A 68,676-nucleotide genomic window follows, 5' to 3' on the forward strand; every position below is an offset into this window, starting at 1 on the left:
TTTATCCTCACAACAACCTATGAGTAAGGATTTGAACCGAATCCATCTAGTCCAAATCGGAAACTTGGCATATAGTGGTAAACTCAATGTATTTGGACAGAACAGTCACCAAAACACACAAAAATAACCATTATATTACAATCACCCTACAGTATTCTTAATAAAGCCAAAGGTGAATGATAATGTTATTTGTTCATTCCCTTACATTGGTAGATTGCTTATAATTGGGATTTTAAAAAATCTGTCCTCTCTTTGCTCCCTCTCCCCAGTACACACTCTTTTTTTGTTGTCAGCAACTTTGTGTATAAATACATCTACCTAATGGTTGAACCAGGACTTTTTTTGTAGCAAGAACTCCTTTGCATATTAGGCTACACACCCCTGATGCAGCCAATCCTCCAAGAGCTTTCAGGGCTCTTAGTACAGGGCTTACTGTAAGCTCTTGGAGGATTGGCTACATCAGGGGTGTGTGGCCTAATATGCGAATAAGTTCCTGCTACAAAAAAAGCCCTGCGTTGAACATTTCAATGTAGCCGATGAAGTGATTGATGGAGCCTGGGGAAGCGACCCTCACCTTGACAATATTCATGATCCCACACAGTATTCATTCATCCACCACTTCGCTGCAGTGATTAAGTGAATTGACGCTAATCTGAGAGAACGGGGTTTGATTTCCCACTGCTCCGCATGCAGCTACTGGTTGACCTTGGGTCAGTCACAGTTCTCAGCAGAGCTGTTCCTCTCAAGAGGACTTCTCTCAGAGCTCTCTCAGTCCCACCTACCTCACAGGGTGTCTGCTGTGAGAAGAGGAGGGAAAGGAGATTGTAAGCGGCTCTGAGACTCTGAAGGGCCAGGTATAAATCTAACCTCCTCCTCTTGGGGCCAGGTATAAATCTAACCTCCTCCTCTTCTTCTTCATTCATTCATTCATTCATTCATTCATTCATTCATTCATTCATGCATTCAACTTATATCCCACCCTACCCCATGAGTGGGCTCAGAGCAGCTCACAACATATAAAATAACAATAAAAATGATAATATAAAAACAATTATATATGTTGCAATCTGGATCACATGCTCTAGTTAGCATTCACTTGTATCAAATTTTGCACAGCCAGAAAATGTACAGGTCCCTGTATACTTTATTACTACTGGGATATTCCTGTTTAAATCATACAGCTGTTGGAGATGTGTGTAAATTTATTTCTCTTATAAATATCAATAGGGAGAATGTGTGTAATTTTCTGGATTATGGTGTATTTTAGAACAGCAAATAAAATGCTGTATAGTAAAGATCAATTTGTTTTCTTAAACTTTCAGATACCGTGAGATAAAACACTTGATCCCAAACTCATCCTGGAATAAAACAATGAAGCTGGAAGGTGCCACTGGGCTGCTGTTTTGTTTTGGTTATGGAGGGCACTGCATGGACTGGGAATCCAACAGCTTTGTGCCTATTGAAGATCCTCTAATTGCATCTGAAGAAGTGGGCTTTGTTCCAGAAAGCTGATGCTAGAATAAAATTATGTTCATTTTAAGGTGCTGCTAGACTCCTGGAAACCTCCTGTTCCCTTTGTTCTGGCTCCTAGACTTTTCCTCTATCTATCTATCTATCTATTGGGGGGGACGGTGGCTCAGTGGTAGAGCATCTGCTTGGGAAGCAGAAGGTCCCAGGTTCAGTCCCCGGCATCTCCAAAAAAGGGTCCAGGCAAATAGGTGTGAAAAGCCTCAGCTTGAGACCCTGGAGAGCCGCTGCCAGTCTGAGAAGACAATACTGACTTTGATGGACCAAGTGTCTGATTCAGTATAAGGCAGCTTCATATGTTCATATGTTCATATCTATCTATCTATCTATCTATCTATCTATCTATCTATCTATCTATCTATCTATCTATCTATCATCTATCCATCCATCCATCTATCTATCTATCTCTCTATCTATCTATCTCTCTATCTATCTATCTCTCTATCTATCTATCTATCTATCTATCTATCTATCTATCTATCTATCTATCTATCTATCTAATCATATTTCAGTCGAGTACTGCTTATACAGCTTTTGCCTTAAGCAGAAGTTAGAATCAAAAATTATTTTAAAAGAACTTAGTATTATTTATCTTGTACTTCGTTACTGCACCTATGAATTTTACCACTGAGAGGGTAAAGCGATCATTTGTATCCAACAGCAGCCATGACAACTGGGCTAGCACTCTCAGCAATTCCGTATTTTTGAGTAAAGGGGTGACCAAATTAGCCCTCAAATCTTTAAATATAGGGCACTGTGTTATCATATGTCTGGTAGTTTCAATTTTATCATATGAGCATTTGCATGTTCTATTAGAGTATGACACTCGTCAATATCCTCAACTGCACACCCTGGAAGTAGGAGACGTGTTATGACCAGGAGGGCTTCCCCCCCAAGCAATGAACATGCGCATATGCTGATTTCTCCAGGCATATCATGTGCATGGTGTTATCCTTTCAACAACCTATGAGGAAGGATTTGAACCAGATCCATCCAGTCCAAACTAGAAGCTTGGCCGGAAGTTAGGAGAGAAAGCAGCATCTCTGTCTCAACTCTCCCAGCTGGCAAAAGCTCAATCTCGGTACACCCGAGTCTTCTTGGGACTTAATTAGAAAATATCAGATATTTTTATGTCCAGTCTTTTCTCAAATTATTTCCTGGATAGAACACTCAAATACCAGGCTCTCCAGTTCAAAACTGGATACCTGGCAACCAATGTTCCCTCTAAGCTACAGAGTCTCGTGAGCAAAAATTCTACTTTGTGAGCTACTGGCATTAAAGTTGTGAGCTCCTGCACAAATTATTGTGCTCTGAGGTCATCCTTCCTGAGCTAAGACAAAAATGTGTGAGCTGGAGACTAAAAACCCGTGAGCTAGCTCACACCAACTCAGCTTAGAGGGAACGCTGCTGGCAACCCTAACAGGTGGGAGGGTTGGTCTCTGTACCCACCATGCTTACTTTGATGGTTTCCGCTGTGTATTTGGAGACAGTCAGGCAAGTCAGGACATGGGCAACCTAGCAAGTTGGTGGGAAGGAATGGTACCATTTTGGATTATTCCAAGCCATCCCATCTTGGTGCACCTGGCAATGAAGCGCTCAGTGTATGCGGCGTTAAGATGTCAAGCACTCAAAGAACTACATTCTCCTGGAGACAGGAAGATGTCAAGAAGTGGGCGAGAGGAAGAAGACAATCTCTTCCTGCTTATCCAGCCATCGGCTTGCATGTTTCTGAACTCTCCTAATTCAACCAGCATAATGTTTCCAGGCCTGATTTGCAACGCTGTCATAGAAACAATTTCATCCTGTCCCCGGGCTGTGCTTTGGTATGCAAAACAATTTCATAGAGCAGGAGTGTCACCAAGCGTCTGCTCCCAAGCTTGAATGAAGGCCCTGCTAATTCAATAGGCAGGAAACAGGTCAGAAAAGCAGAACATTCTTCCAGTAGCATGCAGTAGTTGCTCGTGGGACACTGTTTCAGTGAAGGAGGAGAAGGAGGAAGAAGAAGAAGAAGAATGCAGATTTATACCCCGCCCTTCTCTCTGAATCAGAGAGATTCAGAGTGGCTTACAATCTACTATATCTTCTCCCCTCACAACAGACACCCTGTGAGGTGGGTGGGGCTGAGAGGGCTCTCCCAGAAGCCGCCCTTTCAAGGACAACTCCTGCAAGAGGCCATTCCAGCAGCTGTAAGTGAATGAGCGGAGGATGAAGCCCAGTTCTCCCAGATAAGAGTTCACACACTTAACCACTACACCAAACTGTGCCAAAAAATCTGCAAGACCACCAAGTGTAAAAATTGGTTGCCACACTATTTCCAGAAAGTAGACTGCTGAATAGGTTCGTATGATGGACCTTCGCTGTAGTTAGTTAATAATGAAACATTTTTAAAAAGTAGAAATATTTAAAATGGTAAAAACAGCAAGAACCAGTGAGGGTTGGGGGGTAGGGCTGAATATATATGAACATATGAAGCCGGCTTATACTGCATCAGACCCGGGGTCCATCAAAGTCAGTATTGTCTACTCAGACTGGCAGCGGCTCTCCAGCTGAGGTTTTTCACACCTATTTGGCTGGACCCTTTTCAGTTGGAGATGCCAGGGATTGAACCTGGGACCTTCTGCTTACCAAGCAGATGCTCTACCACTGAGCAACCGTCAGGGTTGGGATCTTGCCAGATCTAGGTTGGCACAGTACATAGGCGGTTCTGCTTTGCGTTTTGGATCGCCAAGCTACAAAGGAAGTCAGGCGGCAGCTATTATTACTGAGAAAAGACGCGGAAAACAGGTGAGTGGTTCTGTGTCACGGCCACACTTAAAGAGAGTTGATTGAGGACATGTCTTTCTAGTATACATGAAGATGTATATTATTAATGGCATTGTAAATGAATTTATAAATGTGCCAATATATTGCGATTGCATGTTAGCTGGAATCAATCAGCTGGTTTGCTTGCATCTATGTCCTACTCCCTTGTTATTTAGTCAATGATGTCAGTTTAAATTAGCTTTTTAGGCACAGCGCAGCAATTAGGTTTGTTATCAGTATAATTACCATGATTAGGCTGGGCTACTGCTGCCTGAGATATTGCTGTCAGCGGTTTGCCACTCACTTCAGAGAGGTTCAAAATCCTACTTTGACTTGATGAACTGAGTAGAAAAGAGAGCTAGCAAGGCTCAGGTTTCCTGAAAATCTAGGAAAGTTCTGAGGTAGGCACAATGATTGCTGGTGAAGGATTCTGGTTTGTATTTGGAGGTCTAGTTTGCTTTAGTTAGGTATCGGGCCTTCATTTGGGGAAGATCTTATGGCTAGAATAGGGGGTCGTTTTGAAGAAAAATAGGTGGTGGAGCTCATTAGCATAACTTCTTAGCATATGCCACCACCACCCCACCAGCCAAAAGCAACTCGACACAAGAAAGGAGAGCCCCGGGCAAGCCTGAGACCATGGTAATTCCCATATCCTAACGTATTTTTTCCGTCACACATGTAATATGGATTTTTCTGTGCTGGAATGCTGGTCTCATTTTGAGGTAAATCCATATCAGTTCTGAGACTTCCCAGCATTCAAAGTGTTTGGGAATATGGTTCAAATTTCAGGGTTTTGGCATTATACGTTAAACCTGTTCCTTCCCACAAATATAGTTCTTTCAGACTTCTCAAGTAATCAGATATCGTAAACCGCAGAGGTGCCTTCTGGATGACTTGGAACTAGCAGCCCGTAAAGGATTTATGAGTACACTTTTGAGCCAATTTGGTGTAGTGGTTAAGTGTGTGGACTCTTATCTGGGAGAACCGGGTTTGATTCCCCACTCCTCCACTTGCACCTGCTGGAATGGCCTTGGGTCAGCCGTAGCTCTGGTAGAGGTTGTCCTTGAAAGGGCAGCTGCTGTGAGAGCCCTCTCCAGCCCCACCCACCTCACAGGGTGTCTGTTGTGGGGGAGGAAGGTAAAGGAGATTGTGAGCCGCTCTGAGACTCTTCGGAGTGGAGGGCGGGATATAAATCCAATATCTTCTTCTTCTTCTTCTTCTTTCATGTCACGGGAGCAGTGCGACGAAGCTCACATTATAGGTCTACCAATGGCCAGGTGGGTGTACCCGATAAACAAATACCGTGAATAATTAATGAACAATAATAACAATTACCATTTATACTAAGTAGATATTTATATGATCAACAACTCCTCTCCCCCTTCCTTCCTGTGTCTACATTGGTGCCCAAGACCAGCGACCCAATGATCCTTAGTTCTGAGAATGCTGTTACTGAATATGTGAATAAAGCTGAAATGTGTTTCAAAACCTCTTGGCATAATCTCTCATATTCATGGCAGTTAAAGCCTTGGCATCTGATACAAACATTGTGATTAAGCCTGCCAATAAGGGCGGGGTTATTGTAATACAGGACAGGGCGGATTATTGCAAAGAGACCAGAAGGCAATTGGCTGATGTTGAAAATTACAAGCCTATTCCTGGAAAGCCTGCTGAACATATCTCGAATATTATCAAGGTGGTCCTTATTGAGGCAGAAAATAAGGGTATTATTGGTCACTTTAAATGAGGATGCTATTATACAGAAGGCTGCTGCTTTCATTACTGAAATGCAGTTTGGAATTCTTTCTATTACTTGGAAATTACTTTATAAATACATTGAGGTTGGCATATAAATAAGTATTTGTATAAATAGTAGTCGTTATTACTGCTAGTTAATTATTCACTGTATTCGTTTATCGGGTACACTTTTCTTCTGTGAATCTCCCATTGTTGTGTCGAACCTCCAGGTGGGGCCTGGAGATCTCTCCGAATTATAGCTGATCCGCCGGCTACACAGATTAGTTCTCCGGTTAGGGATGCCAGCCTCTAGGTGGGAAGTGGAGGCCATTGTCAGACTTTTCTTGTAACATTCCACTAGCATAGACATGTGTTCCTAGTTGGGCTTCTTCCATAAACTCATTGTCTGACTGAAGTGTTTGACGAAGCAATAGAATTTTAGCATTCTCTGTCACAACACACAAGTGGGTTTGTCCTGTGCCAGTCTCCAAAGTCTCCAAAGCAGCCAGTTTCTCCAGGGCATCTAGGGTCATCAGGTCCCACTGGCCACCAGCAGGGATGGGGGTAGGGTTACCAGATCCAGATTGGAGCCTGGGGAGGGCAGAGAGCTCAGTGAGGTATAATACCATAGAGTCTACTCTCCAAAACATCCATTTTCTCCAGAGGAACTGATCTCTGTATTCTGGAGATGAGCTGTAATTCTGGAGGACCTACAATTTCTACCTGGAGGCTGGCATCCCTAGGGGGAACTAATCTGTGTGATCTGGAGATCAGTTATAATCCTGAGCAGAGTTTTTTTGAGCAGGAACGCACAGGAACGCTTGGTGCCAGGGGGTGTGGTCTAATATGTAAATAAATCCCTATGTGAAACAATGGTGACATCATGGGGTGCGGCCTAATATGCAAATGAGTTCCTGCTGGTCTTTTTCTACCAAAAAAGCCCTCATCCTGAGTAATCTCCAGGCCCCACATGGAAGTTGGCAGCCCATATTGTGAGCTCTCCAACTGATCTGCCTCGTGAGATTCCATCAGATTCAGGGGTGGCCAACGGTAGCTCTCCAGATGTTTTTGCCTACAACTCCCATCAGCCCCAGCCAGCATGGCCAATGGCTGGGGCTGATGGGAGTTGTAGGCAAAAAAACATCTGGAGAGCTACCGTTGGCCACCCCTGAGATACATGATTATGGACTCCGGCAGGCTCTGCCAAAAGATCAAAGTAACATAAACCCATAGACTTATAGCCCATCTCACAGTGGCATCCTATGTAAAATTACACCCTTCAGACACAGTTAACTTCAATTAACTTAGAAGAGTGTAACTTAGGATGGCACTATCATGCAACATAGATAGAGTAACAACACCAGACTTCTGTGTTTTTAAAATTTTAATACAAGGCCTACTGAAATTGGCCAGAGACTTTTACAATAATAATAAAAAAAATCCTGCATGGAAGTACTCAGACTATATCACTGTGTCTTTTATATAAATGGTTACATTGAATGCTGATTAGGATGCAAGTACTAGACTATCTAGACTAGAATCATACAGAAAAGCCATACAACAAATGAAAGCAGAGGGTCCAAAACTATTCTGAATAATAATACTAATCCAGGGAGAGAGAAGTATTTTCAGTATCATGGAAATAGAAGTCCCTCAATCAAATGCATCTCTGACAGTGTTTTTCCAAGGTAGTCTTCTGCAATCTGTTCTTCCAGCTGCACCGTTCTTCTTACTGACTCATAAATCGCACATTTCTTCCTTCTTTCTAGTACTCCCAAACACAGTCAATCCATGTTTGAAGGTTCTTCAGATGTCAACTCTGTGCTGTCCTGTCACCATACACACGATATATTGATATTTCCTCCTCTATGCACCAGATCCTGAAGTTCCTGAACACTTCCTCACCCAGTCCTGATCACATGACCTTTGAGACATCCTCAGAGGACAGACATTTCTCTATTTATATAGCAGTGCCCTCCTGCCACCTCATGCTGGAAGCTTCCCCTTATGCTTCCTTCTCTGTTCCTCTAAATGAAAGCCAGAGTAATGCAACAACTGAAGCTATGGTGCTTAATGAAAGCTCTTATGTTAGTCACTATTTGTCAGTCTCTGACTGATTCCGCACTAGGCTTGTTCCAGGTGGAGAGCCCTTTTGCTCCTGGTGCTTCCCTCAATTTTTGCACAAGCTGCCATGGAGCTGTGAGTTGGTACGCCCTTTCCCCGCAGCAAGCAAGATCCTCTTACAAGTGGTTTCTGCTTGCCACGGGAAAGGGCACGTCAACTCACAGCTCCGGGGCAGCTTGTATGGAAACAGAGAGAAGCGTGGAGGCAAAAGGGCTCTCCACCCGGAACAAGCCCTAGTGCAAAATCGGTCTCTTTTAGAGAGAACTGTAGTTTGATGCAGGCAGGGAAACAACACAAGGCAGGATTCTTAACACAAGATTTTATTCTTTTGTCCTTCTTACAGATTCTGCTCTACTTTCTCCTCTACGGTTCCCAGCCTGGAGATTTCCCACTATTATAATTAATTTCCAGATGATCAAGATCGTGGAGGAAAATGGTGGCTTTGGAGGCTGGACCATATGGCATTATATGAGCTCCCTCCCTTCCCCAAACTCTACCCTAACATCCCCGTTTCCCAACATACAGCTAGGTAGCAACTCTGTGCTCCTTCAGCTTTCTTTCCTCCTCTCTCTCTGCTTTCTTCCCTTGCAGTCTAAAGGTGTCTTGCCTGCCCAGCAATAGACTTTGGGACAAATTTCTAAACATCAGTTATAAAATAAACTACAGCTACTAAAACACAATAGATGGTTGTTGTTGTAAAGATAAAAGAGAGGGAGCTACAGGCATGCATGGGCTCTTGTCCTAAAAGAACTGTTCCCTCAAAGCTGTACACGTGAGCACCCACTCATTATAGGAAGCCCCACTCAGCAGCAATCTGGAACTGCACAGGTTCTTGCACCATCCATTGCCCACTTTAAGATTACAGCAGTTATATTCTGCTCAGGATGTGAACAATGGATGGGCGCAAACAGAAACATGAAGCAAAAGTCACCATGAATTTTGCACTGTTGGTTTGTGAACAGAAGGTATGAACTTCCATGAACTTTTAAGCAGTTTGTGGAAGTTTGCGATGGTTCATGGATGAAACAGAAAGCAGGTGTTTATATCCCTGCTTTCTGTTCCCCACAAAAGCTGCAAAAACTGTTTAAAGGGACTGCACAAGACAGCTCAAAACAGCTGAGTGGTGGAGAGCTCCACACTGCTCAGCTATTTTTCAGCCTGTCTTCTGCAGTCTTTTTAAAGAGACTGAACAAGACTGCCCCAAACAGCATCTTGCTCCCCGTCACTCAGCAATTTCCCCAGCTTTCTGCAAACCCTGTTTAAAGGGACTGCAGTCCTTTTCAATGGGGTTTGAGATGCCATGAACCATGATTCGGTTTAGTGCACGAACCAGCCACAAATCACAAATTGAATCACATTTCCCCAGCTTGTATCCATCCCTAATGTGAACTGCTCTGCTCAGTAGGGGAGAAAAACTGGAGAGAACATTGCCTAGAAGGCCACTAGTGAGGCTAGAAGCCAAGCCCCAGCAGCTCTGCCAAAATCTTTTCTGCACTGCTGCCAGGGAGGAAGCCCTGGCTGAATTAATGCCCTTTACTGGTGCCACTGAGCCAAGTGTGTTGCTTGTCATGCTACAGGCTGCTCAGCTTGGCTTGTTCCAAGGCTCATTTCCCAAATAATTGTTGGGAAACTACATACATCACTTTGGTCTTCTGGGAGGGAGGAAGTGAGGGATAAAACTGTAAATAAAATAATAAGTAATGAATGGAACTTGGCACCAAATTCTGCTGACATTTTGTTTTCACACTAAGGTGTAACTCACAGTTGCATGCAGGGCTTTTTTTATAGGGGAAAAAACAGCAGGAGCTTCCCCGTGCCTTCCCAGTGCTGAAGCCATTGAGGAGGCATTTATAGATGCATTCCTGCACCTTCTCCAGCATGCCAGCTGGAGCCCTGGCAAGCCCAGGTGGAGCTCCACTCCTGTGTGCTCCAGCCCAAAAAAAGTCCTGGTTGCATGCATCTTCTCCCTAACTTTTTTTTTAAGCCAAAAGAATCTTCAAAAGGCTATAGGTATGATGTAGGAATGAGCAGAGCAATAAGGTAAGCCACCCGTTCTCCTTGGGCAACTTTCTGCTCAAAATTGCCCCCAAGTAGATGATATATGGGAAATATGTGATCCTGTATGTCCCAGTGAGGGATACAACAGCTTTGATTTAGATTGGAGCAAGCATTTTGTATAGGGGAGGATAACCTCCAATGCCACTTCCTCAGTCTGTTTCCCCTCCCCTCCATCCTTACTATGTTGAACATAAACACACACACATACGTACATCACAGAGCCAATCGCACATTTCCTGGTGTCCCATTTCATTTGACCCTATCCTGAAGCAGGTGGACATTTTTTCACCCTGGCAATGTAGTTATACATCCTGCTTTCAAGTGGTTCGGTTAGGTTTTCCAACAACTGATAGCATGCTTGTCTTAAAGACTCTCTCTGTTTCCTGCCTATAAGGTATTTATACCAGGGAAGATCATATGAAGAACTTATTGAAAATTTAGCAGAAGGTAGACTATATCCTGTTTCTTGGCCTGAAGTTCTGTGCTGCTGCATGTGAGTTGTCTTGGTAACTGGTAAGAGGTTCTCCTCCTCTCCCTCAGACTCTTCATTGCTCACGTTTAACTTATTTTCGTGGCCATTATCAAGCTTAGTAGTTTCGTCAGCTCTAGAGATGGAGCAAGATGAGTTTGTTGCCTCTGAACTATTTAGTAATGACACCTGCTTGTTTTTTGATGAGCCAATCTGATTGTCAAACTCATCGTCTTCTGGAGTTGACCATCCTTGGCTTATTATCTCATCCTCATCCTCTGGATAATCTGCACTCCATGGGAGAAAATCTGAAGAAGCATCTTCATCCGAGTCAGACCTGGAACTATCATTTTCCACAGTCGGGACCAAATCATCCATTGCTTCATCTATCTCAGAAGAGGGAAGGACACACGGAGGAGAAATTCTTTTTTCTGTCTCAGTGTTCTTACTTTCTCTATCTTTATGAAATGGATTCTTATGCAATGTATCTCTTGCTTCTTCGAAATGAGCATCCAATGAAGGTGAACTTCCATCTGGAAAAGTCATACCTTCTATGTGGCTTTCAGGTGATTTTGCCTGATTTTGATTATCTTCGTGAGAAGATTGTTCTTGGCTTTGAAACCTATTGTCTTCTCTTCTTGGATCAACATTTTCTGTATCAGACTGAGGATTGGTATCTTCCCTGATCTGGGCAGGATCACTTTCTGTTACTGGCTTTTTGGTATTTGCTTTAGAAACTAGATGGATAACTACAGAAGATATTCCCTGCTTTGTTCCAGTGTCCTCACCGTTGTGTACATTTTCTGTCTCCGCATCAAAATCATCAGAAGCTATCTCTGTTTCTTCATATGAAGAGTTTATATCTGTGACTGAGCCGTCCTGATTTCTTGATGTGTTAACTAAGTTGTGAGATGCTACCCCTTCAGAAGGTTGTTCATGGCTTAGAATATCCACTCCTTCTTCTGAAGGAATATTTTCACTCCTAGAAAGAAAGTCAGCTGAAGCACCTTCATCACTAGTAGACTGAGAATCAGTAGGTATAGAAGTATGGATCAAATTTCTGTCTATCTGTCCAGCATCTGTTTCAGGAGACTGAAGTGAATCCAGAACAGAAGGTCTTTCCTTTGCCTCGCAGTCTTCTGCCAAAGAGTTAAACTGAGCCTGGGCTACAAACAGGAAACACAAAAAAAAAAGATCCAGTTTTTGAAATCAAATATGACATCTGAATATTCACTTTAAATATTAATACTCTTTTTTGCCTCAGATGTGAATCTAAAAAGAAACTGAGTGATAGAACAAGTTGTGCACTGAATTCAAACCAAATTTGCACTGTACCTGTTCCATCTTCGTCGCCTTCTGAATCTTCAGAAGCTTCAGCGATCATCAAATTATCTACAGAGATGGCGAAAGAAAGACTGAATTATGTTCACAAACGGAGGGGAAATCCTTTATTGTTTTCATTTGCTTTCTGTCAGTCATTGTGCATAATAAACAATGCAAAATTATTTGTATCGAATTTGGGTATGTGTTCAATTAAAATGCTAATCCAGCCCAAGCTCTTAAGGTTAGGGCAGAATGAAAATGTAAATGGATCGTAAATAAATTCAGTTTGTTTTGGTTCTAAATATTATGTTTCTAAAGGCAACAGTTAGGTATGTACTAAAGATTTACAAGCCTCCAGCTCATATCGCCTGAGGTTATAAGCATAAATTTCTCCCTATGAGAACCTGCTGAACAATTCTTCCAGAAACAGGGCTTCAATGCAGTTTCCACTTCCTTCCAAATGACAATTGACAGTGCTGAACAACTATTCAATACTGAGAGTTGTGAACCAACCAGTTGGTAAGCAATCAAGTGAAAAAACATGGATAAGATAGAGGGAGAAAAAGCAAAAGGCTACTGTCAAAACCTCAACCACAAGTTAAGTAAACTTAATATATTATCCAAAGTATCAAAAATCATTCACAAATCCATCAACGATATTCATCACATATACAAAAATTGTACAATAAGGAAAACAAAACACAATTTATATAAAGCAGAACAGAAGCGTAACACATCTGAAAAGTAAGAACAATTTTGCACTAGGGCTTGTTCCGGGCGGAGAGCCCTTTTGCCCCGGCGCTTCTCTCCATTTTGGCACAAGCTGCCACAGCGGAGCTGCAAGTTGGCACACACTTTTCCCATGGCAAGCAGAAACCGCTTGTAAGAGGATCTTGCTTGCTGTGGGAAAGGGGCCGCATCATCTTGCAGCTCCGCAGTAACTTGTGCGAAAACAGAGAGAAGCACCAGGAGCAAAAGGGCTGTCCATCCAGAACAGGTAAAGGTAGTCCCCTGTGCAAGCACCAGTTGTTTTCGACTCTGGAGTGACGTTGCTTTCATAACGTTTTCACGGCAGACTTTTTATGGGGTGGTTTGCCATTGCCTTCCCCAGCCATCTACACTTTCCCCCCAGCTAGCTGGGTACTCATTTTATCGACCGCGGAAGGATGGAAGGCTGAATCAACCTGGAGCTGGCTACCTGAACCAGCTTTCACTAGGATCGAACTCAGGTCATGAGCAGAGGGCTCTGACTGCAGCGCTGCAGCTTTACCACTCTGATCTATGGGGCTCTTCCCATCCAGAACAAGCCTAGTGCAAAATTGGTCTATGTCTTTCACAGTTGATCCAAATAAAATTCTTTCTTGATGGATGCTTTCTATTCCAAGAAATTTGAGATGGAAAATTCAAAGAAGAAATGTCCACTTAGCTCCAGTTAAATTTGGTAACTTTTAAAATGTGTAACCTGTTGGGAGAGTATTTTGAACATTTCATTGAGGATTAATTCTTGATCATTAAAAAGTTTCAACTTGGATCGTTTAGATAAAGCTCTGGGGAAATGCGGTTTGGAAAACCAGTTTGCTCATTAACTGAAGCGGTTACCAAGTTTAACCGGAGCTAAGTGGACTTATTTCTGCTCTGGATTCTCCATATCAAATTTTTTGGAACAGAAGAAATCCATCGAGAAAGAATCTGACTTGAATCACCAGTTGATGACAGGAAATCTTCTGGTATAGTAACTGATCTCCAGGCAACAATGATCATAGATTCACGGAGTTGGAAGGGGCCATAAAGGCCATCTAGTCCAACCCCTCCCAGTCAATGCAGGATCAGCCTAGAGCATCCCTGACAAATGTTTGTCCAGCAGCTGCTTAAAGACTGCCAGTGGAGTGGGGGGAGCTCACCACCTCCCTTGGTAGCTGATTCCACTGTCAAGTCTGCTTCTAACTTTGGTCAAGCCTGCACTCAATCACTGGTTCAGGAGAAAAGCATCCTGGGTAAAGCCATACTGTATTCCACTGCTGCTAGCTTGAACTCTCCTCACCCCCCCCCCCCTCCTTTCCTTTGTTATGTAGCCTTGCTTTGAAATGGGAATATGTGAACTGGTTTATCGTGCCTTCTCAGGCTTGGCATCGGGGGAGGTTGGAGCCAAGAGACGCTCAAAGCCAAACCAGGCCTGAGAAAGAAATTGTAACATCAATGTGTGAATGTGCCCTGCATAGTAACCCTCCCTCAAGAATCCCTTTGAAGTGCACCTTATATGATTGCATTCTACTGTATGATCTTTAGTCTTTCAATCTTACTGTAGTCGAGAGCCATGATATCAATAAACTAGATACTTTGTTTCAACGAGGACTCGTTATTGAATCTGCCGACTTGACATCCACTCTTGTTGTAAAAACGTTTTTCTTCATATTCAGCCAGTACCTTCCTGCCCTTAATTTAAACTCATTATTGCCAACAGGAACAGCTCCTGCCTTCCTCTAAGTGACAGCCCTTTTGACACTTAAAGAGAGCAATCATGCCCCTCCCCCTCAACCTCCTCTTCTCCAGATTGAACATTCCCAGGACCCTCAGCTTTTCCTTATAGGGCTTGGTCTCCGGGCCCCTGATCATCCCCATTGCTCTCTTCTGCACCTGCTCCATTCTGTCCACAACCTTCTTGAAGTGTGAGGACTTTAGAACTACACACGATACTCCAGGTGCAGCCTGACCGATGCAGTGTTCAGCAAGACTTTGACCTCTTGCGATTTGGATGTTATGCCTCTGTTGATACACTCCAAGATGGCATTAGCCTTTTTTGTCACTGCATCACACTGCCTGCTCATATTCAACTTCTGGCTAATACCCGTTTGATGTCCCTCCCCTCCCCAACCCTGTCATCCTCAGGCTTCACCCCCAAAATCGCCAGGTATTTCCCAACACAGAGCTGGCAACCTTATTACTGCATAGCTGGTTTCTGATACAGTGTCAGCAATTACACACATACCCTTGGCATAGTAATTCCTCTAGGAATTAAAGTCAATAGATACAATCTTAGAGTTACACCCTTCTACGCCCATTGACTTCAATGGAGTTAGAAGGATGTAGCTTCTGCTTAGGATTGCACTGAATGCCTCTTACCAGGTAGATCATTTGCAAAAGATGCTGTCAGACCGACTTCTGAAGCATCGGGGTTTGCAGTTTCTTCTGAATTTTCCATGGATTCTGGACTCAGGAGTTCTTTTTCATCAGTTAAATGGAGCACCTGAAATAGAAGAACAGCATTGGGACAATAATGAATATATACATTCAAGCATGGAGATGTAGTATAAAACAGGTTTGTTCTTTAAAGTATGTTATATTTAATCACCAATCCATTAAAATTATTTTTGATTATCAGATTTCTTGGGTCGCAGCTGATTTTATAATAGACTATGCTTTGCAGCCACAGAAAATATCAGTTCAGTTCAGTTCAGCCCCTTTATCGGCATAAATTATAAACATTAACAAGAGAAAGAAAACAAGTACAATTTAAGTACAATTTACAAGGGAGAAGTTCTCCATCAGGGGATTTTACCTTGTGCATCCAAATCCTCCTAGCAATTATTTATTCATTTGTTTGTTTCTTCGTTTATTTAATGCAATTTCTATATCACCCTCCAAGGCAAGCGGGTGGGCTCAGGGCAGCTTACAACAGTCAATTAGAAGATATCTTGCTAACGAACAAGTGATACAAGGGTGCTGATCAGACGGAAGATATGAAACACACCTCTCATTGGGATATCCATGAAAGTTGTGCAAAAGAGAACTAATTAAAGAAACCCACAGTTTAACACAGAAATCACGCTAGAGCAAAACATGGGGTACAGATTGAAGATTTCTGACTCCACATGAATAAAGTCTTTCATGGTAAGGAATGTTTGCAAATCCTCCAAAAAGAATGGGGAGAGCATTAAACTGTGCGAGCATAAAAGCTTGATGTAATTAAGGACAGTGTGGAAAATAGGTTGCTAGAACCCCGTGATCAGGTGTGATACCAAACTCCATCAGGGAGCATGTCCTGTTTACTAAAGAACAGAGAATTTGTTTTTCAATATCAAAAAGTTTCTGTTTCAGTGATCTAAAAGCTTGAAATTCTTCTAGCATAAGGAGAGAAACAAGAGGGATACCAATAGACCGTATTTTCCACAGAATTAAATGTGACCAGTTAGGGAGGAATCAGACAGCATGTTCAGCACATAGCTAAGTCATCGTGCCCTATACTGGCTCCTGTATTCTTGTTTCTCTTCAGATTGCATATATTTTTCACAGAAAATATCTATATTCTGTACGGCTGGATCTGGGAGGGGGGGCAGAGCGGGTTCTTGCCCCAGGCGCCAACGGAGGGGATGTGCCAAATTGGGTATGGAGTCTATTGCAGATCCAGTCCTGATATTCTGAGCTGTTTGTATAACTGGATTTCCCCTGAACTCTTATGAAAGAGCATGTAGAGTTTGCCCCCCCCCCTCTTTATTTAGGTCTGTCATATCCAAGGGCCTCACCTGAATATTTAAAATATTTAACTGGCCCACAATATAGAAGAGAGTTTAGGTTAGCCAGATTAAATGTGATACCTTCTCAGGTGATAGATGGTCACTATAAGAAGCTTCCTTACTTACTATTTTCTACTGTGTACATACATTTTACTTAAATGAAATTACTCATTTGACCCAATGGCCTTGAGCAGTATAATGAAGTTTTTAAAAGCCCTAATAACCCAACTCCAGACTTGGACATTAATTTATTCATAGAATCATAGAGTTGGAAGGTACCTCAAGGGTCATCTAGTCCAACCCCCTGCACAATGCAGGAAACTCACAAATACCTCCCGCTAAATTCACAGGATCTTCATCGCTGTCAGATAGCCATCTAAGCCTCTGTATAAAAACCTCCAAGGAAGGAGAGCCCACCACCTCCCGAGGAAGCCTGTTCCACTGAGGAACTGTTCTAACAATCATATTCATACTATTATATCTTACAACAGCTTGGGAAAAGAGCTTTACAACAGCCAAAGAGGCTTTTGTGTACAGTATCTGCTAGGAGCATGCTCAGTTTCTCTTCAGAAGGCATATCTGCCCTGCCTCGAAGATGTGTCATCTTCAGGACCAGGATCATTGTCATTATCTGGAAAAGCCCAAAGATAATTAAATCAACAAAGGAAGTGGATGGTTTGTTGTCACCTTTTCAATCTGGGCTGCGGAGTCCCCTCTGGATCCGTGATGGAGGAGGTGCAAGGCAGTTGACATGTTCAGAGGTGAAAATAAGAGGCTTTCCTCAGAATGTTCTCTTCTCAGCCGACGAAAGAAATCAAGGCAAAATTTGGCATTAGCTTCACTGTGGAATGTCATTGTGTAGACTACGTAATCTAAAGCCAAACAGATGCCTAATCAGTATCACTTCAAGTCTCTTTTCTCAACTTATCCTATCATATCCTCTCCTATCCCTCAAACAAAGTCTGAGTCCAGTGGCAACTTTTAAGGCCAACGAAGTTAAGTGTGCGGACTCCTATCTGGGAGATCCGGGTTTGATTCCTCACTCCTCCACTTGCACCTGCTGGAATGGCCTTGGGTCAGCCATAGCTCTGGCAGAGGTTGTCCTTGAAAGGGCAGCTGCTGGGAGAGCCCTCTCCAGCCCCATCCACCTCACAGGGTGTTTGTTGTGGGGGGGGGGGAGGAAGGTAAAGGAGATTTTGAGCCTCTCTAAGACTGAGATTCAGAGTGGAGGGCGGGATATCAATCCAATATCTTCATCTTCTTCTTCTTTTAATCAAGGTGTAAGCTTTCATGTGCATGCACACTTCTTCAGATATTCTTTTTTGTATTGGCAAACTGGAATGATATTTATAATGCTATGCTACATGTTAAAAAGATATTGAACGGACAGAAACACCTCTGAGAAAAAAGCTGTTCTCAGTTTGAGCCATGCTTGAGGAGAAATGGAGCAATTAGGAGAAGACCACAGATTTATACCCCGCCCTTCTCTCTGAATCAGAGCCTCAGAGCGGCTAACAATCTCCTTTCTTCTTCCCCCACAACAAAAACCCTGTGAGGTGGGTGGGGCTGAGAGAGCTCTCTCAGAAGCTGTCCTTTCAAGGACAACTCTTGCAAGAGCTATGGCTGACCCAAGACCATTCCAACAGCCGCAAGTGGAGGAGTGGGGAATCAAACCCGGTTCTCCCAGGTAAGAGTCCGCACACTTAACCACTACACCAGACTGGCTCCCCACATTTACAGACTCAGCATTTACTGCCATTCTCACCATCATGCTCCAATTCTGACATGTTTATTACCTTTTGCTGTTTTCCCACACAACTTATACTATTCAGACCAAACAGTTATTCTTTCAGTTTGTTAATTTCACTATTCTGCCATTGGATTCTAACTTTGTACCATTTTGCATGCTTAACCCTACCCACAAGCTATATGTAGCACTGCTTACCGTACCCCATTTCATGGTCTGATGAAGTGTGCTTCTAGCACATGAAAGCTTACATTCTCAATAAAACTTTGTTGGTTTTAAAGGTGCTACCGGATTCCAACTTTGTTCTTCAGATACCAGTTCAGAAGAAGTGTGCATGCCCATGAAAGCTTATACTTCAAATAAAACTTTGTTGGTCTTAAACATGCTACTGGACTCCAGCTTTGTTCTGCTGCTTCAGACCAACCCAACTTACCCACCTAAATCTATCCCCAAACATGTGTTCAATGGTTTTATTCTAATTTGTACGTGCACATATTTAATTACCGATGCGCAGGATTTTTGTACTGCTTTTCATTACAGACTTCAAAACAACTGTAAAAAGTCTAAACATTACCAAAAAAAAATTTAAATGCCTTCAAATGTACAAATCAAAAGATGGGGAGAAAAAACAAGTAGAGGCTGAACATAATCAGTGGCATGACTCAGTCTCCCCCACCAAAGAAAATTATCAATGGACATTTTTATATCAGGTTTGGTAGAGTAAAAAATATGCTAATGAACCATATCCTGAAACACTGCATGGTGCGTAAAGCATCATGATATATACATACGCACAACAGGTAATAGTGCAGGGGTTTGGTAGATAGCTGGGAGGAAGAGAGGAACACTTACACAGTATCAGCAGCCATATCATATGCCGTATGTCTGAACCAAGTGAGACATTAGTGTTAGTTCACATTGAAAACGAAGAAGAAGAAGAAGAAATTGGATTTATATTCTGCCCTCCACTCAGAGTGGAGTTTGGTTCATATTATTGCTTTTGCTATCTGAATGCGTTTTAATAATCTGTTTGATTATTTGGTTCACAGTCAGGAGAAAAAAAATGCATTCAAATCCTACTGAAATCCACTTTACATTCTGGCTGATAAAGGTGGCTGTCATCTTTCCTTAGGTGGCACGCAGGCTATGTGGGTCAGAATTAAAGCAAAGCTCGCTCAGCCCATCTACACCCACACAGAATCCCCAGATGGATCAGCCCTTCAAGGAAGAAGGATCACATCAGTCAGGGGAACCCACAAGAAAGGTCTCCGTTCACCTCCAAAACCCAGATGCTGTTTTACAGATTTGTCAAGTCATATTCTTCACAATGTCTTTCCCCATCAAGTATCAGAAGTATTTACCTTCTGTCCCCGGCGAAGTTCAGAACCAGCCAGCAAGAGGTCTTCTTAGCTTACGACACGCTAACCTATATAGAGAGCCTTTCCAAGCTGCATGAGCATTTGAATTTTACAGCTTAGTGCTGAATTTATTAAAGGGAATTTACATGAAGGAAACACAATGTAAATAGTCGTAATTGTAGCACTTGGAATGTGGTTGCACTGGTGGTCTGAGGCGGATGAAGCGATCATTTCCTTTGGTCTACCACATGTGATGAACAAAGTATTTTGTTAAAAGTTGCATTTCTTAAAAAAAATATGGCTCAATTGGCCCATCAAAGGAAATATCAATGGACAATTTAAAGATATTAGCAAGGTAATTCACAGAACTGAACAGCCTAAAACATTTTTATATCAGGTTTGGTAGAGTAAAAAAATATGCTAGTGAACCATACCGTGAAACACTACAGAAGTCTGTAAATGGTTTGGTTCCGCTGGAAATCAAATCAATAATCAAGAGTTTGGTTCGCATTATTGCTTTTAGTATCCGTTTGATCATTTGGTTCACAGTCAAGAGAAAAAATGCATTCAAATCCTACAGAAATCCACTTTACATTCTGGCTGATAAAGGCTGATACGCGTGCCACTCCTAAAACAGAGCCCTGTGGCGCAGAGTGGTAAAGCTGCAGTACTGCAGTCGGAGCCCTCTGCTCACGACCTGAGTTCGATCCCAGCGGAAGCTGGTTCAGGTAGACGGCTCCAGGTTGACTCAGCCTTCCATCCTTCCAAGGTCGGTAAAATGAGTACCCAGCTTGCTGGGGAGGAAGTGTAGACGACTGGAGAAGGCAATGGCAAACCACCCCGTTAAAAAAAAGTCTGAAAACGTTGTGAAAGCAATGTCACCCCAGAGTCGAAAATGACTGGTGCTTGCACAGGGGACTACCTTTACCTTTTACCTAAAACTGTGCCTTATATTATTGTGGAAAATTATATCAAGTAAAATTTGGGTTGTTAGTTCCCTTCTGGCTACTGGCAGGAGATGGGGAACTAGAGTTGCCAGATCCAGGTTGAGAAACTCCTGGAAACTTGGAAATGGAGCCTGGGGAAGACAGGGACCTCAGTGAGGTAAAATGAGTCCACCCTCCATCGGAACTGATCTCTGTCGTTTGGAGATGAGCGGTAATTCTGGGGGATCCCCAGGGCCTACCTGGACTCTGGCACCTTGAAGTAAAATACTAAAAACCTTGTAGGATTCAGAACTCAAAAATTAAACAATCCACACACACAAAAAGTCCACTACCCACCAAGTAAATCAGATTAAGTATCCCCCCACCCCTCCGAAACTGTTTTGTAGATTGTATTTATCGTGAATTAATTTCTGTTGTCATTGAGGATATTTTAAACGAAGTAGGAAGCAGAAATAAGTGTGTGCGTTTTAAACCAGAAGTGCAGAGCAATCCTCTTGGTATGTTTGTTCATAAAAATGCTATCTACTTCCTCCCACTCTCTGCCAGACCAGGATGTGATTAGCTCACAATGCCAAACTCGGAGTTTACTGTGTCAATACAGTGCAGCGTGCCAGGTTCAACAAACAATGTTACCTGTCACAGGAGCATTATTTGAAATACTATACCAACAACTCCAGACTGAGGTAAATAACACCTCCCTTAGCCATTTCAGCTCAGGAAAATGGTGATCAGGAGAGGCAGAAGCCCCTCCTCTCCCAGACGTTGGGGCGGGGGGCCCACATCCCCTCCATAGATATGGGCCTGCTCCCCCCCTCACCACCAGGGTTGCCAAGTTCCCCCTGCAGTCAGGAAATCTCCTGTCCCCAATGGGCTTTGCATACTGGCACTCCAGCAGCCACCAGGAGAAAAGGAAAAAATTGAAATCACCATTGGCGGCATCAGTCCTCTCTAGGATACCTCAGAGTTTCTGGAGATTCCAAGAGAAGAGTTTTCCCGGAAGTGACATCACACCATCGCTGATGGCTGCCTTCAGTATCCCTGCCCTCCTAGGTCTTCTGCTTCTTATCAGGCGGACAACTCTACCTAAGTCCCAAGCAGAATGGGAGCCCTGTTGCAGTTTAACAAGCAGCCCTTCCATATGACAGGAAGGTTTCCTGGACCTGACTCATTAAAAATGCCTAATGTCTAGATTGATTGTTAGCAATAATAGAAAGTGGGACAGAAAGCGAACTCTCATGCCCGTCTTGTTCAGGCAGTACTGGTTGGGAATCAGTGATTGCTATGTCACGGCAGAGAACCTGAACCCAACACTTAAAAAAAGTAAACGTCTAGTTTGGTTTTCAGTGATTCTGGCAGGGATGCCAGCCTCCAGGTGGTGGCTGGAGATCTCCTGGGATTACAAATGATCTCTAGGCAGCGGTGGGATTCTAACAGGAGCTCCTTTGCATATGAGGCCACACCCCCTGGTGTAGCCAATCCTCCAAGAGTTTACAAAAAAAGAGCTTGTAAGCTCTTGGAGGACTGGCTACATCAGGGGGTGTGGCCTAATATGCAAAGGAGTTCCTACTAGAATTTCACCCCTGGCTCCAGGCGACAGAGATCTGTTTACTTGGAGAAAATGGCCACTTTGGAAGTTGGACTCTATGGCATTATACCTCACTCCACATTATACCTCATTAGTCCCTCCCCTCCACAAACTGCACCCTCCACAAGGTCCATCCCCAAAATCTCCAGATATTTCCTAATCCAGATTTGGCAACACTAGGTTCTGGGGCCCTGGGCAAAAGTCAAGGATAAGGGCATTGGCACCACCATTATACCATCCAACCCGCTGAACAAGAATAAAGTGCCCAATTTCCACAATGTATGTCCTTTCAACAGTGTACCAGAATTACAACTAACACATAGCACTAGCTAGATGGATCACATGTGGGTGCAGATTTTTTTTTTTAAATTACCTACAAGCACATGTGAAATAGCTCTTTTCAAAGGGCAGGTAGATACCTGAAACTAGTTGGGATTTTTTTGCTGTTAATAAAAATCGAAACGTTTTAGGATTGGGCCTGATGATTTTTTAATAGAGGATGAGGACACACTCTATGGTGGTAGATCCCAGAGGATAAAACTATGACAGAGCCTGAGGTGACTGGGCCACCTGACCCCTCAGACTGTCAGGGAAGTTGTGGTCAGCTGTGGCTACCAGACCAAAAGCCTGGCAGGGTCAGGAACAGGAGCCCACACCAGAAACCGGAATTGCTGAGGAAACCATGAAGGACCTTTTGAAGAAGGAGAAGACCGTAGATTTATACCCCGCCCTTCTCTCTGAATCAGAGTCTCAGAGCAGCTTACAATCTTCTTTATAGTCTTCCCTTACAACAGACACCCTGTGAGGTAGGTGGGACAAAGAGCTCTCACAGAAGCTTGCCCTTTCAAAGACAACTCCTGTGAGAGCTATGGCTGACCCAAGGCCATTCCAGCAGGTGCAAGTGGAGGAGTGGGGAATCAAACCCGGTTCTCCCAGATAAGAGTCCGCACACTTAACCACTACACCAAGCTGGCCAGGGGTCCCACAGCTGACAACTGGTGCGAGTGTAGTGGGGAGACATGGGGTGCCAACAAAAGCTAAAAACACTATTTAAAAGAAAAGTTAAAACCAATTATCAGCTAAAACAATGCTCATCTATAGCAGAGCAGTCTGTCAATGCCTAGTCATGCTCAGCCCACAGGTAAAACCTATCGTGCATCCTCCAGCCGCAGTACTGTTCCCAGCACAGTAGCAACCAGACCAATTCAACCCGCATTAAAATTATTAAATAAAAATAATAATAAAATATGAGATAAAACACGTTGCCATTGTGAAAGCTGTAGCTGTAAAAGTGTAGAAGGGTAAACAATCTCTGTGTGCCAGATATTCCGCTCTCACACCCAGAGCTAATTAGGATACATCCCTGGGGGTGCTAACCATGTTACATCACTTCCAGAGTGACCTCACTCTGCTCTAGGAATCACCGGAAACTCTATGGAAAAAGCTTCCTGATTCTTCCCAGATGTGAAGTGATGCTGCTAGATGATAGTAACTTTTAAAACATTTTTTTCTCCTGCTGGCCACCATCAGGAAGCTAGAAGAGCTGGTTTTTATCAGGGCTTTTTTTTGTAGCAGGAACTCCTTTGCATATTAGGCCACACCTCCCTGATGTAGCCAATTCTCCTGGAGCTTACAGTAGGCCCTGTACTAAGAGCCCTCTAAGCTCTTGGAGGATTGGCTACATCAGGGGTATGTAGCCTAATATGCAAAGGAGTTCCTGCTACAAAAAAGCCCTGGTTTTTATACCCCACACTTGACTACCCAAAGGACTTTCAGAGTGGCTTAAGATTGCCTTCACTTCCTTTCCCAACAACAGGCACCTTGTGAGGCAGGTGGGGCTGAGAGAGCTCGGAGAGAACTGGGACTGAGCCAAGGTCACCCAGCAGGCTCCAGGCGGAGGAGGAGTGGCGACTCAAACCTGCTCTTAAGCACTACACCATGCTGGCTCTCATCCAGAACTGAGCAGCCCTTCCCACAGTAGTCCCCACAGCAGAGAAGATTGCCATTTGAGCTGTACCTGGTTTGAAGCCCAGCTCAAAAGGCAGAGTGTGTGACGAGCGGCTGGAGGCCTCTCTGCTGACTGCAAGGCATCAGCAGTCCTGGATCCACCTGAAGGTTTTGCAGGATGCTGGACAAAACCCAGCTGTGAGTGCCTGCAGAGTGCTACATTTGCAGGCACTCAAACCTCTAAATAGCCTCAGTTCCGCTCTGGCTGATGAAGGGCCAGTGGTTGGATCAATTTTATGCTTTCTGGCTTTCATGCCTGCCTTGGTGTTCCCTGGGTGTGAGCAGGACAAAAATATATGCAAATACTATCAGATTCTTCATTCTATATACAGTACTTCATAATACAAAGTTAAGAGTCCAGTGGCACCTTTAGGACCAACAAAGTTTAATTCTGAGTATAAGCTTTTGTTGGTATGCAGACTCTTAACCTTTAAAAAATGCCTGCGTGCACTCTGGTCTATTTTTCTGCAGACTGTTTGGATTGATTTTGTGCAGACTGTTTGGGAAAAGAGGTTATGTTAAAGTGCCTGTGTGCACTCTTGGTTTTTGTTTTTTTGTTTTGCTTTTTGGCAATCTGTTTGGTTTTAACAATTTATTAATAACATATGGTTACAATGTTTAATTATATCATTTCTATTTCTAACCCATATGATGTTTTCTATCCCCGCTCCCTCCGTTACTAGACTTACCCCGAAATTATATATTTAAGTCCAATTATAAAGGTATCCCTAACCTATCAAAGTTCAATATCTTTTTCTTCTCATTCATATTAAAAAAATTGTCCAATGTCTTTTTACGTTCCACTCTAACTCTATATATCTTTTATATTTCTTCCATTCCTTTTTAAACACTTCCAAATCATGGTCTCTCAAAGTTCTTGTTAATTTATCCATCTCACTCCACAATAAAACTTTCACAATCCAATCCCATTTCTCTGGTATTTTTTCTTGTTTCCACAACTGCGCATACAATGTCCTAGCAGCTGAGAGCAAATACCAAATTAAAGTCCTATCTCCTTTTGGAAATTTTTCTATTTGTAATCCTAACAGAAAGGTCTCTGCAACTTTCTTAAAGTCATAACCCAGAATTTTAGAGATTTCTTGTTGTATCATCCGCCAAAACTCTTTCGCTTTTTCACAAGTCCACCACATATGAAAAAAAGAACCCTCATGATGTTTACATTTCCAACATCTGTCCGACATCTTTTTACTCATCTTTGCCAACTTCTTCAGAGTCATATACCACCTATACATCATTTTAAAACAGTTCTCTTTGATATTCTGACATGTTGATATCTTCATCGAGTTCTTCCAAAGGTACTCCCAAGTGTCCATTTGAATTTCTCTATTCACATTGATTGCCTATTTGACCATTTGAGATTTTACTACTTCCTCTTCTGTAGACCATTTCAATAATAATTTATATACTTTCGATATTAATTTTTCATTATCTCCAAGCAGAACCTTTTCCAATTCTGTTTGCTCACGTCTAATTCCATCAGATTTGATATCATTTTCCATCAGACTTTTTATGTGTTGCATTTGAAGCCAATCATATTTATTATTTAGCTCTTCTGCAGACTTTAATTCAACTTTCTCACCTTGAATCTTTAGCAATTGATTGTATGACATCGCTCTTTCTTCCTCAGATTCAGCTGTTATTTTTATTACTTCTGCTGGCACTATCCAGAGTGGCTTCCTCTCATCACCATATTTCTTATATTTTATCCAAGTATTTAATAAACTGTTTCTAATATAGTGGTGAGAAAAAAGACCATCCATCTTATTTTTTCCATAGTACAAATACGCGTGCCAGCCGAATTTATTCCCATGAGCTTCTAACCGTAAAGGTTTTTTATCTAACAGCATTATCCAATCCTTAATCCATGTCAAGCAAACGGCATCATGATACAATCTTAAATCCGGGAGCTGAAAGCCTCCTCTCTCTTTGGCATCTGTTGAAATTTTCATCTTGATCCTTGGTTTCTTTCCGGCCCATACAAAATCAGAGATCTTCCTTTGCCATTTATTGAGTTGCTTGCTATCTTTCACAATCGGGATAGTTTGGAACAAATACATTATTCTTGGAAGTCTGTTTAAAGGTAGAGGCTTTGGAATATTAAAGTGCCTGTGTGCACACTGATATTTTTCGTCATAGATTGTTTAGAAGTTGTGTCTACTTAGAAGTAAAGGCCACAAGCTTTTTCCTATCACTTTTTTTTCTCCTGTAATAATGTTTTGATAGTATAGTTTCACCCTGACACTTCTTCTTATTATAGGCATGCAGACTTCTTCAGATCTCTGCGTGAGCATGAAAGCTTATACCCAGATTTAAACTGTGTTGGTCTTAAAGGTGCCACTGGACTCAAACTTTCTTCTATTGCTTCAGATCAATGCAGCTACTACCCACCCCAAGAAACAGGAGAGGGGAATTGTCACTCAAAAACGACTCCCCTAGGGGCTCCCAATCCTGACAGAGTGTTGGGTGGAGAAATGCACAAGCAGTGATTCAAAACCCTGGGGTGAAGATTGCTACCTCATTATTAAAAAGTTAAAAAGGGGGAGAAAGCAGCAGAATGGAAGGTTCACACTTCCCCACCACCTTTAGTTTGCAACAGGGGAGTTTAGACTTTTGGAAATGCAGGGTAAAAGCTCTGCACTTTAAAATCTCATCATGCACTTTAAAACCAGAAGAAAACAGCAGTGACATTGGATCAAACTATTCTTCTGACCGCAGTCAGTGTTTTTAATTCTGCTGTTGAGTTTCTTCTTTGTTTTAACCATTTGCTTCCTATTTTATGCATTTCTTTAAGTCTTGACAACCAGCTATTTATGTTTGTTTCTATTGCTGTTATTTCCTTATTGATTTTATTCTTTTTTTGCCAGTTTGGGGATTGATACGTTCAGTGAAAAGATGGCATATATCGTTTCCTAAATACATCAAATAAAAAAATTAATTTATAAGTGTAAACAACTGCGTAATCTACCCATTCATCATCCTTTGCTTAATGGTGTGCATTTTCCTAGAGCAATCAAAATCCTGATGCCACTTCAAAATTCTGTAGCCATTTCTTAGGCATGATCAAAATAAAGCCCAAGGAATGCTGGAGAGAAAACGTTTCCTGTGTGTTTCCAGTGGGGTGAGTAAAACCCCATTCGCCTCTGACCCGGGCTGTGTATTAGATTTCATAATCAAGAGAGGTGTTTCTGAAAAACATCCTGCACAGACATTTTGGAGTCAACCAGATAAGCAACTTCCTAACCCTAGGTGTAACCATGAGCTTAAAAGGGCAATGCCTCTGAGTCAGTGCCTCCAACTGACCCTGCTTCAAGTAATGACCACCCAGGAGGTGGTAAACAATATGCAGATGGACAGAAGCTGATAAACGGCAAGAATTGGTAAAGGAAGTATACTAGCTCATAAACAAGCTTTGCCCAAGCTCATGGGACTTCATGTTGGCAATCCATCAATGTCAATGACCAGAACCCTGGATCTATTCCAGAAGGAAAAGAACAGGAATAGGAACAGAGTTCCCGCCAACCGATATTTGTTTGCGATTGCAGACACACCTCCGTGTGACTTTTGCAGTTCTTTCTCTCTGCACATTTGAATTTTGCCAGTGTATTGTTGGAACAGCCAGGGTGCATTCGCACTATACCAAATAATGCATTTTGCAACTGGATTTTTACTGTATAAGAATAGCAAAAAAAAATCTACTTGCAAAATACATTATTTAGTGTAGTGTGAATGCACCCCCCAGAGAAGTTTGCCAGTGAAAGCTGGACAACTCTTTCCCAGTGTGGTAGACAGATGTACCACAGCCTGCCTGGGGAATTTTGAAAATCGAATCATAGTGGTGTGACTTTCTTGTTCCTTTCCTCTGTAGATTTGCACAGCAATTAGTCTCTCGCTCCAAGGTGATCGATATCGTTCCTGTATTTCACTGTCTACTCTGACACACTTAACCACTCCGCCATTATTATTTATTTATTTGGTGCTTGAGGCTTTGCAGAGCTGGGTTGCCCCACGTCCTGAATATATTAGTGGATTCTTCCTGTAACCTAGTTCCATAATCGTATGATCACAGAGCCGGAAGTGATCGTTCATCTACTGCGTGAGGCTTGAAAGGGTAAGGCCAAAAGCAATAGGACCAGACATGCCACAAACATTTGCTGGGGAAGGAATGCAGAATTATAAACAGTGGCCAAAATCAAGCGTAGAATCCATTTTAATTGTAAATCACCATTTGCCCTAAGCTGTGGCCATGATTGAGCCTGTTGGAGCTAGGCTTTCTCAGGGATAGCCAGGCCCCTTTCTGCATGTTCTGCTTTCATTTAACTTTATTTTTTAGACTTTATTCAGCCATCACCCAGGTGAGCCGGATCTCCTCGGATCTTGAAAGCTAAGCAAGGTCAGCCCTGACTATAGGGTTGCCAATCCCCAGGTGGGGGCAGGGGATCCCCCAGAAGGCCCTCCCCCCGCTTCAGGGTCGTCAAAAAGCGGGGGGAGGGGAGGGAAATGTCTGCTGGGAACTCTATTATTCCCAATGGAGATTTATTCCCATAGAAAATCATGGAGAATTGATCCACGGGTATCTGGGGCTCTGGGGGGGGGCTGTCTTTTGGGGTAGAGGCACCAAATTTCCAGTATAGCTTCTAGTGCCTCTCCCCAAAATGCCCCCCAAGTTTCAAAATGATTGGACCAGGGGGTCCAATTCTATGAGCCCCAAAAGAAGGTGCCCCTATCCTTCATTATTTCCTATGGAAGGAAGGAATTGAAAAGGTGTGCTGTCCCTTTAAATGTGATGGCCAGAACTCCCTTTGGAGTTCAATTATGCTTGTCACAGCCTTGATATTGGCTCCACCCCTAATGTCTCCTGGCTCCACCCCAAAGTCTCCTGGCTCCACCCCCAAAGTCCCCAGATATTTCTTAAATTGGATTTGGCAACCCTACCTGACTAGTATTTGGATGGGAGACCTCCAAGGCATTCCAGGGTTGCTATGCAGACGCAGGCAATGGCAAATAGGCTTCCCAATCCCCAGGTCCCAGTGGGGGATCCCCCGGTTTTACAGGCTTCCCCCGCCCCTGCCCCCAGCTGGCTGGCTGACTGGGGGAAGCCATGCCCCCACAGCCACCAGTACCTCTAGATCTCCCGCAGGTTAAGAAACCTGCAAACAGGTCCCGTTTTAAAATGCCTCTTTGTGTGTGTGTGTGTGTGTGTGTGTGTGCCCCTTTAAAGTTGAGCAGGAAGTGCTTCATGGGGAAAGGTCAGAAGCAGAGCCTCCATTTGTTTTGCTTTCGTTTCACAGCAAGTAAGAGTGTATGTGTGTGTAAGAGAGAGCAGCGTAGCCCCTGTAATTGTCAGATGTCGTTGTGGAGGAACCAGACCCAGTGACAGAGAGCGTACTTTTCAGAAGTTTTTGTAGGGGAGGCAGTAATAGTGTGTGTCTGTCTCTGTGTTTGTTTCGCATTGTTTTCAGAGTCTTTGTATAGAAGCCTGTTTATGGGATAGAAGAAAACTCCACCTCTCTCTCTTTTGTTTGCCTGTGTTAGGCTGAAGAACAGCAGCTCCTGTGAGTAAAGCCCCAGTGAGAGCACAAAAATGTGAGCTTGCAAACTCTGTGCATTTTGGCTGCTTTTTGTGTGTTTACGCTTTCATTCACTAGAATTGCAGCTATTGGGGGATGAGGAAATGATGACTATTCAGGTGAACTGCACTGCTGTATTGTTATGCCTTTATTTTGGAAATGGGAAAGTCTGGCTCCGCCTCAAAGTCTCCTGGCTCCACCCCGAAAGTCCCCAGGTATTTTCTGAATTAGACTTGGCAGCTCTAATGGCAAGCCGTCTCTGAATGTCTCTTGCCTTGAAAACCTTACCGGGTCGCCATAATTCAGCTGTGACCTGACGGGAAAAAATAAAAATCCAGCCATGCTCATGACGTGTGGCTTGTTTCTACAGCAATAAGTAACAAATCTGAGGTTGTTTGTAAACCTTGATTTTTCCACTTTCAGGGGTCATTTAGTAGAAGAAGAGGTGCTGGAGCTCATTAGCACAACCATTTGCATAACTCATTTGCATATGCCACACACCCCTAACGTCGCTGGAAGGTGTACTAAATTATACCAGCTCAGCATCTACCTTAAAATGCTTCTTGAATTGGAATTGTCATAATAAAATCTTTCTCCAATCATACTTTTTAAATCACTTTCTTCCAGGGCTTTTTTGAGCAGGAATGCACAGGAATGCAGCTCTGGCTGGCTTGGTGACAAGGAGCGTGGCCTAATATCCAAATAAGTTCCTGCTGGGATTTTTCTACAAAAAAAGCCCTATGTGAAACAATGGTGCTATTCAGGGGATGTGGTCTAATATGCAAATGAGTTCCTGCTGGGCTTTTTCTACAAAGAGCCCTGCTTTCTCCTATGTGGTCTGGGGCTTGATGAAGATTTCCATCTGTCTGCTTTTATATGTTTTGGTTATTTCCCCCTTTTTTTGTGGGGGAAAATATTAGAAAGTTTGTTAAATCACAGAGTTCAGCAAAATTCTCACAGGGGGTTTGAACAATGGAGCCCAGAAGCAAGTATTGGGGGGGGGGGGTGGTTTTTAAGAAAGAAAGAGTTCAATAAAGTTTAGAGGTTCCAGAGCTCCGCTCCTGTGAGCTCCTGCCTAAAATGAGGCCTGCTGCTTCTCATTTCTTTCCCATCTCCCAAAAGAGAAGGTATCTTCCCTATACCGTTTCTGCAGTTCAGTGACTGTGCATGCTTATGTACATTTGCAAATTCAGAGGTCACAACAAAATTATGAAGGGTGATTACAGACCGGCATTACAGGCTGACTCAGAGACGCCTCCGAAACCAACCCAAAAAATCCTTACAAATGCTGACATCTGCCACCTGCCCCCATCCTGTACTTCCCCAGTCCTCCAACGTCCTCAGAGCAGCTCAAAAAGCTACCACTGTCAAAGTGATAGCAAATATTTGAGCCACACGCCATCCGCCTCCTCGGTGTCTGGAAACGGAAAGGTGCAAGTGAGATGGCTTGGCGGTGAAACTGTCAAGCCACCCCAAGCTGCTTCTGGTGCTTTTGTTTGTTAAAACTAGCCAGAGGGCTTGACAGTATGAGCGCTTGACCTGTTGAGAGAGAAAAAGAGCTGTCCAGCTTCTGAGGTCCCCCCCCCCATCCGATTGGGCCAAGTCACCTGGCAGACAGGAGGGGGCCGCCTCACCAGGGACCATGTGGAGGCTTCGGGACAGCTCTTTTTGGGGCACCCCGATTTGGGATGCCTTCGATCTACCCCTAAAGGCCTGTCTGTTATCTCCCGAATAGTCCAAATTGTGATTATCCAATCAGTGAAACATTTTCGTAATCCCAATTTGGGGCCAGTTTACCAACTTTAATTTGTTCAGCCTTCTGCATTCATTTCTGAACTAACCAAAGTTTGATCCAACCCCAGAGTGGCAACTGAATGCAGCCTATGACTTGGATTCTAATTTGCTGTTCTACCAATGTAATCATCAAGTCTGCCAATTCTGGGTTAAGAGGTTTGGGGTTGGAGCCTGGGGAGGTTGGGGAGGGGGGGAGAGTCTTCAGCAGGGTATAATGCCATAGAGTCCACCCTCCAAAGCAGCCATTGTCTCCAAGTGTCAAACATGCGGCCCAAGGGCCTGATTAGGCCCCCGGAGGAGTCCTATCAGGCCTGCAAGCAACTGTCTGTCATCTGTTTCCTTCTCCCTCTGTCTTGCTTCCTTCTGCATCACAGCTTGCTTTGCCAGGCTTCCTCAATCACACAGGAGCTACAGAGCAAAGCCTCTATTTTCTCGGGCTCCTCCCTTGGGGAGAAAGAGGGGAGGGAGAGCTTGCCTTGTCAGGCTCTCTCAATCGCACAGCAGAACTACTGAGCCAAGCCTCTCTTCCTTCTATTGGCCAAGGCTCCTCAGAACAAGAGCTGTCAGTTATCAGAGACTGTTAAATAAACAAAATGTTGCAAGAGTGCTAATGCTTTAAGCATGTTTTATTTTTTAAAAAAATCTTTAATCGTGTTTGTCTGTGTCCTTTATAAAGTTTATATCTTCACTACCACGCATTACATTTTATGACACACATGACCCAGCCCCACGAAGTCCCATTTATTTCAGATCCAGCCCTCGTAACAATTGAGTTTGACACCCCTGCTCTATGGCCCGGAGATCAATTGCAATTGCAGGCAATCTCCAAGGCTCACCTGGAGGCTGAAAACTCTAGCAGTAACAGCAGTTCTGCCTGCTGAATGGCATCTCTATTTGTGAAAGAAGAAACAATGTTGGGGTGGGGGGCAAGTGACAAAAATTGCCCTTCACTCATTGTTTCTGGGGATCAACTCACCTACAAGAGCACAGAAGTAGGGGAGGGGAAGAATCAGAGTGTTGTGCATTGGTGGTTTTGACTGCTGGTTTGTTACGTCTGTTAGTTGACCTTGAAGCCTACTTCATTGCCCTCCTGGAGCCTGATGCCTACATTCCGATTGGCTGTTCTTTTAGAACCAGCCAATCGGGACATGAGGCATTTCTCTCAGGGAATGCAAACGAAGGATCCTAGAGAGACCAATAGGGTGGATTGCTGCCTCGTGGATATAAGGAGTGGCGTGACCTGTTTGTGTTCAGTTCTGCTCTTGTTCAACAAATTCTTGCTTACCACAAGCTGTCCGAACTTACTATATAATACAGAGTCATTGCCTTCCTCTAGTGTGACTCCGCTTGCATAGATTCTAAAAAATGACCTATACCTGCACTCCTTTTGTTTAGAGGGGAAAAATCTGGAAAGGCCTGCAAACACAATTCTACCAAATTAGTCACAAAGAACTGTTCCCAGTGTTCTGGTTCATGTGTCTGAACAACTGGAAAAGCTGACAAGCCCAGGGGATTGTGTCACATTTTTAATTTGTGAAAATGTTTACCTGATTAGCTTTTATATTAGGCTTCCCAATCCCCAGGTCCCAGAGGGGGATCCCCCGGTTTTACAGGCTTCCCCCCTCCCCCAGCCAACTGGCCGGCGGGGGAAGCCCCGCCCCCAGGGCCATCATGCACCTCCATGAATGATTCCCATAGGGAATGATGGGGAATTGATCTGCGGGTATCAGGGGCTCTGGGGGGGGCCTGTTTTTTGAGGTAGAGGCACCAAATTTTCAGTATAGCATCTAGTGGTTCTCCCCAAAATACTTCCCAAGTTTCAAAAAGATTGGACCAGGGGGTCCAATTCTATGAGCCCCAAAAGAAGGTGCCCCTATCCTTCATTATTTCCTATGGAAGGAAGGCATTTAACAGGTGTGCTGTCCCTTGAAATGTGATGGCCAGAACTCCCTTTGGAGTTCAATTATGCTCGTCACAACCTTGCTCCTGGCTCCACCCCCCAAAGTCTCCTGGCTCCACCCCCAAAGTCCCCAGATATTTCTTGAATTGGACTTGGCAACCCTATTTCATATGCTTGCATTTACATGAGTGCGGCTTAGTACTTCCTATCAGGGCCAGATCTAGGGTGGGGGGCACCCTTGGTGAGCTCGTCCACCCTCCCTGAGTTCTGCCCTTCCCAGCATTATCAAAAAATGTCCAGGAATTTCCAAGGCTGGAGTTAGCAGCCCTGTTTTGAAATAACCTTTTCGTTCGTTGCTGATGTTAAATTAGTCTGTATTTGCAATATGAACACTTTTCTGCCTTTTACTTTCACAAATAATGAAACAAGCTACCCATTTTGTCATTGAATGCTTTTGTTTATTCAGATATAGAAATGCAGATAAATGATGAAAGAAAATGCCTTTATGGGCTTTCAAGAAATTTCCTGATGTTAAGGCTCATAAACAATACTTATTTTTCAGTTTTCTTAAACAGTGCGGATAACTTCCTAAAAAAAATGAATTCTTAGTTAAAACTAATTCAGAAGAATGACTGGATTGTGTTTCCTTCATTTTATTTAGAAAGCATTGATGAAACTCGTGGCTCAATAAAAATCTAACAAATGTACTTATGAGATCAGTTTTATTGGATCCCTCCCAAATATCCCAGGTTTTGTAGGTTAGTGAGACAGTTACTCAAAGTCACTAACATTCTCTCGAAGAATCTGGGATAGGAGAATTATTGTTAAACCAAGAATAAGGCCTGTTGTGAAGGGAAATACAATGGGCTGAGAGGTCGTCCGTGTGGGCCGTTGATGGAGTGGGAGAGGTCTCTTGCTGCCACCTATGATGCCTTTCATGAGACTGCAGTAGAGCGGCAGCCCTTTCTGAGGTCAGTTGACAGAAAGGACGCAGAGAAGCGTCAGAGGTGCGTCTGTCTCTGAGATAACACTGTTTTGGTGGTTTGTTCAATATTCCTGGGCTTGCAGTAGGCCGGGGCAGGGGAGTCAGCCAATAGGAGGTCAGAGATGATGACTGAGCCATGATGGGCCAATGGTTTATGGAGTGCATGGAATGCATCCTTCAGCCAATGGGAGACCTGGGTTTGGCCACCACCATAGGGCTTTCATTTATGAAGGATATATAGATATAAATGCAACATATAGAAAGCTGTCACTTTCCTTCTTAATAAGGTTGCCAGGCAACCAGTGAAAAACCAGGGGAGGGGTAAGGACTTGGAGGATGGCCAGCAGCAACACTATGATGTCACTTCCAGGAAAACCCAGAAATTATGTTATCTCTTTAGGCATTGTTGGAAAATCTGTGGCAAAACCAAAGAGTCTTTGGTGGTTCCTAGATAATTATGATATCACTTCTGGATCTTTCCAGGAAGTGACATCACACTGCCATCAATGGCTTTTTTAAAAAAAAAAATACATTTCTCCCACTAGTTGCAGGAGTTCTGGCAGGCGATGCCTCCTGGAGGCAGGACTTCCCCTGCCCCCAATAGGCAGGGGTGGAATTCTAGCAGGAGCTCCTTTGCATATTGAGCCACACACTCCTGATGTAGCCAGTCCTCCAAGAGCTTACAGTAGGCCCTGTACAAAGAGCCCTGTAAGTTCTTGGAGGATTGGCTACATCACGGGTGTGTGGCTCAATATGCAAAGGCGCTCCTGCTAGAATTCCACCCCTGCCAGTAGGCGTATGGCAACCCAGTTTATCAGCCTCAGTGTTATTTATTTTATTCAAGGCTTTGCCCACAATCATATATTGTCATGCAACTCAATCCAAAACATGCCCCCTCAGATGTATGTTTCATTTTCAATAGGGCTTATGCTCAAGCTAGTTTGAAGAGGATGGCACAATCTTTGCCATGTATACATATATACTCTATTAGTCTTTCTGGATTACTGGGAAAAGCAAGACCTATTTTTTTTCCCCCAGAGGGAAGGTGGCATGGTATAATTCATTCTCATCAGATATCGGAAACTAAGCAGGGTCAGTACTTGAATGAGAGACTAGCAAGGAAGACTCCGCAGAGGAAAACGATGGCAAGCCAACCCTGCTTCTCACTGGCCTTGAAAATCCCTTGCTGGGGTCACCATAAGAACATAAGAGAAGCCATGTTGGATCAGGCCAACGGCCCATCAAGTCCAACCCTCTGTGTCACACAGTGGCAAAAAATGTTATATACACACATACACTGTGGCTAATAGCCACTGATGGACCTGTGCTCCATATTTTTATCTAAACCCCTCTTGAAGGTGGCTATAAGGCTTGGATGAGAGACCATCAAGGAAGGCTCTACAAAAGAAGGCAATGGCAAACCAACTCTGCTTCTCCCTTGCCATGGAAGCCCCTTGCTGGGGTTGCCATAAGTGGGTTGCAACTTGACAACCTGTATGTATGTATTTTTTTCAGAGCCTGCTGGAGCTTTTTTAGGCTACATAGAAAATTGTGTTTCAGCAAAGGGTGAAGAAGTAGCCATGAAATTAAAAGATGTTTGCTCCGTGGGAGGACAGCTATGGTGAACCTAGACAGTATAATAAAAAGTCTGCCAACAAAAGTCCATGTAGTCAAAGCTATGGTATTCCCAATAGTAACGTATGGCTGTGAGACCATAAGTTGGACCATAAGGGAGGTCAGGTGCAGAAGAATAGATGCTTTCGAGCTGTGGTGCTGAAGAAGAATCTTGAGAGTCCCTTGGACTGCAAGAAGATCTGATCAGTCAGTCCTAAGGGAAATCAACCCTGACTGTTCCCTGGAAGGTCAGATGCTGAAGCTGAAGCTCAAATACTTTGGCCACCAAATGAGAGGGGAGCACTCCCCAGAGAAGATCCTGATGCTGGGGAAGACAGAAGGCAAAAGAAGAAGGGGACGGCAAAAGATGAGATGGCTGGACAGCGCTACTGCTGTAACTAACACAAATTTGAGCAGACTTCGGAGGATGGTGGAAGACAGGAGGGCCTGGCATGACTTGGTCCATGGGGTCGCAAAGAGTCGGACTCAACTGTGCAACTGAACAATATATGAGTTCTGAAATAAAATTATTCTGAACATAAAGGAAAAAAAAGAGGCTGCAGGCAGGAGGGTATTTGGATCCCTATGCGAGTAACCTGAGGAGCCTGTAATCAATAAAATCCTGGCCTTATTTTTGCCAACTCTAATGTATCTGCATCATCCATCTCTCCCTTGCCTTTGGGCTGCTCCCCTCTTCAGGCACAAGAATAAGGCTTCACCTGTATTTTTTGTACATTAGTGGCAAAGTTCAAAGCTGTTCCTTAATGGCTGCTAATCTTCATCATAATTTATTGTTCCTAAGAGGAATGACATTACCAGGGGCCATTTGCTAGAAAAATAGGTGGGGGGCTCATTCGCATAACTCATTAGCATATACCACCACCCTCAGCTAAAAGCAACCCACTGCAAGAAGGGAGAGTCCAGGCAAACAAGGCCTGCTAGAGATCCAGCCAGCCCAAGCAGGCCTCGCTCGCCTGGGACTCTCCTGGGCCCCCCCCAATCAAAAGGCCAGCAAGCCAGCCCCCCACACCCAAAATCACAGAAGAAGTGAAGAAAGGGTGGCATGGATTTCTCCAGGGGTTATTGAGGGCTGCTGGGGGCATGGCAAAGCTCCTGGTGGCTGGCTGGCTGCTCGCTCTTCTAATCCAGGGATTGTTATGCAGCTGCCCCTACTATTCAATGGACAAGGTAGGTGGGGAGGAAGAGGGGAAACCATCAGAAAAGTTCAGGAGCTGTGCTCCTGTGAGCTCCTGATGAATCTGAGGCCTGGGCATTACCCACTTTAAGGGCTAGACCTCTGTAACTATTAAAAGGAAAAGGGGGGGAAGTAATTTTGCAAACATATTTTTTTTTCCTGTCCTGTTTTCATGATTCCGGGATTGTTAATGGAAACCATACTTCCTTTCAGGTTTAATAAACCGGCCCAGGAGCAGGATGCTGCCAGTGCTATTGTGCAACACAAAGAAGAAGAAAGGGTGGTCAGCCACAAACTGCACACACTCTGGGTGATTCGGATCCCCGTCTTTCAGGCAGTGCGGCTCCTCACCACCCTCTTCGTCGATTTCCAGAGAAGTGCAGTGGACAATCTCACTCAATGCCACGTCTTCCGTCAGTGTTATTCCAGTTAAGTCGGCCATCTTGGGATCCAACACTTGAGTCACAGCGAGAACTTCCAAAATTTGGGAGGCTAGAATTTCCTTCTCCATCTTGATTTTGGGAATGGCCACTTCGACCTCTTCCAGTTTAAGTTGTGCTTGACAGATACATTCTGCTACCTTCTCATAGGTAAGCACTTCCTCTAGCTATGAGACAAATGTGTAAGAAGAATTAAAACCATGGCAAGTTAGTAAAACAGATCTCTTTCACTAGATCTGTGGGAAAACTCATTCTGATTTCTAAGTCAGTAATAAAAAGATGTACCTTTACAGCACAGAACTCATTCATTTCAGTGTCGACAGAAGGACTATGAGCAATAAAGTTCTTTATGTATATTATTGGTGAAGAAGAAGGAAGATATTGGATTTATACCCTGCCTTTCACTCTGAATCTCAGAGTGGCTTACAATCTCCTTTACCTTCCTCCCCCATAACAGACACCCTCTGAGGTAGGTGAGGCTGAGAGAGCTCTTACAGCAGCTGCCCTTTCAAGGCCATTCCAGCAGCTGCAAGTGGAGTAGTGGGGAATCAAACCCAGTTCTCCCAGATAAGAGTCAGCACACTTAATAATTACACCAAACTGGCACTATGAATGCACGATTACATAGTGGAAGTACGTGTAGATTATAGGAACACAGCTTGAAATTAAAGATCTTAATTTTTTTTATAAAAACAAAAAAAAATGAAAGTAACATTTTTGTTCAGTTCCATAAGGGCCTTTCTGTAGAAAAAGCCCAGCAGGAACTCATTTGCATACCCCTGGTGCCAAGCCAGCCAGAACTGTGGTCCTGTGCATTCCTGCTCAAAAAAAAAAGCCCTGCATTTACTAGACAAGGCTGATGTTGCTTAGCTTCTGAGATCTGATGAGACTGACTGGCTTGAGCTATCCAAGTCAGGGCAGTGGCCATGATATCTAAAAAGAAATGCTGTGTTCAGAATCCATATACATCTAACTAGACACAAAAGACTTGGAACGAACTCAGAAGAACGGTTCACTTTATGCCCTGCCTGTGGCATCTGTCTGGCTAGCATTGGAACAGTACAGTGGATTACGGCTTCCGGTTTGGATTTCATGGAGAATTGACGAGCTTTCCAGTGGGGGAGCTCACCAGACCCTCTATTCTGGACAGAGAAGGTGTTTTAATACCTGCTGTCTACATCATCTAGGCAAGATGATGACCAAGATATGCTTAAAGTTCTGAGGAGAGGCACTTTGGCTAACGAGAAATCCCAGGGGGGGGGGTTCTTTTTGGCTTTGAAGAGTCTCCGGAGAAGAACCGCTTCCAATGCCTATAGAGGGTATCTGGGGTCATTAAATCGACATAAATTCAACGTGTGCCAAGCTTCTTAAGGGCTAATTAATCGTGGATGAGAAACAGACCAGTGTGTTTGATATTGGGACTTCAAAGGTAAAGAGATTTTTATCTGTTGCTCCGGGACTAAATTGGAAAATATTTGGAAGGCAAACAAAGTTCTGGACACATAAACAACTTGTAATAATAAAGAAGAAGGAGGAGGGGAAAATCTTGGACTGAGTTAAACAGATATAAGGCTTAAAAAAGGCAAAAGCTGATATTGTTTGAAATTTTTGTGGTCACTCCACCCAAGAGTGGAAGAACTGCAGATCAACAAGTCATTACAGGAAATGACGTCTGGGAATATCGTGAGACTTCACAACCATAGATAACAAGACTTGTGGCAAGTGTGGGCGGAAGAGGCCATCAAGGGAAGGGAAAACTACATGTTTTTTTAAGCCCCTCTAGGACTAAACCATAGAGAAACATCAAGCACCATTCTGAGAAATTATAACTTTTTAAAAATTAATATCTGGACCCAAGGGCATAGGAGGACAGCGATTTTGGGCTTTTCTGAAACGGCATGCCCTAATCTATAAGACTAGGCCATTTAAAAAGAACTTGGTGACTTCAATTGTAAAGCCTATATTTATAATGGGAAGGCAGTAATGTCAGTCCAAAAACCATTACAGACAAGATCCAAGACATTAGAAGAGGGCAAAAAGGCTGATAAAAAAGAACAGATGGATGCCATGGAAGCTAGATTGTCTAAATGGATTAAAGATTCTATAAGTGATTGTAAGAAGGAATTTAAAAAAGATACAGAAGTTCTCAGTAAAGAGTTTAAATCAGTATCCAAAAAAATCCAAGAGGTGGAACAGAAAGTGAAAGACCATGATGGAAGAATTAATACAGTGGATTCTACTATTAAAAAATTGCAGGACAAAGCAGGACTGCAGGACTGCAAATCAATGGAAAATCAGATATGTTTGAGTGGTGTGCCTGAAAAGGATGGTGATTTAAGGAAATACATAATAAGGATTATTGCTGAATATGTTGGAGATGATCCTGAGGAGACTAATTACTTTTATGACTGTATTTACAGGGTCAATTCAGAATATGCAAGGAAAAATAAACTACCAAGAGATGTGGTAGTGAGATGTGTAACAAGAGACTTGGTGGGAAGGATTCTAAGTAAACAGTATAAAGGCAAGCTGATTGTGGAAGGCAGTGATGTTAGAATTATGAAAGAATTACCAAGATTATATAAAATTACCAAGATTACCAAGATTATATAAAAAACTGACTGAGCAATTGAGAGAGAGTCAAATGAGATACTGATGGATTCTCCCAGAAGGATTGGTTTTTTAATACAAGGGGAAGAGGATTGCCATTACAAGCACTCAGGAGATGGAGAAGTTTTTGGTGGAGAATAAAGAATTTGGAGGTTCAGATTAAAATAGAAATCCATGATGGATTACAAATTATTTTCTTGGAATGTAAATGGACATAATTCACCACAAAAAAGAAAGGCAACTTTTCATTGGATTGGGAAGCAAAAATGTAACATAATGTGTCTACAAGAAGTACATATTAAACGATTGGATTACAAATATTTGTGGATTAAGCAATTTGGTATGGAATTTTTTTCATTGGCTAAGGAGAAAAAAAGAGGCGTGGTTTTTTATGTAAAACAGGAATTGGAACCAAAGTTGATATTTAAGGACGATAATGGTAGATATATTGCAGTGCAAGTGATGATGAACCACAAGACTTTTCTATTGGGACTGTATGCTCCTAATGGAGCAAAAGATTCTTTTTTCAAGGACATTATGCAGCAACTTGATCAAGAGACATATGAGCAAATCATGTTAATGGGAGACTTTAATGGTAAAAATATTTTGGACAGATCTGGGAAGAATAATAATGAAGGTAAACTACCAAAGTCTTTTTTTGAATTAGCCAAGCAAGAAAATCTTGTAGACATTTGGAGGGAGAAAAATCCTACAGTTAGAGACTATACCTTCTTCTCAGCTCGACATAACTCTTTCTCAAGGATTGATATGTTATAGAGTACAAAAAAATTGGGACTTACAACAAAAAAAATAGAGATTCTTCCAAAAATAAGAGCAGATCATAATCCAATAATGCAGTCTGTGAAACCTACCAAATAGACTTTAAGATGGTGAATAAATGAAGATTTACTACAGAAAGATGGGGTAGTAGAATCTCTGCAAAAAGAGACTAAAGCCTTTTTCCAAGTAAATGAAAATGAGAACATTCAATATCAAGCAGTGTGGGATGCTTATAAAGCAGTGATGAGAGGTATTTTAATCACATTGAATAATAAAGACAGAAAAGCTAAAGAGAAACAAATGACAGACATACAGAAGGAGATTAAGAAGGAGAGAGAGTTTATAAAGAGACCAGGGGAAAAGAAGATTTTAAAAGAAATTGGAATTCTACAGGACCAACTAAGACACTTGTTAAATAAAGAAGTATAATGGAACTTAAAAAGGATTCAACAAAAATCTTTTGAGAGTGCAAATAAAGCTGGAAAATACTTGGCCTGGCAAAGAAAAAGAAAAAGAGAAAATAAAATTGTTAATAAAATTAGTTTGGGCAACAAAAAAATTGTTGACCAGAAAGGAATCAAAAGAGAGTTTTATAAGTATTATGCAAATCTGTATAAAAGTCATGTGGGGGAAAAAGAGCAAATAGAGTTTTATAAGTATTATGCAAATTTGTATAAAAGTCATGTGGGGGAAAAAGAGCAAATAGATGCCTATTTACAGGAAATTAATGTTAAACCCCTAACGGACAATATGAAAAAGATCTTAAACGACCCAATTGGTAAGGAAGAAATTGAAGTGGCAATTAACTCAATGAAGCCAGGGAAGGCTCCGGGTCCTGACGGTTTTACAGCAAGATATTATAAAGTTCTTAAAGAAACTCTATTTCCAAAACTTCAGAAATTGATGAACATTATAAGAATAGATGGGAAGATACCTAATACTTGAAAGGAATCAGTAATCTCGTTGATACCAAAAGAAGTCAGAGATGTGACTAATGTAAAAAACTACAGACCGATTTCATTGCTAAATAATGACTACAAAATATATGCTAGAATTTTAGCGGAACACCTGAAGCAGCATTTTAATAGTTTTGTTAAAGAGGAACAAGCAGGGTTTCTCCCCAGAAGGCAATTAAGAGAAAATATCAGAACTGTAATAGATATAATAGAATATTATGAAAAACATCCTGAAAAAGAAGTAGCTTTGCTTTTCGCTGATGCAAAGAAAGCTTTTGACAATGTTCATTGGGACTTCATGTTTGCAGTAATGGAGAAATTGGGATTGGGTGAAGACTTTGTTAGAATGGTAAAGGCAATATATACTGACCAACAAGCAAGACTTTGTATTAATGCAGATTTGACAGAGAAAATAGCAATTTGTAAAGGAACAAGACAAGGATGCCCTCTATCCCCTTTGATATTTATAATGACGCTGGAAATACTGCTTATGCAAGTTCAAGAAGATAAGGAGACAGAGGGTTTGAAATTAAAAGGCTTTTCTTACAAATACAGAGCGTTTGCAGATGATGTAATGTTTATAAATGAAAACCCAACTCAAGTTACACCAAAAATAAAAGAATATGGTGATCTGGCAGGTTTTTATGTAAATAAAGAGAAAACAAAAATGTTGTGTAAAAATATGTCAAAATCTAAGCAAATGGAATTACAAAATTTAACAAACTGTGAAGTGGCCTCTAAAGTAAAGTATTTAGGAGTAGAAATTACAACAAAGAATATTAACTTATTTAAAAACAACTATGAAAAGCTTTGGCAGAAAATTGAGGTGGACTTACAAAAATGGAATAAGTTGAATTTGTCTATCCTGGATAGAATATCGGCAATAAAAATGAATGTATTACCAAGAATAATGTTCTTGTTTCAAACTATACCAATAGTGAAAGAAGATAAACAAATTCATAAATGGCAGAGGAAACTTTCGGCATTTATATGGGCTAGCAAGAAACCAAGAATTAAGATGATCCTGACAGACGCTAGAGAAAGGGGAGGCTCCCTAGTACCGGATTTAAGACTATATCATGATACAGTTTTTTTGGTATGGATTAAGGATTGGATAGTGTTATTAAACAGAAAATTATTAATATTAGAAGGCCATGGAAAGGTTTTTGGTTGGCATGCATATTTGTGCTATGGGAAAAGTAAAATGGATGGTTTTTTCTCACATCATTATGTAAGAAGTAGTTTGCTTAAAACTTGGTTGAAATACCAAAAATATGGAGATGAGAGGAAACCATTGTGGATTGTGCCAACGGAAGTAATAAAGTTATATTCGGATATTGAAGAAGAGAAATGGTTACCATATAAACAATTGTTAAAAATACAAGGAGGCAAAGCAGAATTAAAATCAGTGGAAGAATTGGATTATAAATTTAATTGGTTTCAATGGTTACAAATTAAAAGTCTGCTGAAGCAGGATATTAGGAATGAAGGAATAAGACAAGAACAAACAGAAATGGAGAAAATGCTGTTTGGTGAGGACGTAAAATAGATCTCAAGAGTATATAAACTGTTACTGAAATGGTCTACAAAGGAAGAAGTGGTAACATCTCAAATGATAAAGTGGACAATTAATATAAACAAGGAAATTCAGATGGAACAATGGGAATATTTGTGGAAGAACTCTATGAAAATATCGACATGTAATAACATAAAAGAAAATTGTTACAAAATGTTGTATAGATGGTATATGACACCAAAAAAAACTGTCGAGAAACCAAATAATCAGATGTCTGATCGATGTTGGAAATGTAAAAAACATGAAGGGTCCTACTGCTATATGTGGTGGACTTGTGAAAGGGCTGTACAATATTGGCAAATGATCCAGCAAGAAATGTCAAAGATTTTGGGATACAAAGTGAAGAAGACACCAGAAATCTTTTTGTTGAGATTACAAATAGAAAATTTTCCAAAGCAAGGCAGAACATTACTTTGGTACATGCTTTCAGCTGCACTGACATTGTATGCGCAGTTGTGGAAGCAAAATAAAATTCCAGAAAAATGGGACTGGGTTATGAAAACTATGCACTGGAGTGAAATGGACAAATTAACAAGAACACTAAAGGAACTTGATATGGAAAAATTTAATAATGAATGGTGAAAGTTTCAGAACTACGTGGAAGAACATTGGAGAGTGAAAGGACACTTGGTGATATTTGATAATGAATAACTTGTTAATCAGCTATTTTTAATTTACTGCGACAAGAATGATAGTTAAAATGAGAGTATGAGAAAATATTTTGTTCTTTCTTAAAAGATTATAATAAGATAGATAATATGACTTAATTTAGTAATACATTGGATCATTAATCGAATGAGGTAACCATAAAGAAGTATAAGTTCCTTTTTTCTTTTTAAACAGTTTTTTTTAATGTTAAATTACCTTTATTGCTTTTATATTGTAAGTAACATTGGGGAAAGGGAGGAGGGGAGGTGGAAATGTGATGCAACATATTGACTTTTATTTGAGAGAAGTAAATAAAATAGTGATATAATATGTTGTAGAATAATAAAAATTGTTTTTACATTAAAAAAAGAAACAGTACAGTGGATTATATGAACCTTTGGGCTCTTTTTTGCATTCTTTGGAATTCGTGGGAAATTCAAAATCAGAATGTTCAGAAACAGAATGTTCAGAAACAGAATGTTCAGAATCAGAACGTTCAGAATCAGAACGTTCAGAATAGAATGTTCAGAATCAGAATGTTCAGAAACAGAATGTTCAGAATCAGAATGTTCAGAATCAGAACGTTCCGAATCAGAACCAGAAAGCTGAGGAAAAAGGATCACACAGGCCCTTGTTACCTGTTGAAGGCATTCTGAACTGCAGTCATCTGGCAAGAATATGAACATACTCAGTTCGTTATCCTTGTAGGGGATTTCGAGCACCTGAACGCGCATGTCGCGTAATTCAATGTTGCCCGTCCTATACTGGCCTTTGCGATGCATCAGATCCACGGTATTATAGGTCATCTGTAACAAACAGCGAGTCAGAGTTAAAGAATCAGATGCTATCGTGTAGCAGTCATAGGAAGTAACAACCATGTTAAGGGAAGATGGAAACTGATGTGGAAAAAATTAAAATGCAGGGCACTGTATCATTTACCTGAATCTTAGGGTGTTCCATGCGTTATGTGCCCAGTATGATGACATCACTGCCAGGTGATGTCATGGCACTGGGCACATCGGGCGTTGACAGGTTTTTGGGGGTGGGGATCCTCTCAGTGGCCAGCTCCATGCCAGCAGGCTGGAGGCCCCAAAACCAGGGGAAACCCCGCCCCCTGTAGGAGGCTGGAAACCCTAAGAACAAGAGAATGATCGGGTGATTCCTGGTGGAGGACTTTCTCAGCCCCATCCTAAGTGACAGGGGAAGTGCAGAGGATGCTGGAGGTCAGGAGCTGAGGCTGGGTGGCGGCAGGAGTGATAGGCTTGGAGAATCACAGGGTTATGGAGGTCTGGAGGTTCTTCAGCACACCTGATGGGTTGGTTGTCAGTTGAGAGGGAAGGTGATTGGGCATGGGAGGGGTCAAGCCCAGCCTTTTTAAGAGGAGGGTCTCCTGTCAGCAAAGGATAAAGTGGCTAGAAGAGATTTCTTATGTGTGGAGGAAGCATCCTAGTCTGGATGACAAACATCGAAACTGAACTCCCTCCTTGACCCATTCTGAGGCCTTGGCAGGAGTGGAATTCTAGCAGGAGCGCCTTTGCATATCAGGCCACACCCCCTGATGTAGCCAATCCTCCAAGAGCTTACAAAAAAGAGCCTTGTAAGCTCTTGGAAGCTTGGCTACATCAGGGGTGTGTGCAGGGCTCTTTTTCTAGCAGGAGCTCCTCTGCATATTAGGCCACACCCCCTGGTGTAGCCAATCCTCCTGGAGCTTACAGTAGGCCCTGTACTAATAACCCTCTAAGCTCTTGAAGGATTGGCTACATCAGGGGGGCGTGGCTTAATATGCAGAGGAGCTCCTGCTAGAAAAAGAGCCCTAGATGTGTGACCTAATATGCCTTGGGGAGGCATCTCCTAAGAGGGCGACGTGATAGCAGAAGGCCAGCAGAGGGGACCTGTGCCAGAAAACTCTCCCAGATGCTATAGGATTGGGACATCTGTTTACTGGGTGAAGGGCCCCTTTCACACAGCAGATGCAAATGTACTAGGCAAATACATTAATCGAACCTACCTCGTTCACATGAAAGGGACTTTCTTTGGTGAGCCGCTTGTCAAACTGCGCATCCCATTGTCCTTTGAAGTAGAGGGCATTCACATGGAGCAGTTGAGTTAGAGAAGTGACGTTTTTCTTGAGCAAGAGATTCTTCATGATGCCTTAAAAGAAATGTACATTCATTCTGTTTTGCTGTACGCTCCAAGCTAGTTTATGTCAAACGATCAGATAAGAAAACACCAGGTTTTGCGTCTCAGGAGTCTTTCGACATTCTATACTAGGGGTGACAAGGAAATGGAAGAGACTCATGTCTTCTATAGTATATGCTTTGCGTGCAGTGCACATCTTCCCTGTGGTGAGTTCGCATATCTCATTGCCAGGGCTTTTTTTCTACCGGGAGCTCCTCTGCATATTAGGCCACGCCCCCTGCATATTAGGCCAGAGAAGCTCCTGCTAGAAAAAGAGCCCTGCTCGTTGAGCATGAAGAGATGCACATACTTTATGTACCACACGGGTAATGTATAAAGAGGAAATACGATTTACGGGAGTGTCCTCTGTGACAAAGTTAGAGTTCAATAGCACCTTTCAGACCAGCAAAGTTTGATTCAGGATCAATGTTCCCTCTAAGCTGCAGAGTCTTGTGAGCAGAAATTCTACTTGGTGAGTTCCTGGTATTAAAATTGTGAGCTGCTGCATAAATTATGGTGCTCTGGGGTCATCCTTCCTGAGCGAAGATAAAAATCTGTGAACTGGAGGCTAAAAATCTGAGAGCTAGCTCACGCTCACTCAGCTTAGAGGGAGCAGTGTTCAGGATGTGAGCTTTCGTGTGCATGCCCACTTTGTCAAACAGGTGTTTGTCCTGTTTGACAAAGTGTTTGACAAAGAGTGCGTGCGTGCACACGGAAGTTCACATCCTGAATCAAACTTTGTAGGCCATTCTTCCTGAGCTAAGACAAAAAAATGTGTGAGCCAGAGGCTCCCACTAACTCAGCTTAGAAGGAACACTGCTACCCACCTGGATCTATCATCATGGAAGCGTCCTCTGCCACCATTTGTTTGTGACCGATTTCCCACTCATCTTACGCTGCTCTCACGTTCCTCTTCTCAGCGGGGCTTCCTTCCGATTTCACACTATCTGCCCCGGAGCTGCAAGTAACATCAGCGTTTTGGCGCAGCAAACAGAAACTGCTAAAAACCAGTTTCTGTTTGCTGCACGAAAACACCGATGCTTGCTGCAGCCCCAGGGCAGAGAGTGTGAAATCGGAAGGAAGCCCCACTGAGAAGAGGAACGTGAGAGCGGCGTAAAGTGAGTGGAAAATCGGTCAAAGTTATACAAATCTGAGGGATGAACTGGCAAGCTGGGGAGGACGTTTACTGTGTATCCATTAAAAATGCAGAACCGATTAAGCCATACCAGAGATTTTTCAACTGCTAAATCACAGTGGCTTGATCACACAGACTTGATCTTTGCAGCCAGGGTTGTGGTGGACGATATAACTATAGAAGCTGTGCCATGGTCGGACCACCGCGCCCTTAGGGCTCGTGTGAACGCCCCACCCCGAACCTGCTTAGGTGCCGAGCCTATTTTGGCTCGCCCGCGGAGCCAAATGGACCCGGAACGGTTCCAAATGGCTCTTCGGGATCCCTGGCCCTCTGGTGATTCCTGGGCCCTCTGGTCAAAGTTATACAAATCTGAGGGATGAACTGGCAAGCTGGGGAGGACGTTTACTGTGTATCCATTAAAAATGCAGAACCGATTAAGCCATACCAGAGATTTTTCAACTGCTAAATCACAGTGGCTTTTAATATTTATATATATATATATATAAGCCAACAACTCAGGGATGAGCAGCTGATGGAGAATTTGTTCATACCATGCGTCTGGACTTCAACCCATGTGTTTATAATCTTCCTGAATTCTTCTGGAGCATTTTGAAAGTCAACATTGCTGACTTGTGTCAGATACAGCTTCATTGCACAGAACACAAATTCCTGTGTGGATGAGGAGATGTTGAAATAATATTTTGATAAATCAAACTCAGTTTTGCACAGTATATATTAGAGTTTTGCCCTCCTCTCTTCAAGAAACTTTTAGCTATATGGCTCAACTATCAACAGGGCTTTTTTGTAGCAGGAACTCCTTTGCCTATTAGGCCACACACCCCTGAAGTAGCCAATCCTCCAAGAGCTTACAGGGCTCTTAGTACAGGGCCTACTGTAAGCTCCTGGAGGATTGGCTACATCAGGGGCAGTGTTCTCTAAACTGAGTTAGCATGAGCTAGCTCACAGATTTTTAGCCTCCAGCTCACACTTTTTTGTATTAGCTCAGGAAGGATGACCCCAGAGCACAATAATTCATGCCGTAGCTCACAACTTTAATGCCTGTAGCTCACAAAGTAGAATTTTTGCTCACAAGACTCTGCAGCTTAGAGGGAACACTGATTAGGGGTGTGTGGCCTAATATGCAAAGGAGTTCCTGCTACAAAAAAAGCCCTATCAAAATCAAATAATCATATCACAGAATAAATTATGCAAAGTCAAGCAGGGCTAAATGAAGACATGCTGAAGCCCTGCACTGTGTCAAGATTATAAAACCTCGTAGCATCACCAAAAAATAAATAAAATGGAAATTTCAAGCCACTCAGTCTGAGGCCCTAAACCATAGCTTAATTAGCCTGTGCATAAATGATATTATGGAAGTAAGAAAGAGCAGAATTCAAGGAAGGCAAAGATTTTTCAATGTTGTTATGGTATGGTTAAGGCATGCAACCCTGATATTCACTGCTCTCGTGCTACTTGGCTTGTGGTAATGAGCTTCTCGGCTAAAAGGGACCCCTGAAAGAAAGAAATACATCCCAGCACTGTGAAGCCTTTTTGTGATAAATATATCAGGGGTGGCCACACTTGCTTAACATAAGAGCCACATAGAATAAATGTCAGATGTTTGAGAGCTGCAAGACATGAGCATCAGATGTAGGTAGGTAGGCAGATAGGGAGGAAGGGAGGGAGGAAGGAAGGAAGGAAGGGAGGAAGGAAGGAAGGAAGGAAGGAAGGAAGGAAGGAAGGAAGGAAGGAAGGAAGGAAGGAAGGAAGGAAGGAAGGAAGGAAGGAAGGGAGGGAGGGAGGGAGGGAGGGAGGGAGGGAGGGAGAGCAAGTTTAACTTTAAATGAATTCTCCAAGCTGCTGGCTGGAGGGAGGGAGATAGAACAAGTTTAACTTTAAATGAATTCTCCAAGCTGCTGGCTGGCTTGGCTTGGAGAAGTGACTTAAAGAAAGAAATGCCTTTGGCAAGCTGGCCAATTGGCCAAAGGGGCAGTGGAAGCTTCAAGAACCACACAATATATGTCCAAGAGCCACATATTCATATGTATCTATCTATCCCAATATAAAGCTCCAAAACTGTTTGGTTTCTGGATGCTCTTACTGTCTAGCAATCTGTTGGCAGAGACAACTGTAGGATAACTGGGGTTGCTGTGCTCTGATTCATCTGACAATCAAATTCTTTCACTAATGTCCACACAACATATTTGGAAACGAACAATATCTAAGCGCAACCTACCTGGTTGTAAGTGATGGAGTCATCTCCATAGAGACGACTGGCAAAGCTTAGGTCATAGTTTGTGGTGGCTGTATTGAGGCTGGCCAGGATTTTGTGGAATTCAGTATGGTTACCTTCAGGCTGCTCACATTCACACTCAAGAACATTCTATTAATAAAACAATAAGTTCAGTACTACAAAACATGATTTTTGTTTGTTTTCTAAGTTGAAATACAATATTACGAATTAAATTGAGGTTCTTGGACAACCAGCCATGATGGGGGGGGGGGGGGGCTTCCATGTTGAAGTTACTGAAATATCCTAGCTACCAGGAGACTATCTAAATCTTCAAAGCTTTGAATCCCCAGGAAAGTCATAATTTGCTACTTGGGTAGCAAATCTTTACCTAAATAAGAGAGTGTGCCATGTTTGTCTTTCTCTCTGAGGACAAGATGGACTACAGTGGTCAGAATTATAAGTTGATAGGACTCTTCGAGGAGAAGGTTCAGAGCCCAAAGGAAAGGATTAATACTCCCCACGAAATCAAGGAAGTGGAGCAGTGCCGGATTAAACCCTATGGAGGACCCTAAGCAGTCAAAATCAAGGGGGTGCCCTTGCAAATTATCTCTGCATTGGAGCACCTGCCCTTCCGCCCATGGCCCCCACTGCAGCCTGTAGGCAGGTTCTCAAAAGCCCCATTGACAAAGCTGCAGGGGAGAGGTAGAGAGAGGCAAACTTGGCGACGACGCCAGCAGCAGCCGTACCAGGCAATTCAGGCAAAGAGCAGCTCAGTTGCTGGCTGTGCGTGCAGGCTGAGAGGGCTGCAAGCAGGGGGGGAAACTAGGGAGGAAATACTGGAGGAGGAGGGCAACAACCCAGTGGAAAGTATCTGGGTGAAGATAAGGGAAGGGAGGACAAACAATATTGTGGTTGCAGTCTGCTGCAGACCTCCTGACCAGGATGAGGAGGTGAATGCTGCCCTCCTTGAACTGCTTGACAGGGTATCCAGACAACATGACCTGGTAGTTATGGGTGACTTCAACTTCCTTGATGTGTGCTGGAAGAGAAACTCTGCAAAAAACCCAGTCATGCCTGTTCCTGACCTGTACGGCCAACAACTTCCTTCATGAAATGGCGGAGGAACCTACGAGGGGCTCAGCCATACTCAACTTAATATTGACCAAAATGTAAGAGATGGTAGATGGGGTGAAGGTGGTGGGTACCTTAGCGGGAAGTGACCACGTCCTGCTAGAATTCCTTTTGCTGTGGGGGACTATAATAGAGTGGGGTTCAACACAAAGGAAGAGGCGAGGTAGTAGTGATCGTAGCTCTTTATTATAGCACAGCATAGTATAGGGCTGCACTCTAAGACTGGAGAACTGGGCCAACGGGGCCAACTATATACAACTCAGGGCTCCCGCGCCAGCACGTTATTGGATCATTCAGACCAGCAGGGGGCCCGTGATTGGTGCAGGGCAGCAGGGATTTGGATCCTCCTGCCGATTGTTCCTGAGTCCCCAAGCTCAGTCCTTCAGGCTCCAATGAGCCAGGCAGGAACGCCATTGATATCCATACTTTAGTTCACAGACACAACAGGGACCAAGGAAGTTTGTAGCCACACATGTATGTTAGATGTCAATAGGGCAGACTTTAATAAGATCAGAGGCATGAAGAGAATCATTCCACGGGCAAGACTCCTGGAAAGGAAAGGAGGAAGTGAGACGTGGGCTCTCCCAAAATAAGAGTTCTTGCAGCTCAAGCCATAAAAAGGAAATATGGTAGGGGATCCCAAAAGCCAATGCGGGTGAGCAGAGAACTTCGTGATGTGCTAAGGGAGAAAAAGGAAGAGTATCTGCAGGCTGCTAGGCATCGTAGATCAGTCATCAGAGAGGCTAAAGCTCACGGTGAGCTAAAGCTGGCCAGGGAGGCTCACTACAACAAGAATATCTTCTTCAGATATATGAGGACCAAAGTAAAATAAAAGAGGCGTTGGGCCCACTGTTGGGTGAAAATGGAGAAACGTTGACAGAGGACAGAGAGAAAGCAGAAAGGCTTAATGCCTATTTTGCCTCAGTTCCCCCCCCACCCCCCAAAGAAGAGTACAGGCTCATCTAGATGGTAGTAGGTGAGGCACGGCATCTGGGATGCTGGTTGACATGGAAGAAGAAGAAGAAGGTGATGGAGATGGTGATGGTGATGATACTGGATTTATATCCTGCCCTATAGTCTGATTCTCAGTCTCAGAGCGGTCACAAGACACCCTGTGATGTGGGTGGGGCTGAGAGAGGTCTTACAGCAGCTGCCCTTTCAAGGACAACTCCTACAAAAGCTGTGGCTGACCCAAGGCCATTTCTAGCAGGTGCAAGTGGAGGAGTGGGAAATCAAACCCTGTTCTCCCAGATAAGAGTCCACGCAGTTAACCACTACACCAAACTAGTTAAGAAGCACCTGGCTGCATTGAATGGGCCAGATGTTAGGCACCCAGGAGTGCTCAAAGAATGTTCTTGAGCCTTTGCAGAGCCTTTCTCCTTTTCACTGCCACTGGAGGAGGGGAAGAAGGTACCAGCTGGATATTAGGAGAAACTTTTTTACAGTAAGAGTTGTTCAACAGTGGAATCAGCTGCCTAGGGAGGTGGTGAGCTCCCCCTCACTGGCTGACTTTAAGCAGCAGCTGGACAAAGCCTTGTCAGGGATGCTCAAGACAGATTCTGCATTGAGCAGGTGGTTGGACAAGATAGCTTTATCAACAGTTACTAGCGACAATGCTTACACAGAATTTTCAGGTTCAAAGAACTCTGAAAATCAGTTGCCAGGAGTGGGTTAACAACACCACAACAGGAGTGGCCCAGCAACAACAGGAGTGGCCCAACAACAACAGGAGTGGCCCAGCAACAACAGGAGTGGCCCAACAACAAGGGAACGGTGTTTGTCATAATGTGTGCATTCCAGGTATCTGGTTGGCCAGTGTTGGAAATGGGATACTGGACTATTGGGCCATTGGTCTGATGCAGTGGGGACCTTCTTATGCTCATATATCCCTACCTGCTGAGGATATGGTGAAGATGGTGCCGGTTTGGTATCAGAGTGTGGAGATTGGTTCTGTTTTTTCTTTCTGCTTTCTTCCTTCGTCTCCCAACGAAGAACCTAACACGGAATTTTAGAGAGTTTTCATTATTAAATAATATAGACCTATTACAGAAGAAGAAGAAGAAGAAGAAGAAGAAGAAGAAGAAGAAGAAGAAGAAGAAGAAGAAGAAGAAGAAGAAGAAGAAGAAGAAGAAGATGATGATGATGATGATGATGATGATGATGATGATGATGATGATGATGATGATTGGATTTATATCCCGCCCTCCACTCTGAATTTCAGAGACTCAGAGTGGCTTACAATCTCCTATATCTTCCCCCCCAACAACAGACACCCTGTGAGGTGGGTGGGGCTGAGAGAGTTCTCCCAGAAGCTGCCCTTTCAAGGACAACCTCTGCCAGAGCGATGGCTGACCCAAGGCCATTCCAGCAGCTGCAAGTGGAAGAGTGTGGGGAATCAAACCTGGTTCTCCCAGATAAGAGTCCGCACACTTAGCCACTACACCAAACTGGCTCTACACCAAGATGGTTGCATATCAATGGGCAATGGTACTCGGTGGTCTACCCACCTTAATTTCCAATTTCAACCCTCTCTTTCCAGTTGTCATTCCCGGGAAAGGCAGTTGAGAAAGTGGCAGCTGAGCAACTTCAGGCTTTCCGGGATGATGCATCTATCCTGGACCCATTCTGGTCTGGTTTCTGCCCTGGCCACAGGACAGAGACTAAGCTGGTCACCCTCATGGATAACTTCAGGAGACATCTGGATCGGGTGGGGCAATGCTGCTGCTACTTCTTGATCTGATAGCAGTGTTTAACTTGATCAGTTATGATCTAATGACTCACTGCTTCACCAACGTAGGAATTAGGGGGACTACCTTACAATGGTTTTCTTCATTTCCCTATGGTTGGGGGCAAAGGGTGGCACTTAGTTAGATGGTCTCCCAGTGATACCCAGTGAATGTGGAGTGCCATAATGGGTAATCCTCTTGCCAATGCTTTTGAACATTTACATGCGCCCCCTCACTTAGTTGGTACAGAGACTTTGGCTGGGCTGTCACCAGTATGCTGATGGCACCCAGTTCCAGGGGTGGAATTTTAGCAGGAGCTCCTTCGCATATTAGGCCACACGCCCCTGATGTAGCCAATCCCCCAAGAGCTTGCAAAAAAGAGCCTCAGTGGCATGTGGCCTAATATGCAAAGGAGCTCCTGCTAGAATTCCACCCCTGCCCAGCTCTATCTGTTGATGGTTGGCCAGCCAGACTCCACCCCAGAAAAATCTGGGCAGGGCCTTATAAGCTGTGGCTGGGGGGTTACACCAAAGCTGTCTGAAACTTAATCCATCGAAGATCAAGTTTGAGCCAGGGATGGGTAGGTTTGAGAATCAGGCTCCCAACTTTCAATGGAGCACTGTTGGTGCAGGTGTCAAGGGTCAAGAGCCTAGGCTTTCGGTTGAGGCATTGGATGCCCAATTAGCCATTTGACCTCCCTGCTGAAAGCCACCTATTGCATCTGCCCATGCAGAGAGTCGGTATTATTAATTTGCTGTGACTCTTGTTTACCATCTATCCAGCTGTTAGAAGTATAATGTAATGTATGGCCGTTTTCGCACTAGGACTTGTTCCAGGTGGAGAGCCCTTTTGCTCCTGGGGCTTGCACAAGTTCCCGGTTCTTGCACAAGTAGGCCCAGAGCTGCAAGCCGGTGCACCGTTCTCCTGCAGCAAGCAGAAACCGCTTGGAAGAGGATCTTGCTTGCTGCAGAAGAGCACCGCGCCAATTCGCAGCTGCGGGGCAACTTGTGCGAAAACGGAGAGAAGCCCCGGGAGCAAAAGGGCTCTCCACCCAGAAGTAGAAGAAGAAGATATTGGATTTATATCCCGCTCTCCACTCCAAAGAGTCTCAGAGCGGCTCACAATCTCCTTTACCTTCCTCCCCCACAACAGACACCCTGTGGGGTGGGTGGGGCTGGAGAGGGCTCTCACAGCAGCTGCCCTTTCAAGGACAACCTCTGCCAGAGCTATGGCTGACCCAAGACCATTCCAGCAGGTGCAAGTGGAGGAGTGGGGAATCAAACCGGGTTCTCCCAGATAAGAGTCCGCACACTTAGCCACTACACCAAACTGGCTCTACACCAAGATGGTTGCATATCAATGGGCAATGGTACTCGGTGGTCTACCCACCTTAATTTCCAATTTCAACCCTCTCTTTCCAGTTGTCATTCCCGGGAAAGGCAGTTGAGAAAGTGGCAGCTGAGCAACTTCAGGCTTTCCGGGATGATGCATCTATCCTGGACCCATTCTGGTCTGGTTTCTGCCCTGGCCACAGGACAGAGACTAAGCTGGTCACCCTCATGGATAACTTCAGGAGACATCTGGATCGGGTGGGGCAATGCTGCTGCTACTTCTTGATCTGATAGCAGTGTTTAACTTGATCAGTTATGATCTAATGACTCACTGCTTCACCAACGTAGGAATTAGGGGGACTACCTTACAATGGTTTTCTTCATTTCCCTATGGTTGGGGGCAAAGGGTGGCACTTAGTTAGATGGTCTCCCAGTGATACCCAGTGAATGTGGAGTGCCATAATGGGTAATCCTCTTGCCAATGCTTTTGAACATTTACATGCGCCCCCTCACTTAGTTGGTACAGAGACTTTGGCTGGGCTGTCACCAGTATGCTGATGGCACCCAGTTCCAGGGGTGGAATTTTAGCAGGAGCTCCTTCGCATATTAGGCCACACGCCCCTGATGTAGCCAATCCCCCAAGAGCTTGCAAAAAAGAGCCTCAGTGGCATGTGGCCTAATATGCAAAGGAGCTCCTGCTAGAATTCCACCCCTGCCCAGCTCTATCTGTTGATGGTTGGCCAGCCAGACTCCACCCCAGAAAAATCTGGGCAGGGCCTTATAAGCTGTGGCTGGGGGGTTACACCAAAGCTGTCTGAAACTTAATCCATCGAAGATCAAGTTTGAGCCAGGGATGGGTAGGTTTGAGAATCAGGCTCCCAACTTTCAATGGAGCACTGTTGGTGCAGGTGTCAAGGGTCAAGAGCCTAGGCTTTCGGTTGAGGCATTGGATGCCCAATTAGCCATTTGACCTCCCTGCTGAAAGCCACCTATTGCATCTGCCCATGCAGAGAGTCGGTATTATTAATTTGCTGTGACTCTTGTTTACCATCTATCCAGCTGTTAGAAGTATAATGTAATGTATGGCCGTTTTCGCACTAGGACTTGTTCCAGGTGGAGAGCCCTTTTGCTCCTGGGGCTTGCACAAGTTCCCGGTTCTTGCACAAGTAGGCCCAGAGCTGCAAGCCGGTGCACCGTTCTCCTGCAGCAAGCAGAAACCGCTTGGAAGAGGATCTTGCTTGCTGCAGAAGAGCACCGCGCCAATTCGCAGCTGCGGGGCAACTTGTGCGAAAACGGAGAGAAGCCCCGGGAGCAAAAGGGCTCTCCACCCAGAAGTAGAAGAAGAAGATATTGGATTTATATCCCGCTCTCCACTCCAAAGAGTCTCAGAGCGGCTCACAATCTCCTTTACCTTCCTCCCCCACAACAGACACCCTGTGGGGTGGGTGGGGCTGGAGAGGGCTCTCACAGCAGCTGCCCTTTCAAGGACGACCTCTGCCAGAGCTATGGCTGACCCAAGACCATTCCAGCAGGTGCAAGTGGAGGAGTGGGGAATCAAACCGGGTTCTCCCAGATAAGAGTCCGCACACTTAACCACGACACCAAACTGGCTCTCCGCCAGAACAAGCCTTGCGCAAAATCGGTCTATATCTCACTTGCAGAAAGGGTGGGATATCAATCTAACACATGTCTTGTTAGCCGCCCTGAGCCTGCCCAGGTGGGGAGGGCGGGGTATAAATAAAAGTTTATTATTATTATTAAAATAAAAATAAATGTGTATATATCTTCAGCAATGTATGTATTATAAATCAGGGGTGGCCAAACTGCTGTTCAGGAGCTACATGCAGCTCTTTCACACATATTGTGCAGCTCCCAAAAATCGAGGAGGAACTTAATGCCGGCTTACTCTCAAGTAAGCATGCTTAGCATTGGGAGCTCAGTCAGCCTCTGAGCACTGACCCATAGGTGGGTGACTATTGCCACCAGGTGTGAAGCAGGGAAGGAGGAGGAGATAGGCAGGATTGCAAGCTCTTCTCCTCCACCACAGAGGTCACCTGGGGACCTAATGTGGGGCGGGAGGGGGGAGAGTGCAAGAGCTGAAGGAGCCACTGGAAGGAGGGATGGAACCAAAGAGGGCAGTGCAGGGTTCCCCCTTAGTTTCATAGCTCTTCGAGGAGCTGTATTTACCTTGGTGCCAAGGCAAAGAGAGATGCATAATGATGCAAATGGTGGTGAGTGATTTATATTGCATGTGTGTGTTTCTTTCTCCCACTGGTGCCAAAAAAAAAAAATTGCCTAACTTTTCCCTAGTCTTATAGGGACTGATTCCCAGCTTTTGTTTTGTTTTTGAACATATGAAGCTGCCTTATACTGAATCAGACCCTGGGTCCATCAAAGTCAGTATTGTCTTCTCAGACTGGCAGCGGCTCTCCAGGGTCTCAAGCTGAGGTTTTTCACACCTATTTGCCTGGACCCTTTTTTGGAGATGCCAGGGATTGAACCTGGGACCTTCTGCTTCCCAAGCAGATGCTCTACCACTGAGCCACCGTCCCTCTCCATTTGGTTTTTTTCAAAGTCTCCTTCTAGCATGGTTGCGTTGTCGATTGATTATGTATGTATTTTATCCTTCTGTGCAAGAAAAGTATTGCAAATTTTAACAAAGACTTGCGTGTAATATTTGTTCTTGTCTTACGGCTCTCAAACATCTGACATTTATTCTATGTAGTACTTACGCTAAGCAAGTTTAGCCACCCCTAATATATATTTTATTTTATTTATTCCTTGGATTTATATCCTGCCCTCCCCGCCGAAGCAGGCTCAGGGTGGCTCACGACCATCAAGACTCAAACAATAAAACAATGAATAAACGTTGAAGTTTTGACAATTGATAATAGCAGTTAAACCATTTAAAACAATTTAAAACCGTTTTGGTGCTAGTATTCATTTCAGTTTCAATATATTCAGCGACGTTGGGCATCCTCTTGTACTATAATTCAGCTGAAGTATTTATTGTGTGTGTGTGTGTGTACCTTCAACAAGAAACTTTTTTTTATGCTATGGCACAAATGAAACAAAAGATGAAAGTGGAAAATGTGGTACATTTTCAGCAAGGTACAATGTGGTGTGTTATAGTGGCAGCACACTGGTGTTGAAATCATGCCCAAACTGATTTCTTCTTCACTCCAGTTCACATGTTACAGTGAATGCACAAACATTCTGCTGGTATGTACACTCATCTGTTTGTAAGAAAGAGCCAACGTGCAATCACTTTATGAATTCAACCAGGGACCAGTACCTAGACGAATTGGGGTTTGAATCCCACATGTGTGGACTGGAACATGAGAATTACTCAATGCCCAGATAAAGAAAAATCAAGTGCACTGTGCACTGGACACAGATTGAATGTTCACTTGCTGTAACTCTAGTCAAATGATAATGAGTACATGTGTGTCATAATGCAGAACTATTGTGCACACGGAAAATAGAGTTGGCCTGCGGCAAACGTGAAGCGCAAACGTAACTTTAGAAACAGGACAGGAATTTAATCTATTCCAATGTGCACTGCGATGACATCATCTTGTATTTCATATCAGATCAAGACGGGTAGCTGTGTCAATCTGTAGCAGTAGAAATGAACAACAGTGAGCTAGTTTGGTGCAGTGGTTAAGTGCACGGATTCTTATCTGGGAGAACCGGGTTTGATTCCCCACTCCTCCACTTGCAGTTGCTGGAATGGCCTTGGGTCAGTCATAGCTCTCGCTAGAGTTGTCCTTGAAAGGGCAGCTGCTGTAAGAGCTCTCTCAGCCCTACCTACCTCACAGGGTGTCTGAGGGGGGGGGGGGAGGTAGAGGAGATTGTGACCGCTCTGAGGCTGATTCCGCACTCACCTTGGTCCAGGGCAGGCTTCCATTTCTGTGCGGAGCAAGCTGGCGATTTCGCACCAGTTGCTCCGCGCCGCCATTTTGCGCAGGGCAAACCTGCGATTTGCCCCACCGCAGTGTAAACCTGAAAAAACAGGTTTACACTGTGGCAGGGCAAATCACAGGTTTGCCCCGCGCAAAATGGCGGCGTGGAGCAACTGGTGTGAAATTGCCACCTTGCTCCACGCGCAAACGGAAGCCTGCCCCAGACCAAGGTGAGTGCAGAATCAGCCTGAGATTCAGAGTATAGGATGGGATATAAATCCAATATCTTCTTCTTCTTCTTCTAGTGGCACTTTAAGGAATAGCAAAATTTGTGGCAGGGTAGGAGATTTCATGAGTCACTGGTCACTGCCACAAATTTTGTTAGTTTTTAAAAGGGCTTTTTTTTGTAGCAGGAATTCCTTTGCATATTAGGCCATGCCCCCTGATGTAGCCAATCCTCCAAGAGCTTACAGGGCTCTTCATACAGGGCCTACTGAAAGATCCAGGAGGATTGGCTACATCAGGGAGGTGTGGCCTAATATGCAAAGGAGTTCCTGCTACAAAAAAAGCTGTGGTCTTTAAGGTGTTCCTGGACTCTTGCTCATTTCGACTGCTACAGACCAACACGGCTTCCAATCTTGATCTGTCTCCTTGGAAGGCACCACATTTAGCTATACAGAATGAAAATCCATCAGCCTTGTGAAGAAACCTCCACAGGTACAAACGGACGTCATCTTTCTCGCCGAATGCAGAAGACTTAATATAATGTCAGGGTTAATGGTGCTTACCTTTTCTATTTCGTGTGCTGTGCTGCCCCTAGCTCCATAAAGGAGAAGGCCCAGGGCACTTGTGAGATTTGCAGGAGAAAACAAGAGGTTCCCACAGGGTTTGGCCTGGCTCAGCTTCTGGTAAAAGTGAAGGGCAAATTTTGCATTTGATTCGCTGAGGGACGAGGCCATTTTGAAATCCAAAATATCTACAATAAGGACACAATTTAAATATTCAATATTAACGCCCTGTGCTTGTGAGGATAACTCCCTCATAACAAATTACCTCATACTAGACAGCATATTACACCACAGTGTTATGTGAAATACACCCCATTGCTCAGAAGGAAAATCTCCCAGGTGTCCAACCCTTCCTACAAAGGCCTTGGACCATAGAGTTGTCTCATTTCATCCTCAGAGTAGTCCTTTGAAGTATATTGGGCAAACCAGGGCCAATTGATCCAAGTGATCACTTGGGATGCCAGGCAAGGATATTAATGCACTGTTAGGGCTCAGCGAGCAGTGGGGCAGGAGACAGTGACAGACATGGCTGCCATCTTGGACCCATGCTGCAAGTAAACCAGTGGTTCCCAACCTTTTCAGCAACAGGGACCGGTTTTGTGGAAGACAATTTTTTCACAGACCAGGGGGCAGGACAATGGTTTCAGGATGATACAATTGTGCGCTTTATTTCTGAAGTGTTCAGTGTGGTGGTTAAGCGTGCGGAGTCTTATCTGGGAGAACCAAGTTTGATTCCCCACTGCTGCACTTGCAGCTTCTGGAATGACCTTGGGTCAGCCATAGCTTCTCACAGAGTTGTCCTTGAAAGGGCAGCTTCTGGGAGAGCTCTCCCAGCCCCACCCACCTCACAGGGTGTCAGTTATGGGGGCAGAAGGGAAAGGAGATTGTGAGCTGCTCTGAGACTCTGAAATTTGGAGTGGAGGGCAGGATATAAATCCAATGTCTTCTTCTTGTTATTACTACATTGTAATATATAATGAAATAATTATACAACTCATGGCCCGGTTGCTAACAGGCCACGGACCAGTACTGGTCCATGGACCAGGAGTTGGAGACGCCTGAAGTAAACAGTTCCAAAGTGATCCCCTGAGGCACCGATATGACACTGCCCAGGGGTGGAATTCTAGCAGGAGCTCCTTTGCATATTAGGCCACACACCCCTGATGTAGCCAATCCTCCAAGAGCTTACAAAAAAGAGCCTTGTAATTCCACCCCTAACTCTACCACACCTCATGAGGCAGCAAAGTGCCATAAGAGTCAACAGTTACAAGACACACCCATCATTAGCAACTGACCCCCCACCATCAGAGACTGGTTGCTCCCCAATTGTGGTGAAAACAATCTTAAACTGGCCATAAGTATGGAATTGCCCAAGTCTCCAAAATGGTGTCTGCCAAGGGTTTCCTGATTCCAATTAGGTTTAAAAAACAAACAAACAAACAAAGCATCTCTTCCTCTAAATACACCAGTCCTGGCTCTCTTCTGCCTCACTGCAGTAGGAGAAGCTTCGGAAGAACCCAAGCGGCAGAAGAACCGAAGGCCCTGCAAGGTGTTTCCACTGACAAACTCTTCTTCCATCTTAGAGGGATGCTTGATTTGCAACCTCCTGGCATGCAACTGGCCCTGGCGCCCTGTGGGAGCCATTTTGCCACTTCCTCCCATTGCAGCCCACAGACTCAAGCAAATTGGGAACTCCTGCATTAACACTGACCAGCACTGAGGATTTGAAACTGGGTCCACCTGGGTGCTCAAACCCCCAATGCTCAATGCCGCGGTGACATTCAGAGCAATTTTCCCTCTAAGCTGCAGAGTCTTGTGAACAAAAATTCTACTTTGTGAGCTGCCTACTGGTATAAAAGTTGTGAGCCCCTGGCATTAAAGTTGTGAGCTCCTGCATAAATTAGTGTGCTCTGGATAGGGTTGCCAAGTCCAATTCAAGAAATATCTGGGGACTTTGGGGGTGGAGCCAGGAGACATTAGGGGTGGGGCCAAGATCAACGCTGTGACAAGCATAATCGAACTCCAAAGGGAATTCTGGCCATCACATTAAAAGGGACGGCACACTTTTTCAATTCCTTCCTTCCATAGGAAATAATGAAGGATGGGGCACCTTCTTTTGGGGTTCGTAGAATTGGACCCCCTGGTCTAACCTTTTTGAAACTTGGGGGGTATTTTGGGGAGAGGCACTATATACTTTACTGAAAATTGGTGCCTCTACCCCAAAAAACAGTCCCCCCCCCGATCTCCTGCCCCCACCTGGGGATTGGCAACCCTACTCACAATTTTCATGCCAGTAGCTCACAAAGAAGAATTTTTGCTCACAAGCCTCTGCAGCTTAGAGGGAACGTTGATCAAGACCATGGTGTGCATGGAGAATGGGTTTCAGGCCCCCTCCCCACCATTTTCCCAGCTTGAAGTAATCCTGGGAGTGAGGGCATTATCTGGTGAAATTCAAGTTATTCCCCAACATAAAGAAACGAGCCCTGAATGTGAGCTGGTTGTCGCCGCCGCCGCCACACAAAGGAACCTTCCTTCTCACCCCACACACGCAAAGGCTTCCCTCCGTCAGCATCCCTCCCACCCGTACAAAGCTCCCTCTCCACAAACAGAAGTGGCCCGTCAGTGAGCAGCTGTTTACCTCAGTGAAAGGGTCCATGTCTGCAACAGGCACTGCTACGGCGCTCGCTCTCCCTTCGCTGCGTCCCTCTGAGGCAAAAGTAGCTATCAACCGCCCTTCATATTTGAATTTCAGCGCCTGCTGCTGCCCAGCCCTGCAACGCGCCTGCACCCCGCCCAACCCGATCACATGGGAGGGGGAAATGAGCGCAACCAAAAGAGAGTCTGGCCTGCCTGGTCCGCCGCGAACGCATCCTACAATGTAGGAGTGATCCAAGGCTGGAGAAACAAAGTAGGATTCAGACTAGCAGGGCTGCCCACTTGGATCTATTTAGAGGCTACTTCTCCGAGATGGGCTCAGAAGGACCAGGACTCGCGGCTCGCCTCGCTCCTTGGCGCCGTTTTCCCCCTCCTCCTCCCGCTTCCAAATTTTTGGAGAGCGGGGGGAAAGGCTGCAAATCAAGGGGTCCCCCGCCAGGGCGGGAGGGTTGGGAAGCCTAGCTCTGGTGTCATCCTTCCTGAGCTAAGACAAATATGTGTGAGCTGGAGGCTAAAAATCTGTGAGCTAGCTCACACTAACTCAGCTTAGAGGGAACACTGATTCAGAGGAACATTTCAAATAAATTAGCATCATATAGGGTTGCCAATTCCCAGTTGGGGGCAGGGGATTCCCCAGTTTTGAGCCCTAACCTTCCTTCAGCAACATCAGAAAGCAAGGCGGGGAGGGAAAAGTCTGCTGGGCACTTCTTTATACTCTATGGGGACCTATTCCCATAGGGTATAATGAAGAATTGATCTGTGGGTATCTGGGGCTCTGGGGGAGGCCTGTTTTTTGAGGTAGAGGCACCAACTTTTCTACATACCCCCCAAGTTTCAGAAAGATTGGACAGGGGCTCAATCCTATGAGCCCCCAAAGAATGTTCCCCTATCCTTCATTATTTCCAAATGGAAGGAAGGCATTTAAAAGGCATGCAGTCCTTTTAAATATAATGGCCAGAACTCTCCTTTGGAGTTCAATCCTGGCTCTTGGTTCTACCCTCAAAGTCTCCTTGCTTCATCCCCAAAGTCCCCAGATATTTCTTTACAACCCTAGCATCACAATCTCACTAACAGACATTGGTAAAACAGTTCCCATTCTCAACAAAACACTGAAATTTTAAGTTCTGTTTTTCTTCTCCATGTCTGCCTCTTACAATATTTGTTGAGCTTCATTTCCATTGGATACGAGGTTGAGGATGGGCTGATGGACTAGTAGAGTCTGACCACCGATGGAGACTAGCAATAGGGTCATCCTGTTCTACTGATGGAACCACCCTCTTAGGTGGGGCTCACCCACCATATCACAGCAAGGAAATCTCCCTGTACTAGCACAATTGGACAACTGATGATACTATTTAAAGGAGGGTTTTGATACGTACTTAAAGGTCTATTGGCTCATACAAGAAAAGATTTCCAACTCCTATTAGAAAGGGACCTGTAAAAACAAAACAGCAACATTTGACAGATATAGTGCGATAAATACAAAGGAATCTAACTCTACAAAATGTACATAGTTAAGCTAATTTGGCAAATCTGATGAGCTGAACTGGGGAAAAAATTGGACACATCCCCATCAACAAAAATGGCAGTAATGTACCAGTTCAACTCTGAAAAATAATACATTTACCTTGATTTCCAATGTGTAGTTTAGATCAGGAAGACGAGTCTTCTGTGTCACTCACTGGAGATATATATGTGTGTGTGTCTGTTAGTGTGTGCATTTTCCACTCCTGCCCTGTTCCAGTTTTGCATCTGTTGCGTACTGATGACTAAATCAAATTTGCCTAATGCAGTCTTCATGTTGTTCATAAAATGGGCCCTTTTTGTAATAGCATATCCCACAGACAGCAGAACTGTGGTTTCACTTATACTCTGAACCCAGACAACTTTATCCCAGAACCCAGAAATGACAACACTGGACTCCCTCTAAGCTGAGTTAGTGTGAGCTAGCTCACAGATTTTTGGCCTCTGGCTCACACATTTTTGTCTTAGCTCAGGAAAAATAGCCCCAGAGCTAACTAATTTATGCAGTAGCTCACAGCTTTAATGCCAGTAGCTCACAACTTTAATGCTAGTAGCTCACGAAGTATTTTTTGCTCACAAGACTCCATGGCTTAGAGGAAACATTGCCTGGGAGTGCTTTTGCAGCCAGGGGGCTTGGGAGGGAGTGAGGATGTGGGGAGAATAGACCTCAGAAACCCTTTCTGGAGGAAAATTAGGCCACTGCTTAATTGAATGCTCTTGTGATTGTACCTCTGAGGCCACAGTAAACATGAGAGAATCAATGAGACTTATTTCAGAGTGTGTATTCTTAGGATTACTTACAGCGCAATCCTAAACAGTTACACCCTTCCAAGTCCATAGAAGTCAGGGTTTAGAAGGGTGGAACTCTGCTTAGGATTGCAATATCAATGTGCCCTACTCTCGGAAAGTTATTCTATGTAAGTTCCCCAAAACATCTAGCTCATCACTGCTAGAAGCACCACAGTTGACTCAACGGGTGCGGTCAGATGAGTAGGTTGCCGCGGCAGTATCTCGGCTTTAAATAAGCCATTTGTAATGGCCTGGTCCTTCCAAAGGGCGAGGCAGGGTGTCCAGCAAGCAAGGCAGTAGCAGGTATCAAGAGTTCAGTCCTAGGTCAGGGCACCAGAGAGGTCACTTTCGTCCAGTAGTCAGAGTTGAATAGCCAGGTTAGTACACATCCAAAGTTGGGAGTCCAGAAAGGCCAGAGGTCTAAATCCAGTCAAGGGTCAAGGTAGGCAAAGAGTCAAGGTGGGCAAGGTTCAGGAGTAGCAGAGTGGGTGGATCAACACCCAAGGCATTTGTTGCATCCACAACCTTCCTGTCTCTTCTGGCTGTTATTACAGAAGGCACTAATGAGCTGGCTGCCTGTCCAATTTACTCAGCCTCCACCCTGCAACCACTCTCATCTGACAGTCTGCAGAGGGCCATGAGCTACTCGCTCCTCTGCCTCACCTGAAACTCTGTGCCTTTTAACCCAGGGTTGCCTGTGGGAGTCAGGAGATCTAGGATTAGCTTCTGTTGGCTGGCTAATTGCTTCTGAGCTTTCATGCATTGACTTGCCTTAAGCTGTAGCTGTTTGGTCTGCCAGTGTGGTTTCTTAGATCCAAGTGGGCAGCCGTGTTGGTCTGAAGCAGTATAACAAAGTAGGAGTCAAGTGCACCTTTAAGACAAAGTTTTATTCAGAACATAAGCTTTTGTGTGCCCCAAGCACACTTTATAAGACAAGGAATCAGGTACAGTGAGCAGAGCTACATATAGCTGGTAGGCAGTGGTTTAGAATGCAAAATGGTACAGATTTAAGGTTAGCGAGATCAGCTGTGGGTCCTTATATCCGCTGAGACCCAACAGACAGCTCTCTGTCGGAGAGAGGGTTATCAGCCGCAAGCGCTTGTGTCTGATCTGCTAACTGAGACCCGACAGGAAGCTCCTTGTCAGAGAGAGAGCTCTCAGACTCTAGCTCAGGCTGACTTATGACACCACTTGAGTTTGGGGCAATTCCTATCAATCAGACAGTGCCCACTAAGCCAGCAGCACAGTACTGTGTGGGTCCATGGTTGGTTATTCATATCACTAACATGCCACAACAACAGACCCGTGGCTGGGCTGGTTTAATTTTTTTTCTAAGTCCCACTGTGCTCATACAGAAGCAGACAAGCACACACGTGCTCCTGGCTGTGTTCTATGGGGGTGCTGAAGTGCACGTCTGAGTGGGACTGGGGGGGCGGGGAGGAAAGGACACACCAAAATGGTGTAGAATGATTTTTATTTTATTTATTTTATTCGATTTTTAGCTCGCCCTTCCTATAGAACAGGCTCAGGGCGGGTTACATCATAAAAACAGTCAACAGTAAAAACAATAAAAGACCAGTTTAAAATATATAAAATCTAAAATTAGACAGACTAAGATGGCAGATTCTGCCTCACAGATGTGACCTATTGTCCAGGTCAAGCAGATCTTGTAGCGCTGTGTTGGAATGAGGGGGGGGAGGCCAATAACAACCGACGCCCACTGCCTCAGCTGAAAGCCTGGCGAAAGAGCTCTGTTTTACAAGCCCTGTGGAATTGAAGCAGATCCCGCAGGGCCCAGATCTCCAGGGGGGATGATAACATCACTCATGTGTCTCTATGGTGCAGTCAGGTGATCAAACACCTGGGAACCCGCTATGGAAGCTCCTTGCCAAGGTGCCCACCGAAATCTGCCAGTGGCTATTTAATCCGTGTGGAAGTCATTTTAGTGTGAGGTAGGGACGAGTGGGGCATAGAAGTCAGATGTGCACGTTTGATCATACCCAGTGTGTTCCCTCTAAGCTGAGTTAGTGTGAGCTAGCTCAATTTTTTAGCCTCTGGCTTGCGCATTTTTGTCTTAGCTCAGGAAAAATGGCCCCAGAGCAAATTTATGCAGTAGCTCACAACTGTAATGCCAGTAGCTCACAAAGTGGAATTTTTGCTCCCAAAACTCCACAGCTTAGAGGGAGTACCAATTTCATCTGGAGGGGAGAGGTGGCTATGTCGGGCCAAACTGCTTGTGTGATCGCACCCAGTGTGTCTCTCATCTGAAATAGCAAGGGCACTTTTTATGTTCCCCCTTGACAATTTCCTTTTTTCTTTTCTAGATAAGCATATTTTTGACTATGTTGTCATGAAAATTATACCAAAAAAATTTGGTTGAGCCACAACATGTTAAGATGTGACCTTCTGGACTCTGAGCTTATTTTAGCCTTGCCACTGTCCAAGCAGGGCTTCCTGGAGAGCCAGTTTGGTGTAGTGGTTAAGTGTGCGGACTCTTATCTGGGAGAACCGGGTTTGATTCCCCACTCCTCCACTTGCATCTGCTTGCATGGCCTTGGGTCAGCCATAGCTCTGGCAGAGGTTGTCCTTGAAAGGGCAGCTGCTGTGAGAGCCCTCTCCAGCCCCACCCACCTCACAGGGTGTCTGTTGTGGGGGAGGAAGGTAAAGGAGATTGTGAGCCGCTCTGAGACTCTTTGGAGTGGAGGGCGGGATATAAATCCAATATCTTCTTCTTCTTCTTCTTCCCACTTGCTTACCTGCCCAAAGCATAGCTGATATTCTTATGGCTCTATCAAGGCCTTTTTTGGGGCAGGAACTCACAGGAGCAGAGCTCCAGAACCTCTAACTTTTATTATGCTCTTTCTTTCTTACCCCCCCCCCCCAAAAAAAATACTTGCTTCTGGGCTTCATTATTCAAACCCCCTGTGAAAATTTTGACAAGCTTTCTAATATTTTTCCCCACAAAAAATTGGGAAATAACCAAAACATATAAAGCAGACAGATGGAAATCTTCATCATGCCACTGTGGCCACATAGGTGAAAGTAATTTTAAAGTCTGATGGGAGCAAGGTTTTATTATGACAATTCTAATTCAAGAAGCATTTTAAGGTAGATGCTGAGCTGATATAATTTAGTACACTTTCCACTGATGTCAAGGGTGTGTGGCATATGCAAATGAGTTATGTAAAGGAGCCGCACTAATAAGCTCCAGCTTCTCTTTTTCTACCAAATGACCCCTGGCTCCATCCCTCTGTAAGGTGCAACCAGGCAAGGCACCCAACACAACAACATGACTTGCACATCTGACACCACGAAATCCCTGCTGCATATTTATATTTTAAAATTGCTTCTCTACTTTAAAAGCATCCAATGAATCGTAGCTTTTAAAAATCGAAAATGAGAATGCCAACAAAATTGTCCGTTCTGAAATGATGAAGGTAGCCGGATAGTAGCTTTGGAACCAGCTGCTCCAAGGGGGCCCTTGTTCAACTTAGCTTTGAGGGACACAAGTGACAATTTACTCTGTGAATAAATTTTGTGCTGGTTTAGATGGCCCCTTGGAGCTACTGTCCTGTCCTGTCCTTAAAAGAGTCTGCACTGCACAACAGGTCCAAAAGAATGGAATGGTTCAGATGAGTGAAGACCTTGCTACTGGAGATCAAGGTAGGCTTCCCAACACCCAGGTCCCAGCGGGGGATCCCCTGGTTTTACAGGCTTCCCCCCTCCCCCAGCCAGCTGGCCGGCGGGGGAAGCCCCACCCACACAGCCATTATGCACCTCCATGAAAGATTCCCATAGGGAATGATGGGGAATTGATCCGCGGGTGTCAGGAGCTCTGGGGGGGGCTGTTTTTTGAGGTAGAGGCGCCAAATTTTCAGTATAGCATCTAGTGCCTCTCCCCAAAATACCCCCCATGTTTCAAAAGGATTGGATCAGGGGGTCCAATTCTATGAGCCCCAAAAGAAGGTGCCTCTAACCTTCATTATTTTCTATGGAAGGA

At 44.0% G+C, this 68,676-nt stretch overlaps 1 protein-coding gene across 1 annotated transcript; it reads right to left on the reverse strand.

Annotated features, from left to right (window-relative positions):
• Nucleotides 1–37,458: 37,458 nt before the first annotated feature.
• Nucleotides 37,459–59,879, reverse strand: LOC132575561 (leukocyte elastase inhibitor-like). The gene is made up of 6 exons (XM_060244367.1): nt 59,709–59,879; nt 49,831–49,977; nt 48,146–48,263; nt 46,290–46,432; nt 44,920–45,087; nt 37,459–37,878 (listed from the first exon to the last, which is right to left on the reverse strand). The coding sequence occupies exons 1-6, from the start codon at nt 59,877–59,879 to the stop codon at nt 37,459–37,461; spliced, it is 1,167 nt and encodes a 388-aa protein (XP_060100350.1).
• Nucleotides 59,880–68,676: the final 8,797 nt, after the last annotated feature.

This window comes from Heteronotia binoei, chromosome 7 (assembly GCF_032191835.1).
Source record: "Heteronotia binoei isolate CCM8104 ecotype False Entrance Well chromosome 7, APGP_CSIRO_Hbin_v1, whole genome shotgun sequence".
Classification (NCBI taxonomy): domain Eukaryota; kingdom Metazoa; phylum Chordata; class Lepidosauria; order Squamata; family Gekkonidae; genus Heteronotia; species Heteronotia binoei.

Coding starts and splice junctions, on each gene's coding strand:
- LOC132575561 (XM_060244367.1), bottom strand. CDS start 59,879: ATGGCCTCGTCCCTCAGCGAATCAAATGCAAAATTTGCCCTTCACTTT. Junction 46,433..48,145: donor GGTTGAAGTCCAGACGCATG/GTATGAACAAAT, acceptor ATTTCTTTTAAG/GCATCATGAAGAATCTCTTG. Junction 45,088..46,289: donor GTCCCTTTCATGTGAACGAG/GTAGGTTCGATT, acceptor TGTTTGTTACAG/ATGACCTATAATACCGTGGA.